The sequence below is a fragment of the Scyliorhinus torazame genome, chromosome 5 (assembly GCF_047496885.1).
Source record: "Scyliorhinus torazame isolate Kashiwa2021f chromosome 5, sScyTor2.1, whole genome shotgun sequence".
NCBI lineage: Eukaryota > Metazoa > Chordata > Chondrichthyes > Carcharhiniformes > Scyliorhinidae > Scyliorhinus > Scyliorhinus torazame.
This window is the reverse complement of record NC_092711.1, coordinates 116,081,275-116,153,363: the sequence shown is the minus strand read 5'-3', so window position 1 is coordinate 116,153,363 and position 72,089 is coordinate 116,081,275. Positions and strand designations below refer to the sequence as shown.

Genomic DNA, 72,089 nt, shown 5'->3' with positions numbered 1-72,089 from the left:
GTCATGTTTTATGTGATTCTGCTGGAAAATGAATTATTCTGCCTCTTGACAAAAGGTTCTGCTGAGGGATTCAGTCCCTGGTTGTTATGATTTGATGTTTATTTGCTGAGGATACTGTGGCCGGGTTACTTTAAATACCTAACGCCTGTTAAACAGTTTGGTATTTCTGCAATGTTTAATCTCGATGACACCTGGTGGCTGCAGATTTTACCGCCTCCTGCACAAGTGTTAGAAATCTACCCAATATTCACAAAATATGCTGAAGTATCTGTGTCAATTTATTGAACACTTCCCGCATATTGACAATGCTGATGATATTCTTCCATATTTCTGTTTGTTTTAATTGTTCATTCACTTGCTGAAAGGCGGATTTGGTGGGTTCTAGATATAAATTTTCTTGAAATGCTGTTTGATTCTGTTGAAAGTGTTTGAAGAATTGAGCTGGTTCTCCATGAGACGAGTTTCAGCCCCTCGGTGATGTGATTTGGTGTTTTTCTGCTGAGGAGATTGTGTCTGGGTGATTTTGAATGAGTAAAGTTGTGAAACGGTTCTGGCGTGTCTATACTCTTTAAACTCGGTGATATTGAGCGTTTCCATGTTTTGTAATTGAATGAAAATAAGACACGTGTTTGAAACTGCTTGGCACACGATTGTGGGTGGACAACGGTCAGGATTTTAGAGTTTTTTAAAAGTGATGATTGCAGATTAAACTAAGCCACAGTTTTAAATGCTCTTTCCGAACATAATTTGTTCCTGCAATCACAGCCTGGCTTTTCTTCAATGTTCCATCTTGGTGGGATTGATGGATGCAGCTTTTATCTCTCCTGTCAACTGTTGAAATGCGTTTGAAATATGGTCCAACATGAATAAAATATGGTAAAGTTTCAAAAATATTTTGGACATACCCCACCTGCTCACAGTGATATTACTGTTGTTCTGTATTTCTATTTAGTTTGATAATTCATACATTTGGTGCCGAACTGATTTGCTGGATTCGATATTCAGATGTTTTTGAAATGTTACGTTTGATTCTGTTGAATGTAGAATTGAGCTGCTTCTCAATGAAACGGGTTCAGTCCTCACGATGAGTTTTGGTGTTTTGCTGCTGAGGAGATGGTGTGTCTGGGTGACTTTGAATAAGTGCAATTTGTGAAGCGGTTTTCTGTTTCTACGTTGTTTCTGCATTGTTCAAACTGGGTGACATTGAGCAGTTACACGTTTTCTGGTTAAATGTAAAAAGGTTTGCGCGTTTGAATCTCCTTGAAACACAATTGTGGGGAGTAAACGTGGCCGGTTTCGAAAATAAAGAAAGGAATTAAAGATTTGATTGACATTTTTAAATTTTACCTAATGATTACTGATTAAACTAAACCATGGCGTCATTAAGAACGCAATTCGTTACTGCAGTCTGAAACTATTTAATTAAAACGTTTTCAAATTCGTGAGTAAAATTAATATAACTTAAACAATTATAATGCGGTATTATCACCATATTATCCAAATATGTTTCCATATTAATATCATTAATCATTAATCTCCTTCCACAATTCTGCTGTGCTTTGCACACCATCAGCATGACCGGAAAAGTTTGTAGGCTGGGAATATTTTGTGATTATTTATGAAACTGTTTTAATAATAACATACTGATTCTACAGCACTATTCAATTACACAAGATATATTTGAATTAATTTTTATTTCTCTGATTACATTTGCAGTTACTTAAATAGGAGTTTTATATTGCAGTTTGGCAATTTATGTAACCGGTTATAGTATTATTTATGTGCAGCAGCAAGAATATTAATTATCTCTTCAACGTCATTTGTAGTTGTCTCTAACCTAATCATAAAGAGTTTTCTCAGAGGTGGAAGTCGCTGACAGTGCAGGAATTGTTCTTATGATTTTATCTGAATTGTAGGAATGTCCAGACTGCACAGTGCTGGAGCTTGACAAGTAAAAGCTTGAAAAAAAAGAGATTAATTTAATTACAAAAAGAGAATATTAGCTTTGCAAAAAATAATAACATCCTGTCTCGCAGAGCTGTGCTGTACACAATATAACATTATTGAAATAAAACAAATTATACAATCGAAGAATAGATTATATCTGAGCCTCAAGCTTATTTCTTCTTAACTCGTAAATTGAACAAAAACATTTCTCCATCATTTTCTAGATATTACACATGTCTGAATTATTCCATCCGATAATTTGAAGTTTAATATTTAATTAAATCCAAATATTTATCAAATTTCAGGCAGGAGCAGGTTTTGAATTACAGAGAACCATGTTTTATTATTTATATTATGAGTACAAATCAGCTGACAGGTCAACTAATTGACAATTGGCAATAACTTGCAATGCGACTTTAGTACTAACTAATTCAACATAAATTAACTGCTACAATTGAGTAGCATACTGGCGTGTTATATCAAAGCTATTGGAGAATGTTTAATTGCCCTGAAAATAATTTAGAAAACAATACATTTATTTGCTCCGGTTGAATAGGTGGCCCGCCTCCATTGTTTTGTTGATTGTATTTAATTAAGACATTGGATCAAATCAGGTAATCAGTTTCCAATGTGAATGTTTCCTGGTTTGTTTATTTCTTATCAAACACTGGATCTCTGTCACAGACATTAAACTCCCCTCAATCTGTTCTATTTAATGTGTTCATTCTCAGTGAAAATACATTCTGCCCAGTTCAGACAGGAGAAATAGCTGAAAGGCGAAGGGAGTTTGAAATTTATATCAGTTTAATTTCACAGTGGTTATTAATTTCATTTGTCGTAAGTTGACCATTTATCAATTAGAATCAAGCAGTTTGAATGATTCGATCCCCTGTGTTTCAGAGTGAAATTTGACACACTAGGTACACTCTCATCCGCACACTGTTTCTCCCTCACACACTCCCTCTCTCCCAGAGACCCGGACTATTCCTCAAACACACAGACACTCTCTCTCACAGACACTCTCACATACACGATAGCTCTTCAAAAACACACAGTCTCTCTCACACACATACTCGGTCACACACGCATTGCCTCACACACTCATTCTCTTACATATTCTCTGTCTCCAACTTTCTCTCTCTCCAACTCTCCCTCACACACCAACAGACTGTCACTCGCTCTCTCACAGACACAGGCACATTATCCCTCTCTCACACTCTCACACACACTCTCTCTTACACGTTTTACCAATCTCACTCACATACACAATCATTCACAGACACACACTCTCGCACACATGCACTCTCGCACACATTATCTCTTGCACACACGCTCGTTCACACACATGCCCTGTCACACACCTCTCCAACACAAAAACGCTCTCTCACATACAGGCTCTCTCACACATCCGTTCTCTCACACATACACTCTCTCACTCATACACTCTCTCTGACATGCATGGTCTCTTGCAGGCATGCTCTCTCTCACACATACTCTCACACACACGCTCTCTCACACACACACAGCCTCTCGCTCACACATGCTCTCTTGTACTCCTGCTCTCTCACACATATATCCTCTCTTGCATACATGCTCTCTCATACACATGCGCTCTGATACTCACACTCTCTCACACATTCACTCACTTGCTCACTCACACTCATGCTCGTTTACACACATGCTCTCTCACACACATGCTTTCTCACACACTTGCTCTGTTGCACACATGCTCTCACACCCATGTACTCTCCCACACATGCTTTCTCACACACACTCTCTCAATCACATATCTCTCACTCTCACGCTCTCTTGCACACACGCTCCCTGACACACATGCCCTCTCACTCACATGCTCTCTCATACACTTGCTCTCTCACATACACACTCTCTCATACACTCACTCTCGACACTCATGCTCTCACACACACACACTCTGACACACACGCTCACACCCACACACTCTCTCTCATTCTCTCTTGCACACACGCACTCTGACACACCTCATGGTCTCTCTCGTACTCATGATTTCTCGCACACATGCTCTCTCACACATGCTGTCTCGCAGTCATGCTCTCTCACACACATGTTCTTTTGCACACATGCTGTCTCATGCACACGTTCTCTCACACACATGCTCTCTCACACATATGCTCTCTTGCACACATGCTCTCTCACACATATGGTCTGTTACACACTCACACACACGTGTTCTCACACACATGATCTCTCGCACACATGCTCTCACATACATGCTGTCTCACTCACATGCTTTGGTGCATACATGCTCTCTCACACACATGCTCTCTTGTGAAAGTACTCTTTCACTCACATGCTGTCTCACACACACAATTTTGCACATGCAGTCTCTCTCCTGTGCACACTATTTTGCTCCCTCACACACACAGATATCCTGTCGCTCGCAGAAATACACACAATTGCGCTCTCACACACAGATATTCTCTCACACACAGATACTCTCTCGCACACACAGACTCACACGTGTACTCTCTCTCTCCCACTCTCTTGATCCATCTCTCGCAGAAACAATCACACGCATGCATGCAGACACATGCATACACACAGTCACGGGCTCTCACATACCCAAATTCTCCCTCACACACACACACACACACACTCAGACACGCACACACTTTCAGATACACAGGTGAGAGCGACTGAACTAACATCAATAATAATAATCTTTATTATTGTCACAAGTAGGCTTACATTAACACTGCAATGAAGTTACTGTGAAAAGCCCCCAGTCACCACACTCTGGCGCCTGTTCGGATACACAGAGGGAGAATTCGGAATATCCAAACCACCTAACAGGTCGATTTTCGGGACTTGTGGGAGGAAACCGGATCACGCGGAGGAAACCCTCCCAGACTCCGGGGAGAACGTGCAGACTCCGCACAGGCAATGACCCAAGTGGGAATCGAACCCGGGTCCCTGGTGCTGTGAAGCAACAGGGTTAACCACTGTGCTGCCGTGCCGCCAAATCAAGGCAGCATTGAAACGTGAGACGTCAAGCAGCCCAAACAAAGAATGAATGGATGGGAATCAGGGGAAGAATCTCCGCTGGTTGGAGTCACAACCAGCACCAAGGTGGATGGATTCCATTGCTGGAGGCCAATCAGCTCAGTTCCAGGACATCACTGCGAGACTTCTTCAGGGCAGTGTCCCAGGTCCAACCATCTTCAGCTTATTCATCAATGACCTTCTTTCCATCATCAGGTCTGAACAGGGGTTGTTGGCAGTGATTGCACCATGCTCAGCACAATTTGCAACTGTGCAGTCACTGAATAAACCTGTAAATAAAGCAACATGGAGGCTCCATCCGGTTCTGGCTGACAAGTGGTAAGTAACAGTCAAGTCACCCAATTGAAGGCAATGCCCACCTCCAGTAAGAACAGATCTAACCACCGCCCCTTGACATTCACTGGCATTACCATCATTGAAAACCACTAACAACCTCCTGGTGATCAACATGGACCAGAAAGTGATCTGGGCGAGTCAGAGAAATTTTGAGGCCAGAAGAACAGATCAAAGGTGAAAAACCCATCTCCTGACTCCCCAAAGCCTGTCCACTATCTAAACATCCGCTGCAGAAGCTCATCGTGTCTCCGTAGCAGCATTTTCCAAACCGATGACAGCGGCCATTTGGACAAGGACAATAGACACATGGGAACATCACCAACTGGAAGGTCCCCTCCTCACCATTCACCATCATGACTATGTAATATATCTCCGTTCCTGCACTGCCGCTGGTTCAACATCATGTATCGGACTCGGGGAAACACCACATGGACTGCAATGGTTAAAGAAGGAAGCTCAGCACCTTCTCAAAGTCAATGAGGGATGGAAGATAAATGCAGGCCGAGCCTAGATCACAAGAATTAATAAACACAACACACTCTCTCTGACACAATATGACAAGACTTTTACGGGCACAAAAATCCCATTTGCAAAATGAAAATCCGTTAAGTCGCAGGAATGCTCATTGTCCCAGTTCTAAATTGTTTTCTCACTCAACTTTTTTCAGCACCACGCACTCACCCACTCTAACACATCAACCCTCACTCACACACGCTCACTCACCCTTTCACACACACACCCTCACTCACTCACGCACCATCACTCATACACCCTCACTCACACACCCTCACTCACACACCCTCACTCACACACCCTCACTCACACACCCTCACTCACACACCCTCACTCACACACCCTCACTCACACACGCTCACTCACCCTTTCACACACACACCCTCATTCACACACCCTCACTCACACACCCTCACTCACACAACCTTACTCACACGCCCTCACTTACACCTCATTCACACACCCTCACTCACACGCCCTCACTCACACACCCTTGCATATACACCCTCACTCACACACCCTCACTCACACACCCTCACTCACACACCCTCACTCACACACCCTCACTCACACCCTCACTCTCACACCCTCACTCTCACACCCTCACTCACACACCCTCACTCACACACCCTCACTCACACACCCTCACTCACACACCCTCACTCACACACCCTCACTCACACACCATCACTCACACACCCTCACTCACACAGCCTCACTCACACAGCCTCACACACACACCCTCACTCACACACCCTCAATCACACACCCTCACACACACACCCTCACACACACACACCCACACTCACACACCCTCACTCACACACCCTCACTCACACACCCTCATTCACACACCCTCACTCGCACACCCTCTCACACACCCTCTCTCACACACACCGTCACTCACTCTCATACCCTCACTCTCACACACCCTCACTCACACACCCTCACTCACACACCCTCACTCATACACCCGCAGTCACACACACCCTCACTAACCCACCCTCTCACACACACATTCACACACACACCGTCTCACACCCTCACTCACACACACCCTCACTCACACAACCTCACTCACACACACTCTCACACACAGACTCACACAACCTCACTCGCACGCCCTCACTTACACCCTCACCACACGCCCTCACTCACACACACTCACTCACACACCCTCACTCACACACCCTCACTCATACAACCTCACTCACACAACCTCACTCACACACACACCCTCACACAACCTCACACACACACCCTCGCTCACACACCCTCACTCACACACCCTCATACACCAACACTCACATACCCTCACTCACACACCCTCTCTCACACACCCTCTCTCACACACACCGTCACTCACACACCCTCACTCTCATACCCTCACTCACACACCCTCTCACACACCCTCACTTACACATCCTCTCACACACCCTCACTCACACACCCTCACTCACACACCCTCTCACACATACAAACTCACACACCCTCTTACACACCCTCTCACACAACCTTTTACACACCCTCTTACACACCCTCTCACACACACACACACTCACAGCTCCCACTCTCCCACCCACACACACCCTCACTCACCCACCCACATTCATTCGCCCTCACTCATACACCCTCACTCACACACCGTCACTCACACACCCTCATACACCCACACTCACATACCCTCACTCACACACCCTCACTCACACACACTCACTCACACACCCTCTCACACACACCGTCACTCACACAGCGTCACTCTCATACCCTCACTCACACAACCCGCACTCTCTCATCCTCACTCACACGCCAAACTTACACCCTCATTCACACGCCCTCACTCACACACCCTCGCGCACACACCCTCACTCACACACCTTCACTCACACACCTTCACTCACACACCCTCACTCACACACCCTCACTCAAACAACCTCACTCACACACCCTCACACACACACCCTCATTCACACACCCTCACTCACACACAACCTCATTCACACACCCTCACTCACATACCCTCACTCACATACCCTCACTCACCCACCCTCACTCACACACCCTCAAACACACGCCGTCACTCACACAACCTCACTCACACACCCTCATACACCCACACTGACATACACTCACTCACACACCCTCACTCACACACCCTCACTCGCACACCCTCTCACACACACCCTCACTCTCATACCCTCACTCTCATACCCTCACTCACACACCCTCACTCACACACCCTCACTCACACACCCTCTCACACACCCTCTCACACACACTCTCATAGATCTCACTCACGCAACCACCCACATTCATTCACCCTCACTCAAAGTCTCACTCACACACCCTCACTCACACACCCTCACTCACACACCCTCTCACACACACAGTCACTCACACACCATCACTCTCATACCCTCACTCACACAACCCTCACTCACACAACCCTCACTCACACGCCCTCACTTACACCCTCATTCACACACCATCACTCACACGCCCTCACTCACACACCCTTGTATATACACCCTCACTCAAACCCTCACTCAAACCCTCACTCACACACACCCTCACAAACACACCCTCACTCACACCCTCACTCACACACCCTCACTCTCACACCCTCACTCACACACTCTCAATCACACACCCTCACTCCCACACCCTCACTCACACACCCTCACTCACACACCCTCACACACACACCCTCACTCACACACCCTCACTCATACACCCTCACTCACACAGCTCACTCACACACCCTCACTCACACACCCTCACTCACTCACCCTCACTCACACACCCTCACTCACTCACCCTCACTCACACAGCTCACTCACACACCCTCACTCACACACCCTCACTCTCACCCTTACTCACACACCCTCACTCACACATCCGCACTCACACACCCTCACTCAGACAGCTCACTCACACACCCTCACTCACACACCCTCACTCACTCACCCTCACTCACTCACCCTTACTCACACACCCTCACTCACTCACCCTCACTCACACAGATCACTCACACAAACTCACTCACACACCCTCACTCACACACCCTCACACACAAACATCCTCATACACCCTCACTAACCCACCCTCTCACACACACATTCACACACACACCGTCTCACACCCTCTGACACACCCTCACTCACACACCCTCACTCACACACCCTCACTCACACACCCTCACTCACACACCCTCATTCACACACCCTCGCACACACACCCTCATTCACACACCCCCACTCACACACCCTCACTCACACACCCTCACTCACACACCCTCACTCACACACCCTCACTCACACACACAAACTCACACACACAAACTCACACACCCTCACTCACACACTCTCACTCTCATACCCTCTCACACTCACACACTCACAGCTCTCACTCACGCACCCTCACTCACCCACCCACATTCATTCGCCCTCACTCATACACCCTCACTCACACACCCTCACACACACACCCTCATTCACACACCCTCACTCTCACACCCTCACTCACACACCCTCACTCACACACCCTCACTCACTCACACACCCTCACTCACTCACACTCCCTCACTCACTCACACACCCTCACTCACACACAACCTTATTCACACACCCTCACTCACACACCCTCACTCACACACCCTCACTCACCCACCCTCACTCACACACCTCACTCACACACCCTCACTCACACACCCTCACTCACACACCCTCACTCACACACCCTCACTCACACACCCTCACTCACTCACACTCACTCACACACCCTCACTCACACACCCTCACTCACACAGCTCACTCACATACCCTCACTCACACACCCTCACTCACACACCCTCACACACACCCTAACTCATACCCCCTCAGTCACACACACGCTCAAACACCCTCACTAACCCACCCGCTCACACAGACATTCACACACACACCGTTTCACACCCTCACTCACACACCCTCACTCACACACCCTCACTCACACACCATCACTCACACACCCTCACTCACACACCCTCACTCACACACCCTCACTCACACACCCTCACCTACACACCCTCACTCACACACCCTCACTCACACACCCTCACTCACACACCCTCACTCACTCACACACCCTCACTCACAAACCCTCACTCACACACCCTCACTCACACACCCTCACTCACACACCCTCACTCACACACCCTCACTCACACACCCTCACTCACACACCCTCACCCACACACCCTCACTCACACACCCTCACTCACACACCCTCACTCACACACCCTCACTCACACACCCTCACCTACACACCCTGACTCACACACCCTCACCCACACACCCTCACTCACACACCCTCACCCACACACCCTCACTCACCCACTCTCACACACCCTCACTCACACACCCTCACTCACACACCCTCACTCACACACCCTCACTCACACACCCTCACTCACACACCTTCACTCACACACCTTCACTCACACACCCTCACTCACACACCCTCACTCACACACCCTCACTCACACACCCTCACTCACTCACACACCCTCACTCACTCACACACCCACACTCACACACCCACACTCACACACCCTCACTCACACACCCTCACTCACACACCCTCACTCACACACCCTCACTCACACACTCTGACTCACACACCCTCACTCACAAACCCTCACTCACACACCCTCACTCACACACCCTCACTCGCACACCCTCTCTCACACACACCGTCACTCACACACACAAACTCACTCACCCTCTCACACACCCTTTCACACACACACACTCACAGCTCTCACTCACGCACCCACACACACCCTCAGTCACCCACCCACATTCATTCGCCCTCACTCATACACCCTCACTCACACACCCTCACTCACAGACCCTCACACACCCTCACTCACACACCCTCACTCACACACCCTCACTCACACACCCTCACTCACACACCCTCACTCACACACCCTCACTCACACACCCTCACTCACACACCCTCACTCACACACCCTCACTCACAACCCCTCACTCACACACTCTCACTCACATACCCTCACTCACACACCCTCACTCACACACCCTCACACACACCGTCACTCACACACCGTCACTCTCAATGCCTTACTCACACAACCCTCATTCTCACATCCTCACTCACACGCCAAACTTACAGCCTCACTCACACACCCTCGCACACACACCCTCGCTCACACACCCTCACTCACTCACACACCCTCACTCACCCACCCTCACTCACACACCCTCACTCACACACCCTCACTCACACACCCTCACTCACACACCCTCACTCACACACCCTCACTCACACACCCTCACTCACACACCCTGACTCACACACCCTCACTCACTCACACTCACTCACACACCCTCACTCACACACCCTCACTCACACAGCTCACTCACATACCCTCACTCACACACCCTCACACACACACCCTAACTCATACCCCCTCAGTCACACACACGCTCATACACCCTCACTAACCCACCCGCTCACACAGACATTCACACACACACCGTTTCACACCCTCACTCACACACCCTCACTCACACACCCTCACTCACACACCATCACTCACACACCCTCACTCACACACCCTCACTCACACACCCTCACTCACACACCCTCACCTACACACCCTCACTCACACACCCTCACTCACACACCCTCACTCACACACCCTCACTCACTCACACACCCTCACTCACAAACCCTCACTCACACACCCTCACTCACACACCCTCACTCACACACCCTCACTCACACACCCTCACTCACACACCCTCACTCACACACCCTCACTCACACACCCTCACCCACACACCCTCACTCACACACCCTCACTCACACACCCTCTCTCACACACCCTCACTCACACACCCTCACTCACACACCCTCACTCACTCACACACCCTCACTCACACACCCTCACTCACACACCCTCACTCACACACCCTCACTCACACACCCTCACTCACACACCCTCACCTACACACCCTGACTCACACACCCTCACCCACACACCCTCACTCACACACCCTCACCCACACACCCTCACTCACCCACTCTCACACACCCTCACTCACACACCCTCACTCACACACCCTCACTCACACACCCTCACTCACACACCCTCACTCACACACCCTCACTCACACACCTTCACTCACACACCTTCACTCACACACCCTCACTCACACACCCTCACTCACACACCCTCACTCACACACCCTCACTCACTCACACACCCTCACTCACTCACACACCCACACTCACACACCCACACTCACACACCCTCACTCACACACCCTCACTCACACACCCTCACTCACACACCCTCACTCACACACTCTGACTCACACACCCTCACTCACAAACCCTCACTCACACACCCTCACTCACACACCCTCACTCGCACACCCTCTCTCACACACACCGTCACTCACACACACAAACTCACTCACCCTCTCACACACCCTTTCACACACACACACTCACAGCTCTCACTCACGCACCCACACACACCCTCAGTCACCCACCCACATTCATTCGCCCTCACTCATACACCCTCACTCACACACCCTCACTCACAGACCCTCACACACCCTCACTCACACACCCTCACTCACACACCCTCACTCACACACCCTCACTCACACACCCTCACTCACACACCCTCACTCACACACCCTCACTCACACACCCTCACTCACAACCCCTCACTCACACACTCTCACTCACATACCCTCACTCACACACCCTCACTCACACACCCTCACACACACACCGTCACTCACACACCGTCACTCTCAATGCCTTATTCACACAACCCTCATTCTCACATCCTCACTCACACGCCAAACTTACAGCCTCACTCACACACCCTCGCACACACACCCTCGCTCACACACCCTCACTCACTCACACACCCTCACTCACACACCCTCACTCACACACCCTCACTCACACACCCTCACTCACACACCCTCACTCACACACCCTCACTCACTCACACTCACACACCCTCACTCACACACCCTCATTCACACACCCTCACTCACACACCCTCACTCACACACCCTCACTCATACACCCTCACTCACACAGCTCACTCACACACCCTCACTCACTCACCCTCACTCAAACACCCTCTCTCACACACCCTCACTCACACACCCTCACTCACACACCCTCACTCACTCACACACTCTCACTCACACACCCTCACTCTCACCCTCACTCACTTACACACCCTCACTCACACACCCTCACTCACACACCCTCACTCTCACCCTCACTCACTCACACACCCTCACTCACTCACACACCCTCACTCACAAACCCTCACTCACACACCCTCATTCACCCACACACCCTCACTCACACACCCTCACTCACACACCCTAACTCATACACCCACACTCATATGCCCTCACTCACACACCCTCACTCACACACCCTCACTCACACACCCTCACTCACACACCCTCATTCACACACCCTCACTCACACACCCTCACTCACACACCCTCACTCACACACCCTCACTCACACACTCTCACTCACACACCCTCACTCACACACCCTCACTCACACACCCTCACTCACACACCCTCACTCACACACCCTCACCTACACACCCTCACTCACACACCCTCACTCACACACCCTCACTCACACACCCTCACTCACACACCCTCACTCACACACCCTCACACACACACCCTCACTCACACACCCTCACTCACACACCCTCACTCACTCACCCTCACTCACTCACCCTCACTCACACACCCTCACTCACACACCCTCACTCACACACCCTCACTCACACACCCTCACTCACACACCCTCACTCACACACCCTCACTCACCCACTCTCACACACCCTCACTCACACACCCTCACTCACTCAACCTCACTCACACACCCTCACTCACACACCCTCACTCACACACCCTCACTCACACGCCCTCACTCACACACCCTCACTCACACACCCTCACTCACACACCCTCACTCACACACCCTCACTCACACACCCTCACTCACCCACTCTCACACACCCTCACTCACACACCCTCACTCACACACCCTCACTCACACACCCTCACTCACTCAACCTCACTCACTCAACCTCACTCACACACCCTCACTCACACAACCTCACTCACACAACCTCACTCACACACCCTCACCTACACACCCTCTCCTACACACCCTCACTCACACACCCTCACTCACACACCCTCTCACACACCCTCACTCACACACCCTCACTCACCCACTCTCACACACCCTCACTCACACACCCTCACTCACACACCCTCACTCACACACCCTCACTCACACACCCTCACTCACTCAACCTCACTCACACAACCTCACTCACACACCCTCACTCACACACCCTCACTCACACACCCTCACTCACACACCCTCACTCACACACCCTGACCTACACACCCTCTCACACACCCTCACTCACACACCCTCACTCACATACCCTCACTCACACACCCTCACTCACACACCCTCACTCACACACCCTCACTCACACACCCTCACTCACACACCCTCACCTACACACCCTCACTCACACACCCTCACTCACTCACACACCCTCACTCACACACCCTCACTCACACACCCTCACTCACACACCCTCACTCACACACCCTCACTCACACACCCTCACTCACACACCCTCACTCACACACCCTCACTCACACACCCTCACTCACGCACCCTCACTCACACACCCTCACTCACACACCCTCACTCACACACCCTCACTCACACACACACCCTCACCTACACACCCTCACTCACTCACCCTCACTCTCACACCCTCACTCACACACCCTCACTCACACACCCTCACTCACACACCCTCACTCACACACCCTCACTCACGCACGCTCACTCACGCACCCTCACTCACGCACCCTCACTCACACATCCTCACTCACACACCCCCACTCACACACCCTCACTCACCCACTCTCACTCACCCTCACTCACACACCCTCACTCACACACCCTCACTCACACACCCTCACTCACACACCCTCACTCACACACCCTCACTCACACACCCTCACTCACACACCCTCACTCACACACCCTCACTCACCCACCCTCACTCACCCACTCTCACACACCCTCACTCACACACCCTCACTCACACACCCTCACTCACACACCCTCACTCACTCAACCTCACTCACACACCCTCACTCACACACCCTCACTCACACACCCTCACTCACACACCCTCACTCACACACCCTCACTCACACACCCTCACTCACACACCCTCACTCACCCACTCTCACTCACCCTCACTCACACACCCTCACTCACACACCCTCACTCACTCAACCTCACTCACACACCCACACTCACACACCGTCACTCACACAGCTCACTCACAAAGCTCACTCACACACACTCACTCACACACCCTCACTCACACACCCTCACTCACACACCCTCACACACACACACCCTCACACTCACACATCCTCACTCACACACCCTCACACACCCTCACTCACACACCCTCACTCACACACCCTCACTCACACACCCTCACTCACACACCCTCACTCACACACCCTCACTCACACACCCTCACTCACATACCCTCACTCACACACGCCCTCACTCACACACACCCTCACTCACACACACCCTCACTCACACACCCTCACTCACACACGCTCACTCACACACGCGCACTCACACACGCGCACTCACACACTCTCACTCACTCACACACCCTCACTCACTCACACACCCTCACTCACACACCCTCACTCACACACCCTCACTCACACACTCTCACTCACACACTCACACTCACACACCCTTACTCACACACGCTCACTCACACACGCGCACTCACACACGCGCACTCACACACTCTCACTCACTCACACACCCTCACTCACTCACACACCCTCACTCACACACCCTCACTCACACACCCTCACTCACACACTCTCACTCACACACTCACACTCACACACCCTCACTCACATAGTCTCACTCACTCACACACCCTCACTCACACACCCACACTCACACACCCTCACTTCCACTCTCTCACTCACACAGCTCACTCACACACCCTCACTCACTCACACACCCTCACTCACACAACCTCACTTCCACTCGCTCACTCACACAGCTCACTCACACACCCTCACTCACACACCCTCACTCACACACCCTCACTCACACACCCTCACTCACACACCCTCACTCACACACCCTCACTCACATACCCTCACTCACTCACCCTCACACTCACTCACTCACTCACCCTCACTCACACACCCTCACTCACACACCCTCACTCACACAGCTCACTCACTGACCCTCACTCACACACACCCTCACTGGACTGTGGCGTACACTGCTCAGTGAGCAGGATTGTGATGTACACAGCTCAGCTAGCTGCATTGTGACGTACACAGCTCAGTGAGCAGGATTGTGACGTACACAGTTCAGCTAGCTGGAATGTGACGTACACAGCTCAGTTAGCTGGATTGTGACGTACACAGCTCAGTTAGCTGGATTGTGACGTGCACAGCTCAGTTAGCTGGATTGTGACGTACGCAGCTCAGTTAGCTGGATTGTGACGTGGACAGCTCAGTGAGCTGGATTGTGACGTACGCAGCTCAGTTAGCTGGATTGTGACGTACACAGCTCAGTTAGCTGGATTGTGACATACACAGCTCAGTTAGCTGGATTGTGACGTACACAGCTCAGTTAGCTGGATTGTGACGTACACAGCTCAGTTAGCTGGATTGTGACGTACGCAGCTCAGTAGCTGGATTGTGATGTACACAGCTCAGTTAGCTGGATTGAGACGTACACAGCTCAGTTAGCTGGATTGTGACGTACACAGCTCAGTTCGCTGGAGTGTGACGTACACAGCTCAGTTAGATGGATTGTGACGTGCGCAGCTCAGTTTGCTGGATTGTGACGTACGCAGCTCAGTTAGCTGGATTGTGACGTGCACAGCTCAGTTAGCTGGATTGTGACGTGCGCAGCTCAGTTAGCTGGATTGTGATGTACACAGCTCAGTTTGCTGGATTGTGACGTACACAGCTCAGTTAGCTGGATTGTGACATACACAGCTCAGTTCGCTGGAGTGTGACGTACACAGCTCAGTTAGCTGGATTGTGACGTACGCAGCTCAGTTAGCTGGATTGTGACGTACACAGCTCAGTGAGCTGGATTGTGACGTACACAGCTCAGTTAGCTGGATTGTGACGTACACAGCTCAGTTAGCTGGATTGTGACGTACGCAGCTCAGTTAGCTGGATTGTGACGTACACAGCTCAGTTAGCTGGATTGAGACGTACACAGCTCAGTTAGCTGGATTGTGATGTACACAGCTCAGTTAGCTGGATTGAGACGTACACAGCTCAGTTAGCTGGATTGTGATGTACACAGCTCAGTTTGCTGGATTGTGACGTACACAGCTCAGTTCGCTGGAGTGTGACGTACACAGCTCAGTGAGCTAGATTGTGACGTACACAGCTCAGTTAGCTGGATTGTGATGTGCACAGCTCAGTTAGCTGGATTGTGACGTACACAGCCCAGTTAGCTGGATTGTGACGTACACAGCTCAGTGAGCTAGATTGTGACGTACACAGCTCAGTTCGCTGGATAGTGACGTACACAGCTCAGTTAGCTGGATTGTGACGTACACAGCTCAGTGAGCAGGATTGTGACGTACACAGCTCAGTGAGCAGGATTGTGACGTACACAGTTCAGCTAGCTGGATTGTGACGTACACAGCTCAGTGAGCTGGATTGTGGCGTACACAGCTCAGTTAGCTGGATTGTGACGGACACAGCTCAGTTAGCTGGATTGTGACATACACAGCTCAGTTAGTTGGATTGTGACGTACACAGCTCAGTTAGCTGGATTGTGACGTACGCAGCTCAGTTAGCTGGATTGTGACGTACGCAGCTCAGTTAACTGGATTGTGACGTTCGCAGCTCAGTTAGCTGGATTGTGACGTGCACAGCTCAGTTAGCTGGATTGAGACGTACACAGCTCAGTTAGCTGGATTGTGACGTACACAGCTCAGTTAGCTGGATTGTGATGTACACAGCTCAGTTTGCTGGATTGTGACGTACACAGCTCAGTTAGCTGGATTGTGACATACGCAGCTCAGTTCGCTGGAGTGTGATGTACACAGCTCAGTTTGCTGGATTGTGACGTACACAGCTCAGTTCGCTGGAGTGTGACGTACACAGCTCAGTTAGCTGGATTGTGACGTACACAGCTCAGTTAGCTGGATTGTGACGTACACAGCTCAGTTGGCTGGATTGTGACGTACACAGCCCAGTTAGCTGGATTGTGACGTACACAGCTCAGTGAGCTAGATTGTGACGTACACAGCTCAGTTAGCTGGATTGTGACGTACACAGCTCAGTGAGCTGGATTGTGATGTACACAGCTCTGTTAGCTGAATTGTGAGGTATACAGATCAGTTCGCTGAATTGTGAGGTACACAGCTCAGTCAGCTGGATTGTGATGTACACAGCTCAGTTAGCTGGATTGTGACGGACACAGCTCAGTTAGCTGGATTGTGACGTACACAGCTCAGTTAGCTGGATTGTGACGTACACAGCTCAATTAGCTGGATTGTGACGTACACAGCTCAGTTAGCTGGATTGTGACGTACACAGCTCAGTTAGTTGGATTGTGACGTACACAGCTCAGTTAGCTAGATTGTGACATACACAGCTCAGTTAGCTGAATTGTGACGTACACAGCTCAGTTAGCTGGATTGTGACGTACACAGCTCAGTGAGCTGGATTGTGACGTACACAGCTCAGTTAGCTGGATTGTGACGTACACAGCTCAGTTCGCTGGATTGTGATGTCCACAGGCCAGTTAGCTGGATTGTGACGTACACAGCTCAGTTCGCTGAATTGTGACGTACACAGCTCAGTTAGCTGGATTGTGACGTACACAGCTCAGTTAGCTGGATTGTGACGTACACAGCTCAGTTAGCTGGATTGTGACGTACACAGCTCAGTTAGCTGGATTGTGACATACACAGCTCAGTTAGCTGGATTGTGACGTACACAGCTCAGTTCGCTGAATTGTGACGTACACAGCTCAGTTCGCTGGATTGTGACGTACACAGCTCAGTTAGCTGGATTGTGAGGTACACAGCTCAGTTCGCTGAATGGTGACGTACACGGCTCAGTTCGCTGAATGGTGACGTACACGGCGCAGTTCGCTGAATTGTGATGTCCACAGCTCAGTTAGCTGAATTGTGAGGTACACGGCGCAGTTCGCTGAATTGTGACGTACACAGCTCAGTTAGCTGGATTGTGACGTGCACAGCTCAGTGAGCTGGATTGTGACGTACACAGCTCAGTTAGCTGGATTGTGACGTACACAGCTCAGTGAGCTGGATTGTGGCGTACACAGCTCAGTTAGCTGGATTGTGACGTGCACAGCTCAGTTAGCTGGATTGTGACGTACACAGCTCAGTTAGCTGGATTGTGACGTACACAGCTCAGTGAGCTGGATTGTGGCGTACACAGCTCAGTTAGCTGGATTGTGACGTACACAGCTCAGTTAGCTGGATTGTGACGTACACAGCTCAGTTAGCTGGATTGTGACGTACGCAGCTCAGTTAGCTGGATTGTGACGTACACAGCTCAGATAGCTGGATTGTGACGTACACAGCTCAGTTAGCTGATTGTGACGTACACAGCTCAGTGAGCTGGATTGTGACGTACACAGCTCATTTAGCTGGATTGTGACGTACACAGCTCAGTTATCTGGGCGGCTGGTTCATGATGGAAAGCGACCCCAACAGCGCGAGTTCAATTGCTGTATCGGCTGAGGTTCTCATGAAGACCACCATTCTCAAACTTGCCCCTCATCTGAGATGTGCTGACCCTCAGGTCAAATCACCACAAGTCAGCTCTGAAAAGGAGAGCAGTCTCTGTGATTATGGCGACATTTACATTTTATTTTACATGATGGCTGAAATAATGGGGAAAACCCTCTGCTCCTCTCATTCAATTCAATGAAAGTTACATCATTCAGGTGGCATCAAAATGCTATTTTTTGTCATGTGATAGAGATGGAGAGAGAGATGTGAGTTTCTATTGAGGGGCCATAGAGATGGTGATCCCCAAATGATAGACGCTGAAATGTGGATGTAACGTTTAATGAGAAAATATTCGGATAAACGCATGGTCACATTTTGAAGTGCTTGTTAACTTATAGATCACAAATAACAGAGTCTAACTTGTTGAATGGGCCATTCTTTCCCAGCAACACCGTCTCCGCCCACTCTCTACAGCCTGGTCTCCTGTCAGCAACACAACAGTGACGGCTCCGTGACCTTCGGCTGTTTGGCGATGGACTACTCCCCAGAAATCACCAGCCTTACCTGGAAGAAAGATGGGCAGCTGATCACCACTGGAGTTAAGAAATACCCGTCAGTGAGAAACAAGAAGGGAACCTACACCCTGAGCAGCCAGCTAACCATCACCGAGTCGGAGGGGGGATGCAGCGAAATCAGCTGTGAGGTTCGACACAGCGGCTCAGACAAGAGCATTGGAATGAAATGTAAGTGTTGTGGAATCTGTGAGAAACAGACGCTTTGATTACTTTATTTACATCTTTGGTCATAACACATTTATGGTTCTCTGCATAGTTCTGATTCCTGCGAGAAATAGTGACCACAGAGAAACTGTTAAAATACAATTAGTAATTTTATTGATTACATCTTCTTCAAGAAATGTCTAACTTGTGTTTCTTGAAGGTGGAGTCAACACTCCAAATGTTCTCCTCACCGTGAGTTCCAATGAAGAAATCTCAAGACAGAAATTTGCAACCATGGTCTGTTCAATCAACGATTTCCATCCAAAGTCAATGACGGTGAAGTGGCTGAAGAATGGACAAGCCATGGGTTCAGGATTTGTCACCTCGCCCCCCTGTGAAGTGAACGGGAACTTCTCGGCGAGCAGTCGGCTGACAGTCTCCGCTGGGGAATGGTTCAGCAAAGCGGTCTATACCTGCCAGGTCACTCATCAAGAGGTCACACAAAGTCAAAATATCACTGCGTCTGGTAAGAGACACAAACAGAGGAAACAATAAATCATCCTGCACTCTGATGTTAATCCAAATCAGGAATTTACTGAAGTTAGTGTAAAGCACAGAACAACTTCTAATTTACTGCCATGTAGTTTGTGTTTCATTCTGATGTAAGAGCTGCATGAGGGTTGCTTATCATTCACGATTTTATGAATATAGAAATAAATTTATCCCTGTAATTTAGTGAGTGAGGTGGATGAATGAATTGAAAATCGCTTATTGTCACAAGTAGGCTTCAAATGAAGTTACTGTGAAAAGCCCCGAGTCGCCACATTCCGGCGCCTGTTCGGGGAGGCTGGTATGGGAATTGGACCCGCGCTGGTGGCCTGCCTTGGTCTGCTCTAAAAGCCAGCGATTTAGCCCTGTGCTAAACCAGCCCCTGGTGGACTTGATACCAGCTTTATCCTGAGACAGCTGATTATATTTGAGTCAGTGGGTGTCTCAAACACTTAACTGATAACAGCTCCGGGGGAGAGTGTTGGAAAGTTCATCCAACCTATTTATGGATCAGCCTCCAGTACTTCGTTCCTGAGATCAGGAATGGAATACTTATATTGGGAATGCTGAAATACTGATTTGTTAGAATGATATCGGGGCTGACTGTATTTCACAATGAGAATAGTTTTCACAAACCAAACTGATTTTCCATTGCGTATAGAAGATTAAAGGCGGTCTTTAGAGGTTGATGTTTCGAAGTTGATTATTTAGAGGTTGATGTTTCGAAGTTGATTCATTCCCATTTAGAGTTCAGGCTGAATACTGCTGTCCTGATTCTGAAGATCAAACTTGGGTTGATTTCCACTTTTTTCATTCGCAGATCCTTCCCTTTGCACTGATGCCTCAGTAACAATACTGCCACCACAAATAGAACAGGTCTTATTGGAGGCGACAGTAACCTTAACCTGCGTCATTTCGAATGCTCCTTATGGAGTCAACGTGTCCTGGAGTGAAGCGAAGAAGCCGCTGAAATCAGAGATTGCCGACCAGCCTGGAGCAGATACTGAGAGCGTGGTCAGCAAATTAAACATCTCCACACAAGCCTGGCTGAGTGGGGCTGTGTTTGACTGTGTGGCGAGCCATCAGGACCTGCCAACTCCTTTAAGAATTTCAATCCACAAAAAAATAGGTGAGCGGTGAGACTGAAGCAATAAGTGAGTCATTGTGTCTATTTCTAGTGTCAGTGCAGCGGTCAGTATTTACCATTCAGTGTATTTATGGTCCATTCTGATTGGTAATTCCACTAACTAAATACTCTGGGCGTTTAGAGTTTAAGGGGGAAATTGATATGCAGATGAATGAACAATGAAACCCAACAGTGATATTGGGTTTAGATGGAGCGAGACCATAGACCACAAGACTTAGGAGCCGACGTAGGCCATTGGGCCCATCAACACCGGTCCAGCCTGCCGTGAGGTCATGACTGATCTGATGTGATAATCTTAAACTCCTCTTTCCCGACTTATCCCCATATCTCTTGACGCATTCACAGATTTAAAGTATGTCTCCCTCAACCTTGAACATACTGAACAACCCAGAATCTACAGCCCCCCGGGTTAAATAATTCCACAGCTTCCCTACTCTCTGAGAGAGGAAGTTCCACCTCATCTCTGTCTGAAATGGGCGAACCCTCACTTTGTGATCATGCACGCTGGTCCTAGACGCTCCCACACGGGAAAACAACCCCTCAGCATCTATCCTAAGGAGCTCCCTGAGAATCTTTCATGTCTCAATTAGGTGGCCTTCATTCCTCTAAACTCCAATAAGTACAGCCCAGCCTACTTAACCTCAGCTCATCAGAAAATCCCTCCACACTCGGGATCAACCTCGTGAACCTTCTCTGGATTGCCTTCAAAACCAATCTGTCTTCCTTAGATAAGGGCGCCAAGACTGTTCAAAGTATACCAGGTGCAGTCTAACTAATGCCTTGTATAGTTTTAGCCAGACTTCCCCATGTTTATATTCTATTCCCTTTGAAATGAATGTCAACATTCAATTTGTCTCCATATTACCTGCAGAACTTTCTTTGTGTGGTTTCTGCACGAGGACCCCCAATTCCCCCGTTACTTCAGTTTTCTACAGTCTTTCTCCATCTAAATAATATTCCGTTATGTACTTCCTCCTACCAAAGTGTCTAACCTCACATTCTCTGTCCCTCTGTGTATTTTCTGTGATCCTCACCACTTGCCTTTCTACCTATTTTTTGTCATCTGCAAACGTGGGAATAGAACATTCATTTATTAAACACTGTTTTGAAATTCATGTATATTACTCCTACTGGCCCCCCTCTCTCTCGCCTTCTCGTTATCACCTCAAATAAGGGCAATAAATTTGTCAGGCCCCTTCACGAGGCCGCGCTGACTCTGTTGATTATATTGTGTATTTCTAAATGCTCAGCTATTGGATCCGTTATAATGGACTCGAACCGTTTCCCACTGACAGATGTTAAGGTCACTGGCCTATCGTTACCTGTTTTTGACTCCCTCCCTTTTGAATAAGGGTGTTACATTGGCAGTTTTCCAATCCTCTTGGGGTAAGGTGGGAGGAGCCTGGTGTGGAGTTTATAAACCAGCACAGAACAGGCGGGCCGAATGGCCTGTTTCCCTGCTGTACACTTTCTGAAACCATCATATCCAACATCCATAAATTATCAGGGAAAAGGATTGTGTCCACCTCAGCTCCGAGCTCGGAAACCGGACAGATCCCAAAGAGGAAAATGGAAACCTTTAAAATCCAACACAAAACACATTTCTCTCACATCTAACCCGCGGTTCCATTGTCTCCGGAATTCCCCATTTTATTTACATTTATTGTACATTTTCTTCAGATCCCAATCCGCGGGAACCGTCCGTCTCTGTCCTCCTGCCCTCGGCTGAAGACGTCTCCGCTCAGAGATTCGTCTCCCTCAGCTGCTTAGTGAGAGGTTTCTCCCCCCGAGAGATCTTCGTCAAGTGGACCGTCAATGACAAGCCGGTGAATCCCGGGAACTACAAGAACACCGAGGTGATGGCGGAGAACGGCAATAGCTCCTTCTTCATGTACAGCCTGTTATCCATTGCAGCGGAGGAGTGGGCCAGCGGCGCTTCTTACTCCTGTGTGGTGGGACATGAAGCCATCCCCTTGAAGATCATCAACAGAACGGTTGATAAATCCAGCGGTAAACCCAGTTTTGTGAACATTTCCCTCGCTCTGATGGACACTGTTAATTCATGTCAATGAGAATCTATCAATTGCATTTCGAACTAAATAAAAAAATTAAAAAGTTTTTTTTCCTCCAATTGTGATTTAAATGCACAGCCGCTTAATTAATGGAGCTTCCACTTTGCTGATATTAGATCTGTTCAATGAGACCCGGATTTCTACAGGTCTCAGCCCCAAGTCTCATACAACCAGAGCTCCGAGCTCAGATACACCCTGGGTTGGAGACAGAGTAAAATTCGTTAATTGCAGGATTCACAAAATATATTCATTGACTTTCTTCCCGCTGAGGAGAAATCGGACACTTTCCCATTTCAGACAGACAAACACATCACATTTAGATCTCGGTGTTCCTGCTTCTCCCATTGCCCATCCCTTTAAAATTGATGTCAGCTTAAAATTGCTGCATCACACCCACTGGGAACTGAATTGAGAATCAAACAGAAACAAGGACCAACAATCGCCCATCACGGAGAGGGGAAAGGGAAATGTTTAATCCATTATATCTCCACCTCTCCTACAAAATCAGTAGGAGCCCCTAGGTAATCCACTGTCCCCCCACCTCCCCCACAGAGACAGGAGGAGGGGCATTAGTTAATGCACTCTACTGCCACTTCCTCAAAAGAGAGAAGAAGGGGCATAAATTAATCCACTGCAACCACACTTCCCAAAACAAAGAGGGGGAGGGGTTATAGTTAATCCACTGCATCCCCACTTCTCCAACAGAGAGTGGGGAATGGACGTTAGCTAATGCCCTGCACCCCAACTCCCTAACAAAGAGGAAGGGACTTAGTGAACCCACTATACCCCTCACTCCCACACCAAAGCATGGGGGGCAGTAGTTAATCCAGTGTATCACCATGCCCCAACAAATAGTGGGGGAGGAGCATTAATTAACCCTGTACCCACACTTTCCCACCAAGGAGCTGGGGCATTAGTTGATTCACTGTACAGCCTCTTCCAACAAAGAAAGGGGGAGGGCCTAAATAAATGCACTGTCCGCCCACTTCCCCAACAGAGAGGGATGGGCAATATAAACCCATTTTACCTCCACTTTCCCGACGAAAAGAGGAGGAAGGTGATGAGTGAACTCACTGTATCTCCACCTCCTCAGCAGGGGGAACCCAAAGAGAATTTGTTCAGCTGGCCAGAGAGGGAGAGACTATTAAATCACTATCCACCTACTCCCCAAGCAGGGAATTTGGGAGTGGATGTGTCTCTACACTAAGGACTCAGTTACTGACATTACAAGACGGCTTGTAGCTTACTGGTTGAAGATTTTAAAAGCCCATCATGCTAAAGATGTTCTTAAACTATCTAATCACGCAACATTTTTTTTTTAGCACCCTTGTTCCTCTTATCCATATGCAACAACTGATTTCCCAAAATCCAAATCCGGATGGTGATTGAATTCTCCCTGGGTTTTCAGTGTTCTCTCCTGAGGCACCTCCTTGCATTTTTGCATTCGGTCAATGATGTCAGCTTGCAACTCACAGAAAACACATTTATAAGCAGAAAGTTCAACATATTCTACATCGGTATCAATAATACCCACAACTGGCAAAGCTACAGGCAGCTGATACAAATACACAGACAGATAAAGACACAAACACTAAACATACAGGCACACGTACACACACCCACAACCATATACATGAGCACACATAGACACAAACACACACATATATGTACACATAGAAACACATGCATACATATACACATAAACAAACAAAAATTTACAAACATGCACATAAACACAAACAAGCACACGTTTATGTACACAGAGACACTCGTGTACACACACACACAAATCCACACACACAGGCCTGCATGCACAAACATGCACATACATCCACATGTCCACATAGATACACAAATATGCAAACACAAACATATAAAACCATACACGCAGACTGACCCAAGAATATGAAACACAACTGTAAGCAATAACATATACATAATAGTAAAAATAATGTTTATTGTCACAAGTTGGCTTATATTAACACTGCAAGAAGTTACTGTGAAAAAACCCTAGTCGCCACACTCTTGGCGCCTGTTCGGGTACACAGAGGGAGAATTCAGAATGTCCAAATCACCTCACAAGCACATCTTTCGGGACCTGTGGGAAGAAACCGGAGCACCCGGACAAAACCCACACGGACACAGGGAGAACATGCAGACTCCGCACAGACAGTAACCCAAGCCAGGAATCGAACCTGGGACTCTGGCGCTGTGAAGCAACAGTGCTAACCACTGTGCTACCGTGCCGCCCACAATCGCACAATTTCACAATGACAGAAATATTTCCATTAAAACAGAGACAATAATCCACATTAACACACTAATGGGCACACGTAGTCACATATTAACAGATTCGTACACACGCTCATACAAACACACATGAATACACATGGAGGCGTCAATACACAGCAATAGATAGTTATAAACAAACATCAACGCATAAATAGCACTGCTGCCTCACAGCGCCATAAACCCGGGTTCAATTCCAGCCTCGGATGATTGTCCGTGTTGAGTTTCCACATTCTCCCGTGTCCGTGTTTCCTCCGCGTGCTCCAGTTTCCTCCCACAGTCCAAAGATGTGCAGGTTAGGTGGATTAGCCACGCTATATCACCCCTTCGCGCCCAAAACGTTAGGTGGTGTTACGAGGTTCTGGGGATAGGGCAGGGCGTGCACCGTGCACGTCGGTAGGGTGTTCTTTCGGAGGGTCGGTGCAGACTCAATAGGCCGAATGGCCTCGTTCTCCACTGTAGGGATTATATGATGATGATTCTATGATGAAATACACGCATTGACACACACACACACACACACACACGCATTTATCCAGGCACAAACATTAAGACACTGGCATGCATGATGAACGCAAAAAGACACATTAACACATATATTACTAGACAGGAAAATATAAACACTTATTAACACAGGCAATAATATATAAACATAGATTTCAACACATACACATACAATATAACACTCATATATACACATTGACAGAAGACAAACAAAGTTCACACACAGGCGCTGACACACAAATACACAGACCAATACTCATTGACACGATGAACACACAGTGAACCTACACAGACATCTGGACACACAACAGAGGAGTAAATCAAAACACGGAATTTCGCATCGACACAGACACAAAATCTAAGGAACAAACACAAACGGCAGGCAATGGCGGCACGGTGGCATAGTGGTTAGCGCTGCTGCCTCACGCCACCATGGACCTGGGGTTGATCCCGCTCCTGGGTCCCTGTCCCAGTGGAGTTTTCACATTCTCCCCATGACCCGTGGGTCTCACCCCGACAACCCAAAGATGTGCAGGGTAGGTGGATTGGCCATGCTAAATTGCCCCTTAATTAGAAAAAAAAAGTTAAAGACATCAATTTCTGAGTGTCATGAACGCACCAGTAGATATGCAATTACAAATATATTAAAGAATGAATTAGCAGCGGGAGAAAATGAAACGAGAATATTAAAAATAAATCGTGGATTAATAAACAATCTGATTATATTTATTCGACTCTATCCTCGTAGATACCACAGAACACACCTGGACTGAAGACGATGAGGATGATAACGGGAACATCTGGACAACCGCTTCCACATTCATCACCCTGTTCTTCCTGAGCATTTCCTACAGCGCTGCAGTCACTCTGGTGAAGGTGAGAAGATTCAATCCACTCACACTTCAAACTGACAGAAGCAGTTTCAAAAATCTCTAAATGTTTGATTGATTCAAAACTCTCACATCAATGTCCCCGATCATAAACATCTGCTTCATCATCATTTTCTCTCTCCTTTACAGATCAAGTGATCGGTTGACTTTTGGACGCTGTAGATTTTCCTCAGCTGTTTATTATGATCTGTGTGTGACACAAATACAATATCTCCTCTTGGTGACTCTAACAGTAAAATCTTCTCAGTTTATTATTCTGCATCTGTAACTGAGACAATCATGGACAGTATTTCTGTTTCCCAGTTTGAAATGTACGAGATAATTTTGGCTGTAATGTAATTGTAGCTAATAATTTTCCTCAATATCATGTCTAAATAAAGTAACTTATCTCGTTCCTTACTCATAACTTTGGCCTTCCCTTTACATTGAGCTCCTGTTCTCTCTTTCTGGTGTCTGTTACAGTTGTACATACATTTGGCAGTTCAGAGGGCGTGTGTTCTGTTCTCACTGTGACCCTCAATCGTTATGTTTCCTTTCGTCAACTTCAAAATAAACTTTTGTGTAATATTTTCTCTGAAATTTTAATAAATATTGAATGAAAAATGAAGAAAATAAGTCTTGCCTGAATCCTTTCTCTCAGGCCCATCGGCACCGCTCCATTTCCCCGATTATCCAGTTTTCTCCCCTTTCCCAGACAGATATTTCTCACCAGTCCTGTCTGGGATGTGTCTGAACTCAAGGCCCCTCAGTGAAAGAGCCACTGCGCCACCAAGCGGCCCATCCGGGTAAACACACCTTCACCTTTGCCTTTTTATGGTTAAACTCCAGAGACAGGATGATTGCACAGCTAAAGAATTCCACAGATTCACTGCGCTCTGAGAGAAGAAATGTCGCCTCATGTCTGTCTTAAATTTTAGACCCGTTACTTTGAGATTATGCCCTCTGGTCCTGGACTCTCCCACAAGAGGAAACATCCTCTCAGCATCTACCCTGTCAACCCCCCTGAGAATGCTTATGTCTCAAAAAGGTCACCTCTCATTCGTCTCAACTCCAATGAGTACAGGCCCAAACAACTCAACCTCTTCTAATCAGAAAATCTCTCCATATCCGGGACTAACCTTTAGTTAATTGGATTAGGCCAGTTTTCAGAGGCTAGATTCACAGTATAAAAGTGATCCACCGACAGTGCAGACTTTGTTTTCACTGAGTGCTGAATTTGGTGCATTTGAGTGCTATAGTGAGAGTTTGGTGACTGAGGGAGCTGGGTGAGGAGGGAGTAAGGTGTTCCTTTCATTTTGTTTCCTACATTTCCGCAAAGAGCGAGAAAAGAGCCAGGTGTTTACAGAGAGTGCAACTGACTGGGAGCAGAGTCGGAGGGCGGAGGTCCAGTTGGTCCACAGGGCAGCTATATTCTGTAAGGTAAGAGGGGATGGAGGCTAGGCCAGTTGCATGCTCCTCCTGTAGGATGTGGGTGGTGAGGGATACCACCAGTGTCCCCGCTGACTATACCTGCGGGAAGTGCACCCAACTCCAGCTCCTTAGAGACCGTGTTAGGGAACTGGAGCTGGATGAACTTTCGGATCATCCGGGAGGCAGAGGGGGTTATAGAGAAGAGTTACAGGGAGGTAACCACGCCCAAGGTATAGGACAAGAGTAGCTGGGTTACAGTCAGGGGAAAGAAAACAAACAGGCAGACAGTGCAGGGATCCCTCGTGGCCGTTCCCCTTCAAAACAAGTATACCATTTTGGATGCTGTTGGGGGGGGGGGGGATGACCTACCGGGGGAAGGCCCTAGCGGCCAGGTCTCTGGCACTGAGTCTGACTCTGGGGCACAGAAGGGAAGGGGGGGAGAATGTAAAAGTAATAGTAATAGGAGATTCAATGGTGAGGGGAATAGATAGGAGATTCTGTGGTCGCGAGCGAGACTCCCGGAAGGTATGTTGCCTCCTGGTTGCCAGGGCCAGGGATGTCTCGGATCGTGTCTTCAGGATCCTTAAGGGGGAGGGGGAGCAGCCAGAAGTCGTGGTGCACATTGGTACCAACGACGTAGGTAGGAAAAGGGGTGTGGAGGTAATAAACAAGTTTAGGGTGTTAGGCTGGAAGTTAAAAGCCAGGCCAGAGAGAGTTGTCATCTCTGGTTTGTTGCTGGCACCACGTGATAGCGAGGCTCGGAATAGGGAGAGAGTGCAGTTGAACACGTGGCTGCAGGAATGGCCTAAGAGGGAGGGCTTCAGGTATTTGGATAATTGGAGCGCATTCTGGGGAAGGTGGGACCTGTACAAGCAGGACGGGTTGCATCTGAACCAGAGGGGCACCAATATCCTGGGAGGGAGGTTTTCTAGTACTCTTCGGGAGGGTTTAAACTAATTTGGCAGGGGAATGGGAACCGGATTTGTAGTCCAGCAACTAAGTTAGCCGATATTCAGGACGCCAAAGCGTGTAGTGAGGCAGTGGGGAAGGGAACACTGACAAAGGAGAGTACTTGCAGGCACGGAGATGTGTTGAAGTGTGTATACTTCAACGCAAGAAGCATCAGGAATAAGATGGGTGAACTTAAGGCATGGATCGGTCCTTGGGACTACGATGTGGTGGCCATCACGGAAACTTGGATAGAAGAGGGGCAGAAATGGTTGTTGGAGGTCCCTGGTTATAGATGTTTCAATAAGATGCGGGAGGGTGGTAAAAGAGGTGGGGGGTGGCATTGTTAATTAGAGATAGTATAACAGCTGCAGAAAGGCAGTTCGAGGGGTATCTACCTACTGAGGCAGTATGGGTTGAAGTCAGAAATAGGAAAGGAGCAGTCACCTTGTTGGGAGTTTTCTATAGGCCCCCCAATAGTAGCAGAGATGTGGAGGAACAGATTGGAAAACGGATTTTGGAAAGGTGCAGAAGTCACAGGGTAATAGTCATGGGTGACTTCAACTTCCCAAACATTGAGTGGAAACTCTTTAGATCAAATAGTTTGGATGGGGTGGTGTTTGTGCAGTGTGTCCAGGAAGCTTTTCTAACACAGTACGTAGATTGTCCGACCAGAGGGTAGGCCATATTGGATTTGGTACTTGGTAATGAACCAGGGCAAGTGACAGATTTATTAGTGGGGGAGCATTTTGGAGATAGCGACCACAATTCTGTGACTTTCACTGTAGTAATGGAGAGGGATAGGTGCGTGCAACAGGGCAAGGTTTACAATTGGGGGAAGGGTAAATACGATGTTGTCAGACAAGAACTGAAGTGCATAAGTTGGGAACATAGGCTGTCAGGGAAGGACAGAAGTGAAATGTGGAACTTGTTCAAGGAAAAGGTACTACGTGTCCCTGTCAGGCAGGGAAGAGATGGTCGAGTGAGGAAACCATGGTTGACAAGAGAGGTTGAATGTCTTGTGAAGAGGAAGAAGGAGATTTATGTAAGGCTGAGGAAACAAGGTTCAGACAGGGCGCTGGAGGGATACAAGATAGCCAAGAGGGAACTGAAGAAAGGGATTAGGAGAACTAAGAGAGGGCACGAACAATCTTTGGCGGGTAGGATCAAGGAAAACCACAAGATCTTTTACACATATGTGAGAAATATGAGAATGACTAGAGCGAGGGTAGGTCCGATCAAGGATAGTAGCGGGAGATTGTGTATTGAGTCTGAAGAGATAGGAGAGATCTTGAACGAGTACTTTTTTTCAGTATTTACAAATGAGAGGGGCCATATTGTTGGATAGGACAGTGTGAAACAGACTGGTAAGCTCGAGGAAATACTTGTTAGGAAGGAAGATGTGTTGGGCATTTTGAAAAACTTGAGGATAAACAAGTCCCCCGGGCCTGACGGGATATATCCAAGGATTCTATGGGAAGCAAGAGATTAAATTGCAGAGCCATTGGCAATGATCTTTTCGTCCTCACTGTCAACAGGGGTGGTACCAGGGGATTGGAGAGTGGTGAATGCCGTGCCCCTGTTCAAAAACGGGAATAGGGATAACCCTGGCAATTACAGGCCAGTTAGTCTTACTTCGGTGGTAGGCAAAGTAATGGAAGGTGTATTGAGGGATAGGATTTCTGAGCATCTGGAAAGACACTGCTTGATTAGGGATAGTCAGCACGGAGTTGTGAGGGGTAGGTCTTGCCTTACAAGTATTATTGAATTCTTTGAGGAGGTGACCAAGCATGTGGATGAAGGTAAAGCAGTGGATGTAGTGTACATGGATTTTAGTAAGGCATTTGATAAGGTTCCCCATGGTAGGCTTATGCAGAAAGTAAGGAGGCATGGGATAGCGGGAAATTTGGCCAGTTGCATAACGAACTGGCTAACCGCTGGAAGTCAGAGAGTGGTGGTGGATTGCAAATATTCAGCCTGGATCCCAGTTGCCAGTGGCGTACCGCAGGGATCAGTTCTGGGTCCTCTGCTGTTTGTGATTTTCATTAATGACTTGGATGAGGGAGTTGAAGGGTGGGTCAGTAAATTTGCAGACGATATGAAGATTGGTGGAGTTGTCCATCGTGAGGAGGGCTGTTGTCGGCTGCAAATTGACATAGATAGGATGCAGAGCTGGGCTGAGAAATGGCAGATGTAGTTTAACCCTGAAAAGTGTGAGGTTGCCCATTTTGGAAGGACAAATATGAATGCGGAATACAGGGTTAATGGTAGGGTTCTTGGCAATGTAGGGGAGCAGAGATCTTGGGGTCTATGTTCATACATCTTTGAAAGTTGCCACTCAAGTGGATAGAGCTGTCAAGAAGGCCTATGGTGTGCTAGCATTCATTAACAGAGGGATTGAATTTAAGAGCCGTGCGGTGATGATGCAGCTGTACAAAACTTTGGTAAGGCCAAATTTGGAGTACTGTGTACAGTTCTGGTCACCTCATTTTAGGAAGGACGTGGAAGCTTTGGAAAAGGTGCAAAGGAGATTTACCAGGATGTTGCCTGGAATGGAGAGTATGTCTTACGAGGAAAGGTTGAGGGTGCTAGGCCTTTACTCATTAGAATGGAGAAGGATGAGGGGCGACTTGATAGAGGTTTATAAGATGATCAGGGGAATAGATAGAGTAGTCAGTCAGAGACTTTTTCCCCGGGTGGAACAAACCATTACAAGGGGACATAAATTTAAGGCGAATGGTGGAAGACATAGGGGGGATGTCAGAGGTAGGTTCTTTACCCAGAGAGTAGTGGGGGCATGGAATGCACTGCCTGTGGAAGTAGTTGAGTCGGAAACATTAGGAACCTTCAAGCGGCTATTGGACAGGTACATGGATCATGGTGGAATGATATAGTGTAGATTAATTTGTTCTTAAGGGCAGCACGGAAGCATTGTGGATAGCACAATAGCTTCACAGCTCCAGGGTCCCAGGTTCGATTACGGCTTGGGTCACTGTCTGTGCGGAGTCTGCACCTCCTCCCAGTGTGTGCGTGGGTTTCCTCCGGGTGCTCCGGTTTCCTCCCACAGTCCAAAGATGTGCCGGTTAGGTAGATTGGCCATGATAAATTGCCCTTAGTGTCCAAAATTGCCCTTAGTGTTGGGTGGGTTACTGGGTTATGGCGATAGGGTGGAGGTGTTGAACTTGGGTAGGGTGCTCTTTCCAAGAGCCGGTGCAGACACGATGGGCCGAGTGGCCTCCGTCTGCACTGTAAATTCTATGATAATCTATGATTAATCTAGGACAAAGGTTCGGCACAATATCGCGGGCCGAAGGGCCTGTTCTGTGCTGTATTTTTCTATGTTCTATGTTCTAACCTAGTGAACCTTCTCTGGACTGTCTCCAATGCCCGCATATCTTTCCTCAGGAAAGGGGACTAATGTTGTTCACAGTATTCCAAGTGTGGTCTAACTATTGCCTTGTATAATTCCAGCTGGACTTCTCTATTTTTATGCTGCATTCCCTTTGAAATAAAGGCCAACCTTCCATTTACCTTCCCAATGACCTGCTGAACCTGCACGCTAGCTTTTGTGATTAATGCCCGAGGACCCCCAGGCCCCTCTGTGCTGCAGTTTTCTGTAGTCTTTCTCACTTTAAATAATATTCAGCTCCTTTATTCTTCCCATCAAAGTGCATACATTTTCGGTTTCCTACATTATATTCCATTTCTCAAGTTTTTGCCCACTCAACTAACCTGTTTATAGCCGTGTGTAGACTTCCCACCTATTTTTGTGTCATCCACAAAGTTTGCAAAAGCGCATTCGCTTCCCTTGTCCAAGTCATTAATATATATGGTAAATAACTGTGGCCCCAGTATGGATCCCAGCGGCACTCCGCTAGTTACGTTGCCATTCTGAAAATGCCCCCTTATCCCAATTTTCTGTCTTTTATAATAATTATTATTATTGTCACAAGTAGGCTTCCATTGACATTGCAATGAAGTTGCTGTGAAAACCCCCTAGTCGCCACACACCGATGCCTGTTCGGGTACACTGAGGGAGAATTCAGAATGTCCAATTCACCTAACAACCACGTCTTCGGGACTTGTGGGAGGAAACCGGAGCACCTGGACGAAACCAACGGAGACACGGGGAGAACATGCATTATCATGGTCAGTTCCCCAACACTATGAGCTCTTATCTTATTATGTAGCTGGTTGTGTGGTACCTTATCAAACACTTTTTGGAAATCCAAGTATTTTAGATCTACTGGCTCCCCATCATCTATCCTGCTTGTTACCACCTCAAAAATTTCTACCAAATGTTTCAAACATGATTTCCCCTTCATGAAGCCATGCTGACTCTGTTTGATTATATTATGCTTTTCAAAATGTTCTGCTATTACATCCTTTAAAATGGACTCTTAACATTTTCCCAATGACAGATGTTAAGTTTATTGGCCTATCGTTACTTGTTTCTTTTCTCCCTCCTTTATTAAATAAAGATGTTGCATTAGCAGTTTTCCAATCCTTCGGGACTTTTCAATAATTTGACCAGGGCATCCACTATCTCTGCAGCTACTTCCTTTACTATCCTGGGATGCAACCCATCAGGCCAGGAACATAGCAGACTTTTGCTCCATTCGTTTCCGAATACTTTTTCTCTGGTGTAGTTATTGTGATTATTCCCTTCCCTTTTGCCTTTGATTATTTAGTATTTGTGGAATGCTATTACTGTCTCCTACCGTGAAGACTGACTCACAGTATTTATTTAACTCCTCAGCCATTTCCTGACTCCCCATCATTATTTCTGCAGTCTCATTCACTCAGGAACCGACACCCACTTCAGTGCCTTTCTTCATTTTTAAGAATTTAAGGAAACTCTTGCAGTCCATTTCTATATTACTTCCTAGTTTATCCTCATGGTATATGTCCTCCCTGTTTTTGCTCATCTACTGTTTTTTTTCTGAAAACTTTCCCAAACCTCTGGGAATATATTTGCCAAGATACGTTTTGACTTTGAGTTTAACAGTATATTTAACTTGGCAGAGCTGCCTCACAGACTAGTTAAGCAACAACCTGACATAGTCATACTCACAGAATCATACCTTACAGACAATGTCCCAGACAGCACTGTTACCATTCCTGGGTATGTCCTGTCTCACCGGTAGGACAGATCCAGCAGAGACAGCGGCACAGTGGTATACATTCAGGAAGGAGATGCCCTGGGGGTCTTCAACATGGACTTTGTTGAGAACATGAAGACAACATGAAGTCCCACGGCTTCAGGTTAAATATGGGCAATGTACCGGCCACCATCCGCTGATTACAATGTACCGGCCACCATCCGCTGATTACAATGTACCGGCCACCATCCGCTGATGAATGATGTACGCCTCCATGTTGAACACCACTTTGAGGAAGCACTGAGGGTGGCAAGGGAGCAGATTATGCTCTGGGAGGGGTACTTCAATGTCCATCACTAAGAGTGTCTTGGTAGTACCACCACAGACCGAGCTGGCCGGGCCCTAAAGGACATAGCCGCTAGACTGGGACTGCAGCAGGCGGTGAGGGGACCAACAAGAGGGAAGAGCATACTTGACCTCATCCTCACCAATCTGCCTGCTGCAGATGCATCTGTCCATGACAGTATCAGTAGAAGTGACCACCGCACAGTCCTTGTGGTGACAAAGTCCCGTCTTCACATTGAGGATATTATCTCCATCGTGTTGTGTGGCATTACCCCACTGTGCTAAATGGGATAGACTTCGAACAGATCTTGAAACTCAAAACTGGGCATCTATGAGGCTATGTGGGCCATCAGCAGCAGCAGAATTGTATTCAACCACAACCTGCCACCCTCATGGCCACCACTCTACCATTACCACCAAGCCAGGGGATCAACACTGATTCTATGAAGAGTGCAGGAGAACATGCCAGGAACAACATTAGACATACCAAAAAATGAGGTGTCAACCTGGTGAAGCTACAACACAGGACTTCTTGTGTGCCAAACAGCATAAGCAGCAAGTAATAGACAGAGCTAAACGGTTCCATAACGAACACATCAGATCCAAACTCTGCAGTTCTGCCATATCCAGTCACGTATGGTTGTGGACAATTAAACAATTCACTGGAGGAGGAGGCTCCACAAATATCCCCATCCTCAATGATGGAGGAGCCAAGCACATATGTGCAAAAGGCAAGGCTGAGGCATTTGCAACAATCATCAGCCAGAAGTACCGAGTGGATGATCCATCTCGGTCTCCTTCGGAGGTCCCCAGCATCACAGATGTCAGTCTTCAGCCGATAAATTCACTCCACGTGATATGAAGAAACGGCTGAAGGCCCTGGATACTGAAAAGGCTATGGGCTCTGACAATATAGGGACAATAGCACTGATGACTTGTGCTCCTGAACTTGCCGCACCCCTAGCCAAGCTGTCCCAGCACAGCTAGAACACTAGCATCTACACTGTCGAAAATTGCCCAGGTGTGTCCTGTACACAACATGACAAATGCAATCCAGCCAATTATCACACTGTCAATCTACTCTCCATGATCAGCAAAGTGATGGAAGGAGTCATCAGTAGTGCGATCAAGTGGCACTTACTCAGCAATACCCTTCTCTTGGATGCTCGGTTTGGGTTCCGCCAGGGTCAATCTGCTCCTAAACTCATTACAATCTTGGTTCAAACATGGACACAAGAGCTGAATGCGAGAGGTGAGAATAACTGCCCTTGACATCAAGGCAGTATTTGATAGAGTATGGCATCAAGGAGCCCTAGGTAAACTGGAGTCAATGGGAATCAGGGGAAAAACGCTCCACTTACTGGAGTCATATCTGGCACAAAGGAAAATGGTCGTGGTGTTTGGAGGTCAATCATCTCAGCTCCAGGACATCACTGCAGGAGTTCCTCAGGGTAGTGTCCTAGGCCCAATCATCTTTGAACCCAGGTCCACAGGTCATTATCCTGGGTATCTGGATCATTAGTCCAGCGACAAGACCACTACGCCATCATCTCCCCCATACACCGCCTCTGAAACTGGGATAACTGAGTGAATCGCTTCTCACACATGAAGCAAATGAATGGTCTCTCCCCAGTGTGAACCCACTGGTGATTCAGCAGGGTGGATGACTGAGTGAATCTCTCCCCACACACAGAGCAGTGAATGGTCTCTTCCCGGTGTAATCTGGTGTTTCAGCAGGCTGAATGATTGAGTGAATCCCTTCCCAGACACGGAGCAGGTGAATGGTCTCTCCCCGGTGTGAATTCGGTGGTGTTTCAATAGGCTGAATGAGTGAATCACTTCCCTCACACGGAGCAGGTGAATGGTCTCTCCCCGGTGTGAATTCGGTGGTGTTTCAGTAGGCTGGATGAGTGAATCACTTCCCGCACACGGAGCAGGTGAATAGCCTCTCCCCACTGTGAATTCGCTGGTGAGTCAGCAAAAGCTTGTTACTTTTAAAGCTCTTTTCCCAGCTGGAGCATTTAAACCGCCTCAAGTCAGAGTGAAGAAGTCGGTTTGAACTGAGGTCAGTTAGTTGACAATCCCTTCCCACAAAGAGAGATGAACAGTTTCTCGCTGGTGTGAGTTCTGTGCTGTTTCTGTAAGTTGGACAGCTGAGTGAATCCTTGACCACATTCTGAGCAGATGAATGGCCTCCCCCGGTGTGACTCCACTGATGAATTTCCAGCACAGACAGGGATCTGAATCTCTTTCCACAATCCCCACATTTCCATGGTTTCTCCATGGTGCCAGTGTCCTTGTGTCTGTCCAGATTGGCTTCAAGAAGACCACCATCATACACCGGTGCCAAAGAAGAACCAGGCAGCGTGCCTCAATGACTACCGTCCGGTGGCCCTGACTTCAGTGATAATGAAGTACTTCGATAGGTTGGTCATGAAGCGCATCACCTCCATACTCCCAGAACGCCTTGATCCACTGCAATTCGCATACCGCCACAACCGGTCCACAGCAGATGCCATTTCTCTGGCCCTACACTCATCCCTAGAGCATCTCGACAGCAAGGACTCCGACATCAGACTCCTATTTATTTACTACATATCCGCCTTCAACGCCATAATCCCAGCCAAGCTCATATCAAAGCTCCAAAACCAACAGTCTATCCCTCAATGCCAGCAAAACTAGCGAGCTGGTCATTGACTGTAGGAAGCAAAGTACTGTACACACACCCCTGTCAGCATCAACGGGGCCGAGGTTAAGATGGTTAGCAGTTTCAAATTCCTATGGGTGCACATCTCAAAAAATCTGTCCTGGTCCACCCATGTTGACGCTGCCACCAAGAAAGCACAACAGCGCCTAAAATTCCTCAGGAAACTAAGGAAATTCAGCATGTCCACATTTAGTCTTGCCAACCTTGGCAGATGCACCATAGAAAGCATCCTATCAGGCTGCATCACAGCCTGGTATGGCGACTGCTCGGCCCAAGATCGCAAGAAACTTCAGAGAGTCGTGAACATAGCTCAGTCCATCACACAAACCTGCCTCCCATCCATTGATTCCATCTACACCTCTCATGGCCTGGGGAAAGTGGGCAGCATAATCAAAGACCCCTCCCACCCGGCTTACTCACTCTTCCAACATCTTCCATCGGGCAGGAGATACAGAAGGCTGAGAACACGCACGGAGAGACTCAAAAACAGCTCCTTCCCGCTGTTTTTAAAAAATAAACATTTTATTGAGGTATTTTCTGGTGTTGTAACAACAAAATAAACAATGTACATGAAACTATATACATAGTGCAAAAGCCGTCACCCGCCCTTACAGGTCCCACCTTTAATAACCCCCTACTTTAAGCTAAACTAACCGCCCCCCCCCCCCCGCACCTTCTGCTGATGATCAATTTTCCATGAAGAAGTCGAAGAACGGTTGCCACCTCCGGGTGAACCCTAACATTGACCCTCTCAAGGCGAACTTGATTTTCTCCAAACAGAGAAAGCTAGCCATGTCCGATAGCCAGGTCTCTGACTCCGGGGGCTTTGAGTCCCTCCAAGCTAATAATATCCGTCTCCGGGCAACCAGGGAAGCAAAGGCCAAAACGTCTGCCTCTTTCTCCTCCTGGATTCCTGGGTCTTCTGACATTCCGAAAATCGCCACCTCTGGACTCAATGCCACCCTTGTTTTTAACACCGTGGACATGACATCTGCAAACCCCTGCCAAAATACCCTCAGCTTCAGACATGTCCAGAACATGTGGACATGGTTCGCTGGTCCTCCCGCACATTTTGCGCACCTGTCTCCCACCCCAAAGAATCTGCTCATCCGGGCCACTGTCATGTAAGCCCGACTGAACGAACTTGAATTGTATCAGGCTGAGCCTGACACATGTTGTGGACGCGTTGACTCTACTCAACGTGTCTGCCCATAGACCATCCTGTATCTTTCCTCCCAGCTCCTTCTCCCACTTGCGCTTCAGCTCCTCGGTCTGCATCTCCTCTGACCCCATAAGTTCCTTGTAAATGTCAGAAACGCTCCCTTCACCTACCCATCCTCTGGAAACTACCCTGTCCTGAATTCCCCTTAGCGGTAGGAGCAGGAAGGTTGACACCTCTTTACGTAGGAAGTCCCGCACCTGCAGATACCTGAATTCGTATCCCCTTGCCAACCCAAACTTCTCCTCCAGTGCCCTCATACTCGGAAAGCTCCCCTCTATAAACATATCCCCCATCCTCTCAATCCCTGCTCTCCTCCATATCCGGAACCCCCCATCCATACATCCCAGGGAAAACCGGTGATTATTACAGATTGGGGACCAGACTGATGCTCCCTCTGCTCCCACATGTCTCCTCCATTGCCCTCGGACTCTCAGGGCCGCCACCACCACGGGGCTAGTGGAGTATCGTGCCGACGGGAATGACAGAGGCGCAGTTACCAATGCCCCCAGACTGGTGCCCTTGCATGAAGCCATCTCCATTCGCTCCCATGCCGATCCCTCCCCACCACCCACTTCCTGAGCATGGCTATATTCACCGCCCAGTAATAGTTACTAAAATTTGGCAGCGCCAGCCCGCCCTCTCCCCGGCTCCACTCAAGCATTACCTTCCTTACTCGCGGGGTCTTGTCCGCCCAAACATCACTTTGTTGACCCGTTTAAAAAAGGACCACGGAATAAAGATGGGGAGACATGGAAACATGAACACGAATCTTGGGAGGACCGTCATCTTCACCATCTGCACCCTCCCAGCCAGTGACAACGGAAGTGCATCCCACCTTCGGAAATCATCCTTCATTTGGTCTACTCGCCGGGCCAAATTTAATTTATGCAGCCGGTCCCATTCCCACGCCACTTCAATGGTTATGGACCTAAAGCTTCCCCCTACTAATCTAAACTGCAGCTCCCCCAATCGCCTTTCCTGTCCCCTCGTCTGGACCACAAACACCTCACTTTTACCCATATTTAGCTTATACCCCGAAAACTGGCCAAATTCCCCATGAATCCTCATAATTTCTTCCATCCCCTCCATTGGGTCCGATACATACAGAAGCAGAGCGTCTGCATAGAGCGCGACTCTGTGCTCCCCCCCCCCCCCCCCCCACTCCCCGGACCAGCCCCTTCCAGCCCCTTGAGGCTCTCAGAGCAATCGCCAGTGGCTTTATAGCCAGCGCAAACAACAGTGGGGAAAGGGGACATCTCTGTCTCGCCCCTCTGTGCAGTCTAAAATAGTCCGATGTTGTCCTATTCATCGGCCCACTTGCCACAAGAGCCTGATACAGCAACCTGACCCAGTCAATCAAACCCCGCCCAAATCCGAACCGTCCCAGTACCCCCCACAGATAATCCCATTCTACCCGATCAAAGGCCTTTTCTGCATCCATTGCGATCACTACCTCCAACTCCCTACCTTCCGGGGGAATCATGATCACGTTTAACAACCTTCTTACATTGGCCACCAACTGCCTACCCTTAAAAAACTCCATCTGGTCCTCCCCAATAACATCAGGAACTCAATCCTCAATCCTGGATGACAAAATTTTGGCCAGAAATTTGGCATCCACATTCAACAGGGAGATCGGCCTGTAGGATCCACACAGCTCCGGGTTCTTGTCCCGCTTAAGGATCAGCGAAATCGTGGCCTGTGACATCGTCGGGGGCAGCACCCCTCTTTCCATTGCCTCATTGAACATCCTCAACAGCACCGGCCCCAATATCCCAGAGAATCTTTTATAAACCTCCACTGGGTACCCGTCCGGCCCCAGGGCTTTACCCGACCGCAGGGCCTTCAGGCCCTCCGCTATCTCTTCCAACCCAATTGGGGCCCCCAGCCTTTCTACCAGCTCCCCGTCCACCTTTGGGAAATTCAGTCCCTCCAAGAAGTGCCTCATCCCCTCCGTCCCAGCTGGGGGTTCCGATCTATACAGCCTACTGTAGAAATCCCTAAATGCCTTATTCACCCCTGCTGAATCTCCAACCAGGTTCCCATCTCCGTCATTTACTTTCCCTATCTCCCTGGCTGCCTCCCTCTTTCTAAGCTGCTGTGCACGCATTCTGCTGGCCTTCTCTCCATACCCACAGATCGCCCCCCTCCCCTTTCTCAGCTGCTCCACCGCCCTCCCTGTGGTTAACAAGCCGAACTCCGATGTAGCCTCCGCCATTCCCTTAAAAGCCCTGCCTCTGGGGTCTCCGCATACCTCCTATCAATCTGTAGTATCTCCTTTACCAGTCGGCCCATCTCTGCCCTGTCCACCTTCTCCCTCTGGGCCCGTAACGAGATCAGCTCCCCTCTGACCACTGCCTTCATTGCTTCCTAGACCATTGCTGCTTAAATTCCCCCTGTGTCATTGACCTGCAGGTAATTCTGAATACATTTCCTCAGCCGCTCGCACACCCCTTCGTCGGCCAAAAGTCCCACATCCAACCTCCAGTGCGGGCGCTGGTTACTGTCTTTACTAACCTGCAGGTCAACCCAGTGTGGAGCATGGCCTGAGATTGTGATCACCGAGTACCCTGTGTCCACCACCCCTGTCAATAAGGCCCTACTCACCTACTCAAAAACAAAGAAATCAATCCGGGAGTACACTCTGTGCACGTGTGAGTAGAAGGAGAACTCCTTCACCCTCGGCTGCCCAAATCTCCATGGATCCCCCCCCCCCCCCCCATCTGCTCCATGAACCCTTTTAGTTCCTTTGCCATTGCTGGCACCCTGCCCGTTTTCAAGCTTGACCGGTCCAAGCCAGGGTCAATAACTGTGTTGAAGTCTCCTCCCATGACCAACTTTGCGAGTCCAGGTCCGGTATCTTCCTCAGCGGCCTCTTTATAAACTTCACATCATCCCAATTTGGCACGTACATATTTACTAATACCACCTGCACCCCCTCCAGTTTCCCACGGACCATAATGTACCGACCTCCCACATCTGAGACTATTCTACCCGCCTCAAACACCAACCGCTTATTGATCAGGATCACGACCCCTCCAGTCTCTGAGTCTAGTCCCGAGTGAAAGACCTGACTGACCCAGCCTTTCCTCAATCTAATCTGATCAGTTACTCTAAGGTGCATCTCCTGCAACATTACCACATCCACCTTCAGTCCCCTAAGATGCGCGACACACATGCCCTCTTGACCGGCCCATTTAACCCTCGAACATTCCAGGTGATCAACCTAGTTGGGGGGCTCATTGCCTCCCCCTTTCACCGATCAGCCATCCCCTTTTTTGGGCCCACCTGCAGCCCATGCTCTGCACCTCCACCAGCCCGCCCCCAGACAGCCTCCACCCCCAACCTCCTCTCTGTCCCTTAGCCCAAATCCCTCCTTCGTCAGCAGAACATTCACCCCCTCCCTCCCCCTAGTAACCACACTCTGTAACCCAATCCCTTTAATAAACCGAACATATGCACACCCACCACTGCGCTTTCCTGAGCAAACCCGCCCAGCTCGCTTGGTGGCCCCATCCCTGGCGCTGGATAGTCTCCCACCGATTGTTCCCTCCCCACCCTCCCCTTGCTCATACAAACAAACTCCAACGTCATACAATCCCCACACAATTGCCCGACAAAAAACACCAAAATCTAAACAAGCATACCTCCATCCCCAACAGTGCAAATGAAAATCTTAACTCACTCAGCTCTACCGCTGGTCCCAAATCAATGCAAAATGCATTACAAACAGCTTCCAGAAAACGAGAAACAAGAAACTTTTTTTTAAAAGAAGAACAGAAAAACTGAAAAAAACATGTACATTGCAGCAAAGTTCAAAAGTTCTCGGTCCACCACCAGTCCTTTCCTTTTCGCGAAGTCCAGCGCGTCCTCGGGCCACTCAAAATAAAAGTGCTGCTCCTCGTGCGTGACCCACAGTCAGGCCGGATACAACAGTTTGAATTTCACCTTTTTCTTAAAAAGGATCGACCTGATCTGGTTGAAGCCTGCTCCTCTCCTGGCCACTTCCACACTCAGGTCCTGATAGATCCGCAGGATACTGTTGTCCCACTTACAGCTCTGTGTCTGCTTGGCTCACTGTAGAATGCGCTCCTTATCCAAGCATCTGTGGTATCTCACCACCATTGCCCTCTGGGGGTCTCCCATTCATGACTTCCTCGCGAGCGCTCTGTGAGCCCTGTCCACCTGAAAATGAAAATGAAAATTGCTTATTGTCACAAGTAGGCTTCAAATGAAGTTACTGTGAAAATCCCCTAGTCGCCACATTCCGGCGCCTGTTCGGGGAGGCTGGTATGGGAATTGAACCATGCTGCTGGCCTGCCTTGGTCTGCTGTAAAAGCCAGCGATTTAGCCCAGTGTGCTAATCCTCCAAGAGTCGGGGGAATGTCCCATCCCCCAGCAGCTTCTCAAACATGTCCGCGATGTATGCCCCAGCGTCCGCTCCTTCAGACCCCAAGCCTTCTCTGTCTTTCTGTTTCTGCCTTGACGAGCACGTCTAGTCCTTCTCTCCATGCACCAATGTGGGAATTCAGTACACAATTGCTTCTGTCATCAGTTTTACAATTCAAGTCCGGTAGAAAATTGGGGGTAAAGGTCCAAAATGCTGACTCGAGTGGGAGCCAGCAAATGTGTGACTTACTCCTTTATAGCCGCCACCAGAAGTCCTCTTCTTCCCGCTGTTACCAGACTCCTAAACAACCCTCTTATGGACTGACCTCATTGACACTACACCTCCGTATGCTTCACCCGATGCCGCTGCTTACATAGTTACATTGTGTACCTTGTGTTGCCCTATTATGTATTTTCTTTTATTCCCATTTCTTTTCATGTACTTAATGATCTGTTGAGCTGCTCGCAGAGAAATACTTTTCATTGTATCTCGGTACACATGACAATAAACAAATCCAATCCAATCCAATCCAATGATCAGTTGAATCCTCGTCCACACACAGAACACGTGTACAGTCTTTCATTGCTGTCAATGGTGTGATGTTCTTTCAGGCTGTGAAACTGGTTAAATCTCCTTCCACAGTTAGTTCACTGGAACTTTCTCGCTCGGGCATGTGCTGTGTGTGTGTCGGTGCTTTTCCAGTCACACTGATATTTGAAATCTTTGCCCACAGACAGAACAAACACATTGAAAGTTTGTGCTTTTTAGGTCGTAATGAATTGAGTGACACCTTCAGATCTCAATATGATGATTGGTTCAAGTTGCCCAGCTTCAATGGGCACTAGGACCCGGCTGGGAACAGAAACCTTCAGGGCCCGCCCAGGGCCTTCGGGGTCCTGTTGCGTCAACAAGACGCCAGCGCATGCGCTCTGTTTCCCCAAGATGGCGGCTGTGAACCAGGGCCTGGTCCCGGGAGAGAGAGCTGACCGGCGGTGATGTGACCTGAGGTTCACCACACCTCAGGCAAGGGGCCAGGTTGGGAAGGCGGTGCCTTCAGGAATAACTGGGAAGGTGATGTTTGGTCAGTTGCTGCAGTCTGTGTAGTGAAGGTGCTGTCACAGTGGTGTGAGGTGAGGAAGTACAGGATTATCACCCAGCAATGATCAATTAAGGGGAATGTAAATCCAGCTCAGGCTGCTTTCAGATTGGAAAGGGAGCTAAGGTGTGTCCTTAGAGCTGGTGAATGTTGGGGCTTTGGCACTTTCTCTATAGACTGAGGGCTGAGCGGTAACAGGCCTGGGTTACCGGCCGCCATCTTTACAATGGACAAGGTGCCGCAGGGCGCATGCGCTGCGAGCCAGATGCCAACTCTCCCGGATTCACTGACTGGAGTCTCCAAAATTTTATTTTTTTGATTTTTTTTTCATAAATTTAGAGTATCCAATTCATTTTTTCCAATTAAGGGGCAATTTTGTCTGGCCAATCCACCTACCCTGCACATCTTTGGGTTGTGGGGGCAAAACCCACATAAACACGGGGAGAATGTGCAAACTCCACAAGGACAGTGACCTAGAGCAGGGATCGAACCGAGGGTCCTCAGCACCGTGAGCCATCAGGGATAGCCCACAGTGCTGCCCCCAAATTTTATTTTGATCATTTGTGGAAGTCACTGGCTGGGTCAACATTTATTGCCCATCCCTAATTTCCCTCAAACCGAGTGGCTTGCTCGGCCATCTCGGAGGGCATTTAAACAGTCAACCACATTGCTGTGGTTTGGAATCGTGTTGGCCAGACCAGGTAAGGATAGATTATTTCCTTCACTGAAGGACATGAGTGAACAGATGTGTCTTTACAACAATTGACAATGGTTTCATGGTCATCAGTAGACTTGCAATGAATTCAAATTTTACCTTCTGTCTCGGTGAGATTCATACTTAGGAAATCATTAGGACAGTGGAAAATATTTTTGGATCTTTGGAAAATGATTAGGATAGTAAAAAATATTTTTTTGAACATTTCTCTTAAGCGGATATAAATGATTGAAAATGGGATAAAGGTTGATTGGCTGACAGCCAAACACTGTCCTGTGAGGTAATTAGTCCTTTTGCTTCCCAATTGGCCGAGGAAGGCAGTGTGTCACAAGGATGGATGCGTTGACCGATTAATGGCTGGAGGATGGGGGCAGGTCATGTGATCAAACCTCCAGAAATACATTTAATCAAAGTTGGCGAGGAGAGAATGTTGTGAATTTCTATCCTAAACTGACAGTGAGGTTTCTGTAAATTTACAGGATACTGGAATTGGAGGTTTAACAGACGGGAAACGCAAACCAAACGTCACATTGCAATCTGACAGAGTCACTCGGTTCATCAGAACCTGCATATCAGCAGCATCTGGGTGTGGAAGGTAAAAGGTTTGTCTGTTCTGTCTGTGAGGGAAGATTTCAGGTCTCACTGTGATTAGAAAAGCCCCGAGATTCACAAACCTGGAGAACTGTGTTCAGTTCTGGACAACAAACCTGAGGAAGGATAGAATGGCCTCGGAGTGCAGCACAGATTTATCTGAACCCCCCTGGGTTAAATTACAAAACTAGATTGCACAAAAAAATCTGTAATTGTGGGACAGAGAAAAGCATTCGGTCCATGCCAGCTCTCTAATCGACATGGTAGCACCATTGCTTCACAGCGCCAGGGAACCCGGTTTCTTTCCCGGCTTGGGTCACTGAATGGGTGGAGTCTGCACGTTCTCCCCGTGTCTGCGTGGGTTTCCTCCGGGTGCTCCGGTTTCCTCCCACAAGTCCCGGAAGATGTGCTTGCTAGGTGAATTGGACATTCTGAATTCTCCCTCTGTCTACCCAAAAGGTGCCGGAATGTGGCGACATGGGGCTTTTCACAGGAACTTCATTGCAGTGTTAATGTAACAATAGAACATAGAACAGTACAGCACAGAACAGGCCTTTCAGCCCTCGATGTTGTGCCGAGCATTGTCCAAAACCAAGATCAAGCTATCCCACTCCCTGTCATTCTGGTGTGCTCCATGTGCCTATCCAATAACCGCTTGAAAGTTCCTAAAGTGTCCGACTCCACTATCACAGCAGGCAGTCCATTCCACCCCCGAACCACTCTGAGTAAAGAACCTACCTCGGAAATCCTCCTATATCTCCAACCCTGAATCTTATAGTTATACCCGTTGTAACAGCTACCTCCACCCGAGGAAATAGTCTCTGAACGTCCACTCTACCTGTCCCCCTGATCATCTTATAAACCTCCATTAAGTCACCTCTCAGCCTCCTCCACTCCAAAGAGAAAAGCCCTAGCTCCCTCAACCTTTCCTCATAAGACCTATTCTGCAAACCAGGCAGCATTCTGGTAAATCTCCTTTGCACCCCTTCCAATGCTTCCACATCCTTCCTATAATGAGGTGACCAGAACTGCACACAATACTCCAAATGTGGTCTCACACAATCATGTATAGTTGCAGCATAACCCCGCGGCTCTTAAACTCAAGCCCCCTTTAATAAACGTTAACACACTATAAGCCTTCTTTACTGCTCTATCCATTTGAGTGGCAACGTTCAGAGATCTGTGGACATGAACCCCAAGATCTCTCTGTTCCTCCACATTCCTCAGAACCCTGCCATTGACCCTGTAATCCGCATTCAAATTTTTTCTACCAAAATGAATCACCTCGCACTTATCAGGGTTAAACTCCATCTGCCATTTTTCGGCCCAGCTCTGCATCCTATTAATGTCTCTTTGCAGCCGACAACAGCCCTCCACCTCATCCACTACTCCACCAATCTTGGTGTCATCAGCAAATTTACTGACCCACCCTTCAGCCCCCTCCTCCAAGTCATTGATAAAAATCACAAATAGCAGAGGACCCAGCACTGATCCCTGTGGTACACCGCTGGTAACTGGTCTCCAGTCTGAAAATTTTCCATCCACCACCACCCTCTGTCTTCTATGTGATAGCGAGTTACTTATCCAATTGGCCAAATTTCCCTCTATCCGACACCTCCTTACTTTCTTCATGAGCCGACCATGGGGAACCTTATCAACGCCTTACTAAAATCCATGTATACAACATCAACTGCTCTACCTTCATCTACACACTTCGTTACCTCCTCAAAGAATTCAATCAAATTTGTGAGGCAAGACCTACCCTTCATGAATCCGTGTTGACTATCCCGGATTAAGCTGCATCTTTCCAAATGGTTAAAAATCCTATCCTTCAGGACCTTTTCCATTATCTTACCGACCACCGAAGTAAGACTAACTGGCCTACAATTACCAGGGTCATTCCTATTCCCTTTCTTGAACAGAGGACCAACATTCAACACTCTCTGGCACCATCCCCGTGGACAGTGAGGACCCAAAGGTCAAAGCCAAAGGCTCTGCAATCTCATCCCTTGCCTCCCAAAGAATCCTTGGATATATCCCATCTGGACCAGGGGACTTGTCGACCGTCAGGTTTTTCAAAATTGCAAATACATTCTTCCTCAGAACATCTACCTCCTCCAGCCTACCTGCCTGTATCACACACTCATCCCCAAAAACATGGTCCCTCTCCTTTGTGAACACTGAAGAAAAGTATTAATTCAACGCCCCTCCTATCTCTTCTGGCTCCATGCACAAGTTCCCACTACTGTCCTTGACAGGCCCTACCGTCACCCTGGTTATTCTTTTATTTCTCACATAAGAGTAAAATGCCTTGGGGTTTTCCTTGATCCAACCCGCCAAGGACTTCTCATGCCCCCTCCTAGCTCTCTTAAGCCCTTTTTTCAGCTCATTCCTTGCTATCTTATAACTCTCAAGCGACCCTACTAAACCTTGTTTTCTCATCCTGACATACTTCCTTTTTCCTCTTGACAAGACATTCAACCTCTTTTGTGAACCATGGTTCCCTCACACGGCCATTTTCACCCTGCCTGACAGGGACATGCCTATCAAGGACACGCAGTATTTGTTCCTTGAACAAGCTCCACTTTTCATTTGTGCCTTTCCCTGACAGTTTCTGTTCCCATCTTATGCTCCCTAATTCTTGCCTAATCGCATCATAATTACCCCTCCCCCAATTATAAACCTTGCCCTATCGTCTGGCCCTATCCCTCTCCATTGCAATAATGAAAGACACCGAATTGTGGTCACTATCTCCAAAGTGCTCTCCCACAAACAAATCTAACACTTGGCCCTGTTCATTACCCAGTATCAAATCCAATGTGACCCCCCCTCTTGTCGGCCTATCCACACTGTACAAAAACTGCCCCATCCGAACTGTTCGACTTATAGAGGTTCCAATCAATATTTTGAAAGTTAAAGTCACCCATGACAACTACCCTGAGACCTCCACACCTATCCATAATCTGTTTTGCAATTTCTTCCTCCACATCTCTATTACTATTTGGGGGCCTATAGAAAACTCCCAACAATGTGACCGCTCCTTTCCTATTTCTAACTTCAACCCATATTACCTCAGTAGGCAGATCCCCTTCAAACTGCCTTTCTGCAGCCGTTAAACTATCCTTGATTAACAATGCTACTCCTCCATCTCTTTTATCACCTTCCCTACTCTTACTGAAACATCTATACCCCGGAACTTCCAACAACCATTCCTGTCCGTGTTCCAACCATGTCTCCGAAATGGCCACAACATCGTAGTCCCAAGTACCAACCAATGCTCCAAGTTCACCTACCTTATTCCGGATGCTCCTTGCATTGAAGCAGACACACCTCAACCCATCTTTCTGTCTGCTGGTACACTCCTGCGACCTTGATACCCTCCTCAGTACCTCACTACTCTCAACACTGGCTTCTGGACTACAGCTCGTTTTCCCAGCCCCCTGACAAATTAGTTTAAACCCCCCCGAAGAGCCGTAGCAAATTTCCCTCCCAGGATATTGGTGCCCCTCTGGTTCAGGTGCAAACCGCCCTGTCTGTACAGGTCCCACCTTCCCCAGAATGTTTTCCAATTATCCACGTACCTAAAACCCTCCCTCCTACACCATCCCTGCAGCCACGTGTTTATCTGCACTCTCTCCCTGTTCCTCACCTCACGAGCACGTGGCACCGGCAACAAACCAGAGATGACAACATGGTTTGTCCTGGCTCTCAGCTTCCTCCCTAGCCCCCTTAGTTCCTGGTTTAAATCCCCGTCCCTTCTCTTACCTATGTCGTTGGTACTGATGTGTACCACGACTTGTGACTGCTCCCCCTCCCCTTTAAGGATTCTGAAAACACGGTCCGAGGCGTCATGGACCCTGGCACCCGGGAGGCAACATACCATCCGTGAGTCTCTTTCGCTGCCACAGAACCGTCTATCTGTCCCTCTAACTATCGAGTCCCCAATAACTATTGCTCTCCTGCTCTCCCTCCTTCCCTTCTGAGCCACAGGGACGGACTCAGTGCTGGAGATCCGTTCACCGTGGCTTACCCCTGGTAGGTCGTCCCCCTCAACAGTATCCAAAACGGCATACTTGTTACTGAGGGGAATGACCACAGAGGATCACTGCACTGACTGCTTCCTCCCAGCCCCTCTCACCGTCACCGTCTTGATTCTTCGGAGTAACTACATTCCTGAAGCTACTTTCTATGACCACCTCTGCCTCCCGAATGATCCGAAGTTCATCCAGCTCCAGCTCCAGTTCCTTAACGCGGTTTCTGAGGAGCTGGAGATGGGTGCGCTTCCCACAGGTGAAATCAGCAGGGACACTGACGGCGTCCCTCACCTCAAACATTCATACTTGTGAGACTAATGAAGATTACTGTTATTATCTGGAACAATCCAGTCAGTCTCATTCTCCTGCTTTATCCCTGTATCCTAACAGCTTTATTTCTCTCAGGTTTCTATCCAATTTTTTTTAAAAATCATTCATTGGTGTCTATTTCTAAACTCCGTCATAGGCAGCAAGGTTCAGGTAATTGCCACTGGCTGTGTGAAAACATTCTTCCTCATACCTGCTGGACCATTTACATGCATAGATACGGAGCAACGTAGAAAATAGGAGCAGGAGGAGACCATTTGGCCCTTCGAACCTGCTCCACCATCCATTACGATCAGAGCTGATTAGGCTCAATAGCCTAATCCCGCTTTCCCCCCATATCCTTTGATCCCCTTCACCCTCAGTGCTGTATCTAACTGCATCTTGAAAACATGAAATGTTTTGGTCTCAATTCTTCCTGTGGTGATGAATTCCACAGGCTCACCACTCTCTGGGTGAAGACATTGCTCCTCACCTCTGTCCTAAATGGTCTATCATAGAACATACAGTGCAGAAGGAGGCCATTCGCCCATCGAGTCTGCACCGACCCACTTAAATCCTCACTTCCACCCAATCCCCGTAACCCAATAATCCCTCCTAACCTTTTTGGACACTAAGGACAATTTAGCGTGGCCAATCCACCTAACCTGCACATCTTTGGATATCTTTAGACTGTGGGAGGAAGGCGGAGCATCCGGAGGAAACCCACGTAGATACGGCCAGAACGTGCAGACTCCGCACAGACAGTAACTCAGCAGGGAATCGAACCTGGGACCCTGGCGCTGTGAAGCCACAGTGCTAGCCACTTGTGCTGCCCATGCGATCCCGTATCCTCAGATTGTGACCCCGGGTTCTGGACACACCCACCATCGGGAACATCCTTCCCGAATCTAATCTGTCTTGCCCTGTTAGAATGTTATAGGTTTTTTTTAATATAGATTTAGAGTGCCCAATTATTTATTTTCCCAATTAAGGGGTAATTTTAGCATGGCCAATCTACCTACCCTGCACATCTTTGTGTTGTGGGGGTGGGACCCACACAGACACAGGGAGAATGCGCAAACTCTACACGGACAGTGACCCAGGGCCGGGATCGAACCTAGGTCCTTGGTGACGTGAGGCAACAGTGCTAACCACTACGCCATCGTGCAGCCCACATTCTATAGGTTTCTATGAGATCCTCCTCATTCTTCTGAACTCCAGCGAATACAATCCTGACTGATTCAATCTCTCATACGTCAGTCCCACCATCCCAGGAATCAGCCTGGCAAAACTTTGCTGCTCTTTCTCTTGAGCGAGATCATCTTTCCTCAGATAAGAAGACTGATACTGCACACAAAATTCCAGGTGTGGCCTCACCAAGGCCCTGTATAATTGCAGCATGACATACCTGCTCCTCGACTCAAATCCTCTTGCTATGAAGACCAAAAAACCACTTGCCTTCTTTACCGCATGCTGTACCTGCATGCTTCCACACAAACTAGGAGCAGGCCACTCGGCCCCTCGAGCCTGCTCCTTACACACAAACTAGGAGCTGGCCCCTCGAGCCTGCTCCTTACACACAAACTAGGAGTCGGCCCCTCGAGCCTGCTCCTTACACACAAACTAGGAGTCGGCCCCTCGAGCCTGCTCCTTACACACAAACTAGGAGTCGGCTCCTCGAGCCTGCTCCATCATACAATAATTTTAACCTCAACTCCATATTCCTGCCGACCCCGATAACCTTTCACCCCCTTGCTTATCGGGAATCTATCCATCTCTGCCTTAAAAATATTCAAGGACTCGACTTCCACTGCGTTTTAAGGACACAAGTTCTAAGTCATAGAATCCCCACAGTGCAGAAGGAGCCCAAGTCAGCACCAACCCTCCGAACCACCCCCCCCCCCATCCCACCCTGCCCCATCCTCACATCCCACCCAACGTGCACATCCTTGGAGGTGAAGAGGCAATTTAGCACCTAACCTGCAAATCTTTGAACTGTGTGAGGAAACCGGAGCACCCAGAAGAAACCCACACAGACAAGGGGGGAATGTGCAAACTCCACACAGTCATCCAGGGTCAGGCGTGAACCTGGGTCCCTGGTGCTGTGAGGCAGCAGCGCTTAACACTGTGCCACCCCCTCTTTTACAACCCTCGAGCGAAAAAAAAATCCTCATCCCCATCTGAAATGGGTGATCCCTCACTTTCCAACAGTGACCCCCTTGTTCCAGATTCTCCCACAAGAGGAAACATCCTCTCCACATCCACCCTGTCAAGACCCCTCAGCATCTTATATCGTTCAATCCAGGTTTTCCCCAAAATTTTGAATCTGTGTCCCGACTGCTTGTATGATCAGTGAATGGAAACAGAGTTTCTTTGTCCACCCGATCGAAACCTGGCATAATCTTGTGTCCCTGAATCAAATCTCCCTTCAACCTCCTTTGCTGGAACCATTCTGGTAAATCCCCTCTGCACCTTCTCCAAGAACCTTCACATCCTCCCTGAAGAGTGGTGACCAGAGCTTTATAAAGATTCATAGAATAGAATTAGAACCATAGAATTTCTGCAGTGCAGAAGGAGGCCATTCGGCCCATCAAGTGTGCACTGATTCACTGAAAGGGCACCCTGCCTAGGCCCACACCGCTACCCTGTCCCTGTAACCCCATAGCCCCACCAAACCTGCACATCCCTGGACACTAAGGGGCAATTTATCAAGGCCAATCCATCTAACTTGCTCCCCTATCAGCCTCCCCAAACAGGCGCCGGAATGTGGCGATTAGGGGCTTTGGGGCTGGTATAGCACAGTGGGCTAAGACAGCTGGCTTGTAATGCAGAACAAGACCAGCAGCGCGGGTTCAAGTCCCGTACCGGCCTCCCCGAACAGGCGCCGGAATGTGGCGACTAGGGGCTTTTCACAGTAACTTCATTGAAGCCTACTTGTGACAATAAGCGATTATTATTATCATTATTTTTTTGTCTGTTGGAGGAATCCTGAGCACCGGGTGGAAACGCACGCAGACACGGGGAGAAAGTGCAAACTCCACACAGACAGTCATCAAGGCCAGAATTGAACCCGAGCCCTTGGCACTGTGAGGCAGCAGTGCCAATCACTGCCACCGGAAGCATAGTTTCTGTGTCAGTTATGAAGCTCAAGGTCGAATTTGCTTTGCCAACTACTCTCTTAATATGTCTTGTAAATATACTAAATCCCTCTTCACCTCTTCCTCTCTCCTCCCAAAGAGGCCAGTTGGGTTTTTACAACAATCCAGCAGTTTTCATGGTCACTTTTTCCCAGTGCCGGCCCCACAAATGACCAGATTCATTCAGCTCAATTTCACAACCTGCCTTTGTGTTCCTGTGGGTTCTCTCTCACTCCCTATTTTCTGTTTTCAATCAGTTTCACAGGGTGTTCGAAGGTGAGACTTCAAGATCCGGAAACACAAACCAAGCATCACATCAGGGTCTGACAGAGTCCTCAATTTATCATATCCTGAATATCATGAGATTTTGAAGATGGAAGGAAAAAGCATCGTTCACAGTGGGGAGAAACCATACACATGTTGTGTGTGTGGACGAGGATTCAGTCAATCATCAGGCCTCACAAGACACAAATGCAGTCACACTGAGGAGAAACCGTGGAAATGTGCGGACTGTGGGAAAGGATTCACTTATCCATCCAAGCTGGAAACTCATCGACGCAGTCACACTGGGGAGAGACCATTCATCTGCTCCAAGTGTGGGAAGGGATTCACTCAGCCATCCGCTCTGTCCACACACCAGCGACTTCACTCCAGGGAGAGACCATTCACCTGCTCCACATGTGGGAAAGGATTTACTATTTCAGCCCACTTGCTGAGTCACCAGCTAGTTCACACTGATGAGAAACCGTTTCAATGTCCAGACTGCGGGAGGTGCTATAAAAGATCTGGGGATCTGATGTGCCATCAACGTGTTCACACTGACGAGAGACCATTCAGGTGCTCTCAGTGTGGGACTGGGTTCAGACGATCATCTAACCTCACTGTACATCAGCGAACTCACACAGTGGAGAGGCCATTCGTCTGCACCAAGTGTGGGAAGAGATTCACTCAGTCATCCGACCTGCAGAAGCATCAGCGAATTCACACTGGAGAGAGACCGTTTCAATGTCCAGACTGCGAGAAGTGCTATAAACGTTTTGGGGAATTGTTACAACATCAACGTGTTCACACTGACGAGAGACCGTTTAGGTGCTCTCACTGCGGGACTGGGTTCAGACGATCATCTCATCTCACTGTACATCAGCGAACTCACACTGGGGAGAGGCCATTTGTTTGCTCCGAGTGTGGGAAGAGATTCATTCAGTCATCCGAACTTCTGAATCACCAGCAAATTCACACTGATGAGAGACCATTTCATTGTCCAGACTGCGGGAATTGTTATAAATGTTCTGGGGAACTGATGCGCCATCAACGTGTTCACACTGACAAGAGACCGTTTAGGTGCTCTCGTTGTGGGACTGGGTTCAGACAATCGTCTCACCTCACTGCACATCAGCGAATTCACACTGGGGAGAGGCCATTCGCCTGCTCCTGGTGTGGGAAGGGATTCACTCAGTCATCCGCCTTGCAGAAGCACCAGCGAGTTCACACTGGGGAGAGACCGTTCACCTGTTCCAAGTGTAGGAAGGGATTCGCCACTTCATCCCTCCTGCTGAAACACCAACGAGGCCACAAATAACGACAGTGATTGGATTTTGCTGTTCCTCACATTCAGGACTGAACCATATTCATTTGGGTCTATTTCTGCTGATAACAAAATCCAGCCCATTTACAGGGGCTAATATTCTGGCTAAAAGTCAAATAAATTAGATTTGATGACATACGCAGTGTGCTGAAACTTTTTAATTACTCTGACCCAAGTTAGTTCCTTTTGAAGTAATCTCGCTCTCCCGTCTCTTCCATCCTCACCTCCAACAAGAAGTGTGAGGAGCTTCTTTGTGACTGAGATTGAGTAAATCCGATCAGCTGCCTCTGCTGCTTCCCTCCCTTTCACGAGCCCACCGGACCAAACTGTCTCTAAATTTCATCCTTTCCCGAGCCCTGAACCCACATCTTTCTCTAGTTTCTCTCCCATCTCCCCTCATGCCCTCTCAGAGCTCATCTTGTCCATGAGACCCAGCTCCTGCTCCACCCACTGAGCTACTGATCAGCCAACTACCCTGTGTCCATGGATATTGTCAACATTTCTCTCTCTTCAGGTACTGTCCCTCTGTCCTTCAAATCTGCCATCATCACCCCCTCAATAAAACAAACCCTTGACCCTGCCATCCTTACAAATTACTGCCCCATCTTCAACCTTCCTCTCCTCCCAAACTCTTTGAACATGTTGTCCCTCCCAAATCCTTGCCCATCTTTCCCAGAACTTCCATGTTTGATTCCTTCAATCAGGTCTCTGCCCTGTCACAGTGAAATACAAGAGACAAACAGAATCTTCATAAGACTACGGGAGCAGCACAGTCATTATCGAGAGACAACAATACCTGCTGGAGACAGACAGACAACTAAACAACACGAATCACAACACCAAACTACCTAGACCCATATACCCGGGACAGGAAGGAGAATTGGAGACGGACTGGAAGAACTCAAAGACTCCAGACACATTAACCAAAGAAAACAGGTAGAACCAAGGAAGTTCTACCTGCTCCCTAAAATACCCAAACATCCAAACACATGGACAGTACCAGGGAAATACCACCAAACAGACCCACCGGGCCAAGACTGTGGGAGAGAAAATCCAATAGAATCATAGAATGTACAGTGCAGAAAGAGGCCATTTGGCCCATTTAGCCTGCACCGGCCCTCAGAAAGAGTACCCTACTTAAGCCCATCCTAGTAACTCACCTAACCTTTATTTGGACACTAAGGGGCCAATCGACCTTAACTCTTTGGACGGTGGGAGAAACTGGAGCACCCGGAGGGAACGCACACAGACACAGGGAAAATGTGCAAACTTTACCCAGTCACTCAAGGCTGAAATTGCTGAAACATCAACACACTGCTCCTGGTAGTTGATGGTATAGTGGTTCAATAAATATAAGCAGTGGATTAAAAAGGTGTGTCATATATAGTAAAACAGAAAATGCGAGATTAACTCAACAGGTCTGGTAGTATCATCGAATCCCTAAAGTGCAGAAGGAGGCCATTCGGTCCATTGCGTTTGCACCAACCCTACAAAGTCCCACCCAGGTGCACTTCCCCCACCCTCTCCCCATAACCGCACTTCACCTTTGGACACTAAGGAGCAATTTAGCATAGCCAATCCACCAAGCCTACACATTCTCGTGAGAGAAAACTGGAGCACCCAGAGAGAACCACACAGACACGGGAAGAATGTGCAAACAGTCATCCAAGGCCGGAATTGAACCCTGGTCACTGGAGCTGTGAGGCAGCAGTGCTAACCATTGTGCCACATCTGTGATGAGAGAAACAGAGTTAATGTTTGTTGTTCCTTGTAACAGTTCTGTAGAAGGATCAATGGATTCTAAAAAAGTCCATTGAAGTCGAAATAAGACATTTTTGTCCATTGAAGCGGTTTGACACAGGAACATGTTTCACTCTGTGTGAAGCTCCAGTTTCATTCACACAGCCCGCAGTCTGATTGGCTGAAGGACCAGAATCCATCCCGTCCTCCCAATCTTCCCGTTGGTCATCCCCTCTCAGACAGGAAATGAGGTTGTGGAACCCGTGCGCACGTGGCTAATGGGAAGAACTCAAAATGATGCAGTCTCAGCCAATGAGGGAGATCTGAGCAGCAACACCCCTCATTCACTCCAATTGGGTGGAGGACCAGCTGCTGTCGTTCGGTCCTGCAGTCCCGCCTCCTCTTCCTATTGGTCCAAAGCTACTGTCAATCACTCGTCGGGCAATGTGATGTGGAGCATGCGCAGTGCGGCTCATGCCCACGGACAGACGCTTGTTTGTCTCATCTTCAGGCCATGATGTTGGGTGGGGTTACTGGATTATGGGGATAGGGTGGAGGTGTGGACCTTGGGTCGGGTGCTCTTTCCAAGAGCCGGTGCAGACTCGATGGGCCGAATGGCCTCCTTCTGCACTGTAAATTCTATGAAATGTGGAGATGTAGGCGTTGCACTGGGGTGGGCACAGTAAGCAGTCTTACAACACCAGATTAAAGTCCAACAGGTTTATTTAGAATCACTAGCTTTTGGAGCACAGCTGAGGAAGGAGCTATGCTCTGAATGCTCGTGATTCGAAACAAATCTGTTGGACTTTAACCTGGTGTTGTAAGACTTCTCACTGTGCCCACCCCAGTGCAACGCCGGCACCTCCACGTCCTGGTGTTTAGTAAATTACAGCATGATTTAATCAAAGACAGAGAGGAGTGATTTCTGCTGACTGGGGAGTAAGGACTTGGGACATTGCCTAAAAATTGTAGCCAGGTCACAGAACTCAGTGTGAAATGAGGAAACACTTGACGCAAAATCTGGGACACATTTGGAATTCTCTCCCATAAATGACAATTCCTGTGGCAATCCCTGGTGAATCCACTATCTTTCATAGAATTTACAGTGCAGATGGAGGCCATTCGGCCCATCGAGTCTGCACCAGCTCTTGGAAAAAGACCCTACCCAAGATCCACATCTCCACCCTATCCCCATAACCCAGTAAACCCACCCAACACTAAGGGCAATTTTTGACACTAAGGACAATTTTAACACGGCCAATCCACCTAACCTGCACATCTTTGGACTGTGGGAGGAAACCGGAGCACCCGGAGGAAACCCACGCAGACACGGGGAGGATGTGCAGACTCCACACAGACAGTGACCCAAGCTGGGAATCGAAACTGGGACCCTGGAGCTGTGCAGTAATTGTGCTATCCACAATGCTGCCGTGCTGCCCCCTTATTTGTTGCCGATCCCGAATTGCTCTTGAACTGAATGGCTGGCTGGTCTATTTCAGAGGGCAGATTTACTGCTGTGGCTCTGGAGTCACATGTAGGCCAGACCAGGTAGGGTTGGCAGATTTCTTAAAGGCCATTAGTTAACCAGATCAGTTTAAACAGAACCAGTGATAGCTGCATGGTCACCATTACTGATACTAGTTTTCACAGTTTTATGAATTGAATGTAGTTGTTTGGTAACCTGAAATATTCCAATATCTCCTCAGACCATTACCCTAGGGGACTCAGTAATATCCGCCCAGGGACATTCCCACTCCACCACCATCTCATCCCTGGCTCCCAACCTCCCGCTTTGGTCACAATCTCCTCCTCCCCCCCCGATTCACTTCTCAGTCTTTGTGACCTCAATACAAACATGTTGGACTTTAACCTGTTGTAAGACTTCTTACTGTGCCCACCCCAGTCCAACGCCGGCATCTCCACATCATGACCTCAACTGGACCGCCTTTTCCAGCTCTGGGGCTCGTACGGCGCATGCTTCAGTCAGTACTAAGCCCCCAGCCCCCCTTCACTCCGATTGGTGGGAGGACCAGCCGCTGCTGCTCGGTCCTCCGGCCCCACCCCTTCTTCCTATTGGTCTGGCCCTGCCGTCAATCACTCCCCGGGCATTGTGACGTTGAGCATGCGCAGTACGGGCGGTGTCCAGGGACAGATGCTGGTTTGTCAGATCCACAGGCGGTGAGGGAAATGGCGGAATGGAGGGAGAGGCGGAGCCGAGCGGTGGACGGGGAGGGGCCTTGAGTCCCCGATGCGGCTCTGACACCGGAATAAGAAGCGCCGGTGCCGGGTTTGTATCTGTGCGGCGGACGCGGCGGAACCGCGTCTGGAGTGAGAGGCCCGTGTTAAGGGCGCATGCGCGGTGCTCCCTGTCAGCAGGAGGAGAGAATGTTATGAATTTCTCTCCTGGACTGACAGGGATGGATTCTGCAAACTCCTTTTACAGGGGGTGGGATGGCTGGATTTACACAGAAAACTCAAATCAAAGTGGATGGATATGGCTGGCACGAGGGGACATAACTTTAAACTGAGGGGTAATAGATATAGGACAGAGGTCAGAGGTAGGTTCTTTACGCAAAGAGTAGTGAGGCCGTGGAATGCCCTACCTGCTACAGTAGTGAACTCGCCAACATTGAGGGCATTTAAAAGTTTATTAGATAAACATATGGATGAAAATGGCATAGTGTAGGTTAGATGGCTTTTGTTTCGGTGCAACATCGTGGGCCGAAGGGTCTGTACGCTGTATTGTTCTATGTTCTATGTTCAAAGATCACATCAAGTTCTAACAGAGTCACTCTGTTCATCAGAACCTGAACATGATCAGAATTTGAGTATAATTGAGCTCCAGGGCAGTCCCGCTCACTGCATGTGTAGTGGGTGTTACAGTCAGATCAGCCAGGTTCTTATTCGATGGTGGAGCAGGCTGGAGGGAGTGAGTGATGTCTCCCAACACAGACAGAAAGGTCCACTTTTCTCCTGGAGTTTGAGACAAATCAGTTTTCAAAATGATGCAGTTTCAGCCAATGAGGGAGATCCGGGCTCAGCCCCGCCCCTCATTCACTCTGATTGGTTGGAGGACCAGCTGCTCCTGCTTGGTCCTCCAGCCCCACTGCTGCTTCTTATAGGTCCAGAGATGCCGTCAATCGCAACTCGGGCATTGTGAGCTGGAACACGTGCAGTGCTGGTTCTTGCTCTGGCTTCAGGCGGGTAAGAGGAGACCCCAAACCCCCCCCCCCCCCCCATAAGACCCATTGATTTTATTGTCAGTCTGCAGACAGGAGAACTGAACCCAGGCAGAGGAGAGGGAAGGAGAAAATGGAGTGGAGGAAAGAAATAGGTTTGGATTTCAGCCCCGGGAGAAGGGACAGTGTGTGGGACGGGGATTTACGTCTTTGACTTTGATAATCACCATTTACAGGATATTCGAAGGGGATGATTTACAAACGGGAAATTCCTAAGCATCACATCAAGATTCAACGAAGTCATTCGATTATCAGGACCTGAGTCTCCTTGGCCTTTGGATGTGGAAGGAGAAATGTTTGTCTTCTGTCTGGGAAAAGATTTCAAATATCAGCGTGACTGGAAAAGCACCGAGACACATACATACACACACACACACGGGTGAGAGTGATCCAGTGAAGTGACTGTGGAAAGAGCTTTAACCAGTTACACAGCCTGAACAAAAATTCCACCATTCACAGTGAGGAGAAACCATACACGTGGTCTGTGTGTGGACAAGGCTTCAACTGATCATCGAACCTGGAGAGGCAAAGGGACATCGGCACCATGGAGAAACCGTGGAAATGTGGGGACTGTGGGAAGGGATTCAATTACCCATCCCATCTCGAAACTCATCGACGCAGTCACACAGGGGAGAGGCCGTTCACCTGCTCCTTGTGTGGAAAAGATTTCATTCAGTCACAACACCTGCAGTCACACCAGCGTGCTCACTCCAATAAGAGACCTTTAGAATGTTCTGACTGTGGGAAGAGCTTTAAAAGCAGGAAGAACCTGATGCAACACCAACACACTCACACTGGGGAGAGGCCGTTCACCTGCTCCATGTGTGGGAAAGGATTCACTCAGTCAGCCACCCTGCTGAGGCACCAGCAGACTCACACTGTAAAAAGGCCATTCGCCTGCTCTGTGTGTGAGAGGAAATTCATTCAGTCATCCACCCTGCTGAGGCACCAGCGGGTTCACACTGGGGAGAGGCCATTCACCTGCTCTGTGTGTGGGAAGGGATTGACTTGGTTAAGCACCCTCGCTACACATCAACGTGTTCACATTGATAAATGACCTCTTGTTATGAATGTGAGAAGTGCAAGTGAGGTGCAGACACACCAACGCACTCGCGTTGGGGAGAGGCTGGTCACCTGCTCTGTGTGTGAAAAGGGTTCACTCAGTCACAGCACCTATTGTGAGAGCAGTGAGTTTATATGTGATTGCAGGGGTGGGATTGTGCTGTTCATCACTTTCACTGTTTGTTTCTGCTGTTGGTAAACTTCAGCCCCATCATCAGGGTGATTAAAATTCGAGATGAATGTCAGCTAAGTCAGTCTTTGTGCAAATACACAGTGTTATGTTCCATGTTCTCCAATGTAAGAGGAGATTAATCAATGTCCTGTTGCTGACTGCTTCATTTTTGGGTTCTATTCTCTTTTCTATCTCTATATTATTTCAGTTCTCATAGCTTCAGTTACTCTCATGGACAATTCCCAGCTCCTCATATCTTCCAGAGTGTGTCTCCTGGTTTAGGGGGCTGGGTTCAGCACAGTGTCTAAACAGCTGGCTTGTAATGCAGAACAATGCCAGCAGCACGGGTTCAATTCCCATACCGGCCTTCCCGCACCAGGGGCGACCAGGGGCTTTTCACATTAACTTCATTGAAACCTACTTGTTACAATAAGTGATTATTATTATCCTACCACTGGGGTCCTGGGAAGATATTGGAAACACTCCTGGGATCAATAAATTCGAAACTGAATTGGTTAGTTACTCTCGGCCTTTGAACGTCACCCTCTGTTACACTGTCAATGTGCTCCTGTACTGCTCTGTATTTAACAGGAGTCTGCAGACTGATGAGACTCTGTTACACTGTCAGCGTGCTCCTGTACTGCTCTGTATTTAACAGGAGTCTGCAGACTGATGAGACTGTGTTACACTGTCAGTGTGCTCCTGTACTGCTCTGTATTCAACAGGAGTCTGCAGACTGATGAGACTGTGTTACACAGTCAGTGTGTTCCTGTACTGCTCTGTATTTAACAGGAGTCTGCAGACTGCTGAGACTATGTTATACAGTCAGTGTGCTCCTGTACTGCTCTGTATTCAACAGGAGTCTGCAGACTGATGAGACTGTGTTACACAGTCAGTGTGTTCCTGTACTGCTCTGTATTTAACAGGAGTCTGCAGATTGATGAGACTGTGTTATACAGTCATTGTGCTCCTGTACTGCTCTGTATTTAACAGGAGTCTGCAGACTGATGAGACTGGGTTACACTGTCGGTGTGTTCCTGTACTGCTCTGTATTCAACAGGAGTCTACAGATTGATGAGACTGTGTTACACTATCATTGTGCTCCTGTACTGCTCTGTATTTAACAGGAACCTGCAGACTGATGAGACTGTGTTGCACTGTCAGTGTGCTCCGGTACTGCTCTGTATTTAACAGGAGTCTGCAGACTGATGCGACTGTGTTACACTGTCAGTGTGTTCCTGTACTGCTCTGTATGTAACAGGAGTCTGCAGACTGATGAGACTGTGTTACACTGTCAGCGTGCTCCTGTATTGCTCTGTATTTAACAGGAGACTGCAGCCTGATGAGACTGTGTTACACTGTCAGTGTGCTCCTGTACTGCTCTGTATTTAACAGGAGTCTGCAGCCTGATGAGACTGTGTTACACTGTCAGTGTGCTCCTGTACTGCTCTGTATTTAACAGGAGGCTGCAGACTGATGAAACTGTGTTACACTGTCAGTGTGCTCCTGTACTGCTCTGTATTTAACAGGAGTCTGCAGACTGATGAGACTGTGTTACACTGTCGGTGTGCTCCTGTACTGCTCTGTATTTAACAGGAGTCTGCAGACTGATGAGACTGTGTTACACTGTCGGTGTGCTCCTGTACTGCTCTGTGTTTAACAGGAGTCTGCAGACTGATGAGACTGTGTTACACTGTCGGTGTGCTCCGGTACTGAACAAAGAACAAAGGAAAGTAAAGCACAGGAACAGGCCCTTCAGCCCCCAAAGCCTGTGCCGACCATGCTGCCCGACTAAACTACATTCTTCTACACTTCCTGGGTCCGTATCCCTCTATTCCCATCCTATTCATGTATTTGTCAAGATGCCCCTTAAATGTCACTATTGTCCCTGCTTCCACCACCTCCTCCGGCAGCGAGTTCCAGGCACCCACTACCCTCTGTGTAAAAAACGTGCCTCAGACATCTCCTCTAAACTTTGCCCCTCACACCTTGAACCTATGCCCCCTAGTAATTGACCCCTCTACCCTGGGGAAAAGCCTCTGACTATCCATTCTGTCTATGCCCCTCATAATTTTGTAGACCTCTATCAGGTCGCCCCTCAACCTCCGTCGTTCCAGGGAGAACAAACCGAGTTTATTCAGCCGCTCCTCACAGCTAATGCCCTCCATACCAGGCAACATCCTGGTAAATCTCTTCTGCACCCTCTCTAAAGCCTCCACATCCTTCTGGTAGTGTGACAACCAGAATTGAACACTGTCCTCCAAGTGTGGCCTAACTAAGGTTCTATACAGCTGCAACATGACTTGCCAATTCTTATACTCAATGCCCTGTCCAATGAAGGCAAGCAAGTCATATGCCTTCTTGACTACCTTCTCCACCTGTGTTGCCCCTTTCAGTGACCTGTACACCTAGATCTCTCTGTCTGTCAATACTCTTGAGGGTTCTACCATTCACTGTATATTCCCTACCTGCATTAGACCTTCCAAAATGCATTACCTCACATTTGTCCGGAGTAAACTCCATCTGCCATCTCTCCGCCCAAGTCTCCAAACGTTCTAAATCCTGCTGTATCCTCTTACAGTCCTCATCGCTATCCGCAATTACACCAACCTTTGTGTCGTCTGCAAACTTACTAATCAGACCAGTTCCATTTTCCTCCAAATCATTTATATATACTACGGACATCAAAGGTCCCAGCACTGATGTCCCCAGCATTGATCCCTGCGGAACACCACTAATCACAGCCCTCCAATTAGAAAAGCACCCTTCCATTGCTACTCTGCCTTCTATAACCTAGTCAGTTCTGTAGCCACCTTGCCAGCTCACCCCTGATCCTGTGTGACTTCACCTTTTGTACCAGTCTACCATGAGGTACCTTGTCAAAGGCCTTACTGAAGTTCATATAGACAACATCCACTGCCCTACCTGCATCAATCATCTTTGTGACCTCTTCGAAAAACTCTATCAAGTTAGTGAGACATGACCTCCCCTTCACAAAACCATGCTGCCTCTCACTAATACGTTAATTTGCTTCCAAATGGGAGTAGATCCTGTCTCAAAGAATTCTCTCCAGTAATTTCCCTACCACTGACGTAATGCTCACCGGCCTGTAGTTCCCTGGATTATCCTTGCTACCCTTCTTAAACAAAGGAACAACATTGGCTATTCTCCAGTCCTCCGGGACATCACCTGAAGACAATGAGGATCCAAAGATTTCTGTCAAGGTCTCAACAATTTCCTCTCTAGCCTCCTTCAGTACTCTGGGGTAGATCCCATCAGGCCCTGGGGACTTATCTACCTTAATATTTTTCAAGACGCCCAACACCTCGTCTTTTTGGATCTCAATGTGACCCAGGCTATCTACACACCCTTCTCCAGACTCAACATCCACCAATTCCTTCTCTTTGCTGAATACTGATGCAAAGTATTTGTTTAGTACCTTACCCATTTCCTCTGGCTCCACACATAGATTCCCTTGCCTATCCTTCAGTGGGCCAACCCTTTCCCTGGCTACCCTCTTGCTTTTTATGTACGTGTAAAAAGCATTGGGATTTTCCTTAACCCTATTTGCCAATGACTTTTCGTGACCCCTTCTAGCCCTCCTGACTGCTCTGTATTTAACAGGAGTCTGCAGTCTAATAAGACTGTGTTACACTGTCAGTGTGCTGCTGTACTGCTCTGTATTTAACAGGAGCCTGCAGACTGATGAGACTCTGTTACACTGTCAGTGTGCTCCTGTACTGCTCTGTATTTAACAGGAGTCTGCAGACTAATAAGACTGTGTTACACTGTCAGTGTGCTGCTGTACTGCTCTGTATTTAACAGGAGCCCATGAGACTGCTACACTGTCAGTGTGCTCCTGTACTGCTCTGTATTTTGCCTGAAATAGAAAATGACTGAATCTTTGTTCCAGTGGAACCTTTGCTGTTCTAAATTATGGGTGAATATTACTGAGCCTCACATCCTTGCTCATATTGCTGCAGTTGTGTAGAAAGGGGATGTGTAAAGGGCTGGCCTCTGTGTGGAGATGTGAACCAAGGAAATGGTATCTGTGTGTGTGACAGAGACACAGCTTTGTGCTCACACTCAGAACAAAGATATCCTTGTGGTGAGGGTTTGAAAGGGTCAGATCACAGATGTAGTGGAAAAGTTAAATATAAATATTTCCAGTGTGGCTGCAGCTTGTTAGATCAGAGCTGAGGAAAAGGGAGCTCTGAATCCCTGTATTATCTCTGTTCTCCAGAACAAGTAACTCTACTTTCTCTGTATTATTGCAGAGCTGTTAATAACGTCAGTAAAATACAATCTGTTGCTGGGAGTTTGATTCTCTGGTGTCTGAACCACAAGATTCAATGTTTAGAGTCAACAGGATGAACAAGGAAACACATCAGGGCCCCAAACTCCAGCTGGATATTCACAGGAGAAAGTCTGTTATCAAACACCTCGAATGGACAGAACAGAGAAAGATCCCCAACTGTAAGAAACTCTCAAATCATTTGTAAATATCTTTCAAATGCTGACAGGTTCCTGCAGTCAGTTTCCATTCAATTGAAATTAATGAAAGATGAGAGACTGGGTTGGAAGCAGAGCTGAGCCCACTTGTACTGAGACCCCAAAGCCGGAGATCACTTACTCTGACACAGCAAATCGAGGGGCCACTTACACTGAGACACCGAATCCAGGGACCACTTTTGACGAGACAGTAAACCCAGGGACTACTTATGCCAAGACACCAAATCCAGGGACCACTTTTGGCGAGACACTAAAGCCAGGGACCACTTACGCCGAGACACCAAATCCAGGTAACATTTACATTTTGAAGTTGATTTATGGGGTACAGATTATTTGCAATAAATCCCCAACTTTCAATTAAATCAGATTATGCAAGATTTAACTATCTGACAGAATGATTACTTTAAATGGTAAATTCAAAATATTTTTAAACCATTAAAAGGTAGAAAGGAAACATGTCGGGGGCGGCACGGTGGCACAGTGGTTAGCACTGCTGCCTCATGGCGCCGAGGACCCGGGTTCGATCCCGGCCCTGGGTCACTGACCGTCTGGAGTTTGCACGTTCTCCCCGTGTCTGCGTGGGTCTCACCCTCACAATCCAAAAATCTGTGCAGGGCAGGTGAATTGGCCACGGTAAATTGCCCCTTAATTAGAAAAAAATAATTGGGTGCTCTAAATTTTCAAAAAAGATAAGTCAGAAAGTTAAAAAACAAAGTTTAATGGACAGTAATTGACAGAGAAGTTTATCTTTAACAATTAAACAGACTTCTTACAACTTTCCTCAGTTGAGCAGGCGAAAGACAGGAAGTAAAAACGTGGTAACATGTTAACAAAATGGTTCATCAAAACATTAGTTTTATTCCCTCAGCTCAACTTTTCTAATCTCTAATTAGCCAAAGTGTCAACAATAACTGGTTAACTTAATGGTCTGCTGATTTATATTTGGCCCGACATCTGCTCGTGTACAAAATGGCATTTTAACCTTTCATGACAATGACTCGAAAGTGAATTAACCTGAAAATAGTTGCGTTACGTTAAAACCATTGATTTCAAAACTACCAACACAGCGGAGTGAAGTGATTAGAGTTCTGTGACCAGGCTGCCTGTACAGATGGCAATGGGCGGCCATGTAGAGTTGACAAGAGACGAAGTGAAAGATCAATTTAGGATTGAACTGAAAGTTCATAATTTTGTGAATGAGTTCTTGTTGAGACTTTTTTAAAAATCCTTCATGGGATGTGGGTGTCGCTGGCTCGGTCAGCATTTATTGTCCATCCCTAATTGCCCTTGAAAAGATGGTGGTGAGCTGCCTTCATGAACCGCTGCAGTCCAACCATGTTAGGAAGGGAATTCCAAGGTTTTGATCCAGCTGCAGTGAAGGAATGTCGATATAATTCCAAGTGGAGATGGTGAGTGACTTGGAGGTGAACTTCCAGGTGGAGGTGTTCTTGAATCAAAGGAAAACATCACAGACGGTGCTTCCAAAAAGGGACATCACAGCCCCAAAGATCAGTGACATGTCTGAAGGTATTTAAATGCCAGCCATTTATACGATTTGTTAACATCAGCAGGAGCAAACCAAATATTATCAGACTAACAATCCTGGCTGTGATTAACAGCAGCGAAACTAATGAATCCAACCCCTGCAGTTACTTATGAATTCGCTGGTGTGTCTGCAGGTTAGATGGCTGAGTGAATCCCTTCCCACGCACGGAGCAGGTGAACGGCCTTTCCCCAGTGTAAGTGCGTTGGTGGATCACTAGGTTAAAGGACTTGGTGAATGCCTTCCCACAGCCGGAACAGGTGAATGGCCTCTCTCCTGTGTGAGTGCGCTGGTGTATCAGCAGGTTCGATGGGTGAGTGTATTCCTTACCACACACACAGCAGGTGAATGGTTTCTTCCCAGAGTGAACCCGTTGATGTGCAATGAGATTGGGTGAAGACCTGAACCTCTTTCCACAAGTGGTGCAGCTGAACGGCCTCTCCTCGCTGTGTGTTTGCTGGTGTTCCAGCAGATGGGAGGACCGAGTGAATCCCTTCCCACATACAGAGCAGCTGAATGGTCTCTCCCCAGTGTGAACTCGCTGGTGAGCAGTGAGGTTGGATGAAGACCTGAACCTCTTTCCACAGGAGGTGCAGCTGAACGGCCTCTCTTCGGTGTGGGTTTGTTGGTGTGACTGGAAGCAGGATAACTGAGTAAATCCCTTTCCACACACACAGCAAGTAAATGGTTTCTCCCCAGTGTGACTGCGTCGGTGGTTTTCCAGCAAGGATGGAAAATTGAATCCTTTACCACAATCTTCACATTTCCATGGTTTCTCCATGGTACTCGTGTTCGTGTGTCTCTCCAGGTTGGAGATCAGTTGAAGCCTCGAAGACACACAGAATACTTGTACGGTTTCTCCCCGCTGTGAATGGTGATATTTTTTCACGCTGTATGTCTGGTTAAAGTTCACTGGAACATTCTCACTCGGGTGTGTGTGCGTCGCGATGCTTTTCCAGTCACTGATGTTTGAAATCTTTTCCCACAGACACAATAGAGAAACATTTTACCTTCCACTGATGATATTAAGATTGTAATGAATTGAGTGACTCTTTGAGAGCTCGATGAGATGTTTGGTTTGAGTTTCCTGTTGGCCAATCCTCCACTTCTAATATCCTGTAAAAGGAGTTTACAAAAGCCATCACTGTCAATCCAGGATAGAAATTCTAAACAGACAATTCTCGTTTCTCTGGAACATTTTCCCCTCTCTTGTTCCCCCAAAGCTGTAAATCCCCGTCCCACACACTCTCCCTCCTCCCTGGGCTGAAATCCAAACCCATCTCAGCAGCTGCACCATTTCTTTCCTCCACTCCCAGTTTTCTCTGTCCCTCTTCTCTGCCTGGGTTCAGTTCTCCAGCTCCTGTCTGCAGACTGACAATAAAACCAATGGGTCTTATTGGGGGTTTGGGGCCTCCAGCGGGTATTTGTGAATCCTCCCCACCCACCTGCCAGGGTTTCCTTCCTTGCCAGAGATCAGAGTCCTCATTGATTTGAGTGCGAAGTGGAAGCTCTTATTTCTTGTCCCCCTCCCCCATCCTCTGATGTGAACCATCCTCCAGTGGCTGAAGCAGGATGGTGCCCGATAACCTGGGCCTGTTCCCGGGAGGGAGGGAGAAGCCCCGCAGCTGCAAACCAGGGAGCTGACAATGATGGTGAAGGGTTTGCAGATCCACAAAGTGTTTCCAAATCTTCCCACCCACCGCCTGACGCTGACTCCGTTTCTCCGGGACAAACAAGCGCCAAAATCCATGTCCTGCAGCCACACTGTGCATGCTCCGAATCACAATGCCCGTGCTGATTGACGGCAGCTCTGGACCAATAGGAAGAGGGGGAGGGCTGGGGGACCGAGAGGGAGCTGCTGGTCCTCCAACCAATCGGAGTGAATGAGGGGCGCGGCTGATCCTGGATCTCCCTCATTGGCTGAGACTCTGCATCATTTTGAGTTCTTCGCATTGGCCACGTGGGCGCGGGTTCCAAACCTCATTTCCTGTCTGAGAGGTGTTGACCAATGGGAAGATTTGGAGGACTGGATGGACTCTGTTCCCCAGCCAATCAGACTGCAGGCTTTGTGTGAATGACGATTGAGCTACACACAGACTGAATCTTCTCTGAGTAAAACACTTTCTTTCCACTTCTTTTCATTTCATGGACTTTTTAAAGAGTCCATTGACCCTTCTACAGAACGTTTACAACAAAGAACAACAAACATTAACTCTGTTTCTCTCACCACAGATGTAGCACAGTGGTTAGCACTGTTGCATCACAGCACCAGTGACCTGGGTTCAATTCCGGCCTTGGGTGACTGTGTGAAGCTGCACCTTCTCCCCGTGACTGTGTATTTCCTCCAGGTGCTCCAGTTTTCTCCCACCATCTAAAGATGTGCAGGTTTGGCTATTCTAGAATCACCAAAAGATATAGGAGCAGAATTAGGCGACTCGGCCCATCGAGTCTGCTCTGCCATTCAATGGCTGATATTTTCTCATCCCCATTCTCCTGCCTTCTCCCCATAACCCCTGATCCCCTTATTGACCTCAAACCTATCTATCTCTGTCTTAAAGACACTCAGTGATTTGGCCTCCACAGCCTTCTGTGGCAAAGAGTTCCACAGATTCACTACCCTCTGGCTGAAGAAATTCCTCCTCATCACTGTTTTAAAGGATCGTCCCTTTAGTCTGAGATGGTGTCCTCTGGTTCTAGTTTTTCCTACAAGTGGAAACATCCTCTCCACGTGCACTCTATCCAGGCCTCGCAATATCCTGTAAGTCTCAATAAGATCCCCCCTCATCCTTCTAAACTCCAACGAGTACAGACCCAGAGTCCTCAACCATTCCTCATACAAGTTCTTTATTCCAGGGATCATTCTTGTGAACCTCCTCTGGACCCTTTCCAAGGCCAGCACATCCTTCCTTAGATACAGGGCCCAAAACTGCTCACAATACTCCACATGGGGTCTGACCAGAGCCTTATACAGCCTCAGAAGTACATCCTTGGTCTTGTAGTCGAGCCGTCTTGACAGGAATGCGAACATTGCATTTGGCTTCTTAACTGCCGACTGAACCTGCACATCAACCTTAAGAGTATCATGAACAAGGACTCCCAAGTTCCTTTGTGCTTCTGATTTTCTAAGCATTTCCCCATTTAGAAAATAGTCTGTGCCTAAATTCCTCCTTCCAAAGTGCATAACCTCACACTTTTCCACATTGGAAATCATTTGCCACTTCATTGGCCATCTCCTAGCTTGTCCAAATCCTTCTGCAGCCCCCTTGCTTCCTCAATATCTGGTATCATGTGCAAACTTAGCAACAGTGCCTTCAGTTCCTTCTTCCAGATCATTAATGTATATTGTAAAAAGTTGTGGTCCCAGCACAGACCCCTGAGGCACACCACTAGTCACCGGCTGCCATTCTGAAAAAGACCCCTTTATCCCCACTCTCTGCCTTCTGCCAGTCAGCCAATCATCTATCCAAGCCAGGATCTTACTCTTAACACCATGGGATTTTAACTTATTTAACAGTCTCCTATGTGGCACCTTGTCAAATGCCTTCTGGAAATCTAAATAAAGCACGTCTACTGGTTCTCCTTTGTCTAACTTCCTTGTTACCGCCTCAAAGAACTCTTAACAGATTTGTCAGGCACGACCTCCCTTTGACAAAGCCTTGCTGACTCAGTCCTATTTTACCATGCACTTCCAAGTACTCCACGATCTCTTCTTTAATAACAGACTCTAAAATCTTACCAATGACCAAAATCAGGCTAACCGGCCTATAATTTCCCGTCTTCTGCCTCCCTCCATTCTTAAACAGTGGTGTTACATGAGCCACATTCCAGTCCTCTGGGACCCTTCCTGCCTCCAGTGATTCCTGAAAGATCATCACCAATACCTCCACAATTTCCTCAGCTATCTCGATCTCAGAATCATAGATAGAATATAATCGTAGAATGTACAGTGCAGAAGGAGGCCATTCGACCCATCGGGTCTGCACCGGCCCTTTTGAAAGTACACCCCATTTAATCCCACACACTTCCAACCTATCCCCATAACCCCACCCAACCTTTTTGGACACCAAGGGCAATTTAGCATAGTTAATCCACCTAACCTGCATATATTTGGAGTGTGGGAGGAAACCGGAGCACCCGGAGGAAAACCATGCAGACACTGGGAGAACTTGCAGACTCCGCACAGGCAGTGACCCAAGCCGGGAATCGAACCCGGGTCCTTGGTGCTGTGAATCAACAGTGCTACCCACTGTGCTACCGTGCCGCCCTTGCATCCAAGCTCCCAGATTGTCTGTCTTCTCTCTGGGTAAGATAGTCTT

General features: G+C 48.2%; 1 protein-coding gene, 1 long non-coding RNA gene and 1 gene segment (V, D, J or C); 2 read left to right on the top strand and 1 right to left on the bottom strand.

The window, feature by feature from the left end:
* Positions 1-28,070, top strand: part of LOC140419568 (Ig heavy chain C region-like) — a 28,270-nt gene extending 200 nt beyond the window's left edge. Inside the window, 6 exon segments of the C gene segment in view lie at positions 20,194-20,490; positions 20,687-20,992; positions 21,836-22,144; positions 23,843-24,172; positions 27,776-27,903; positions 28,047-28,070. Of these exon segments, the coding sequence occupies positions 20,194-20,490; positions 20,687-20,992; positions 21,836-22,144; positions 23,843-24,172; positions 27,776-27,903; positions 28,047-28,055 (1,379 nt within the window).
* A 16,911-nt stretch (positions 28,071-44,981) lies between these two features.
* Positions 44,982-55,641, top strand: LOC140419572 (uncharacterized). 5 transcript variants are annotated; one of them, XM_072503495.1, is made up of 3 exons: positions 44,982-45,112; positions 46,332-46,447; positions 54,178-55,641. In XM_072503495.1, the coding sequence occupies exon 3, from the start codon at positions 54,294-54,296 to the stop codon at positions 55,497-55,499; it is 1,206 nt and encodes a 401-aa protein (XP_072359596.1). In that variant the 5' UTR covers positions 44,982-45,112; positions 46,332-46,447; positions 54,178-54,293; the 3' UTR covers positions 55,500-55,641. The 5 variants fall into 5 exon arrangements, with proteins under 5 accessions (XP_072359596.1, XP_072359594.1, XP_072359592.1 ...); XM_072503493.1 differs by having other exon boundaries at positions 44,998-45,171; positions 54,186-55,641; XM_072503491.1 differs by having other exon boundaries at positions 44,998-45,171.
* Positions 55,642-66,932: 11,291 nt separating this feature from the next.
* Positions 66,933-70,298, bottom strand: LOC140419560 (uncharacterized). Its single transcript, XR_011945865.1, has 2 exons — positions 69,474-70,298; positions 66,933-68,889 (listed from the first exon to the last, which is right to left on the bottom strand). It is a non-coding gene; the product is annotated as an uncharacterized lncRNA (long non-coding RNA).
* Positions 70,299-72,089: the final 1,791 nt, after the last annotated feature.

Bases quoted from the DNA above. Each gene is read 5' to 3' on its own strand.
- LOC140419572 (XM_072503495.1), top strand. From the start codon at position 54,294: ATGGAAGGAAAAAGCATCGTTCACAGTGGGGAGAAACCATACACATGT.